Source organism: Coregonus clupeaformis, chromosome 1 (genome assembly GCF_020615455.1).
Source record: "Coregonus clupeaformis isolate EN_2021a chromosome 1, ASM2061545v1, whole genome shotgun sequence".
NCBI lineage: Eukaryota > Metazoa > Chordata > Actinopteri > Salmoniformes > Salmonidae > Coregonus > Coregonus clupeaformis.
The window spans coordinates 61,222,886-61,294,974 of record NC_059192.1 but is presented as its reverse complement, the minus strand read 5'-3'; the positions used below and the strand labels follow the sequence as shown (position 1 = coordinate 61,294,974).

The 72,089-nt window shown below is 42.1% G+C and overlaps 2 protein-coding genes across 3 annotated transcripts; one reads left to right on the top strand and one right to left on the bottom strand.

Annotated features, from left to right (window-relative positions):
* The first annotated feature begins 14,197 nt into the window (after window positions 1-14,197).
* On the top strand, window positions 14,198-32,567 carry fam13c (family with sequence similarity 13 member C). Its single transcript, XM_041882975.1, has 10 exons — window positions 14,198-14,870; window positions 15,371-15,584; window positions 15,769-15,910; window positions 24,408-24,489; window positions 24,762-24,970; window positions 25,167-25,250; window positions 25,337-25,444; window positions 30,598-30,800; window positions 30,915-31,016; window positions 31,609-32,567. Exons 1-10 carry the CDS (start codon window positions 14,678-14,680, stop codon window positions 31,718-31,720), a joined length of 1,449 nt encoding a protein of 482 aa, XP_041738909.1. The 5' UTR covers window positions 14,198-14,677; the 3' UTR covers window positions 31,721-32,567.
* A 730-nt stretch (window positions 32,568-33,297) lies between these two features.
* Window positions 33,298-70,762, bottom strand: LOC121571494 (phytanoyl-CoA hydroxylase-interacting protein-like). 2 transcript variants are annotated; one of them, XM_041882987.2, is made up of 5 exons: window positions 70,466-70,762; window positions 42,338-42,534; window positions 37,263-37,437; window positions 37,002-37,119; window positions 33,298-34,068 (listed from the first exon to the last, which is right to left on the bottom strand). In XM_041882987.2, the coding sequence occupies exons 1-5, from the start codon at window positions 70,569-70,571 to the stop codon at window positions 33,522-33,524; spliced, it is 1,143 nt and encodes a 380-aa protein (XP_041738921.1). In that variant the 5' UTR covers window positions 70,572-70,762; the 3' UTR covers window positions 33,298-33,521. The 2 variants fall into 2 exon arrangements, with proteins under 2 accessions (XP_041738921.1, XP_041738930.1); XM_041882996.2 differs by lacking the exon at window positions 70,466-70,762 and adding an exon at window positions 53,344-53,431.
* Between the last annotated feature and the right edge of the window lie 1,327 nt (window positions 70,763-72,089).

Below are 72,089 nucleotides of genomic sequence, written 5' to 3'. Positions count from 1 at the left end.
ATTATCTTAGAGATATTTGATGGATAGGATTCAGACTACATACTGAGCTCAGTGAGCTGCCAAGAAGGAAGAGTCTACATATTTTGACACATCATTATTATGCAAATGACTATGCTCGGAACGAAAACATACAGCGAGCTCTATAACAAATCTCAGCCCCAAATATAAAGCATATCATGTTGACATCTGTGAAATAGGTAACATAGAGATGCGATCTTAAGGGCAGATATTCAGGAGGCAGAAGGTTATTTTCAGTGTTCAATAGTGATAGCCGGCAATGAATATTTACAAGACAAGCAGGTAGACAATAGACTTACTTCTCAAACAAAATAACAAACTGCACTAAGCCTAAAACAGGCTTACCCTGTAGCTTCCATAGCTATTACAGGTTGGGGGTGTACCTGGCTCAAGCAGCCTCCCCACTCTATCACCAAACCCAATCTACCCAGAAATCCCAAAACTGGCGCTTATATTCTCTAAACCCCTCCCTGAGACATGTCCAATGACAAGTAACCACATAACTGGTATACAAATGAAACTGGCTTCCTCATAATTACCCCATGACATATATTGAAGAAAAATATAAATGCAATATGCAACAATTTCAACGATTTTACTGAGTTACAGTTCATATAAGGAAATCAGTAAATTGAAATAAATTCATTAGGCCCTAATCTATGGATTTCACATGACTGGGCAGGGGCGCAGCCATGGATGAGCCTGGGAGCCCACCCACTTGGGAGCCAGGCCCAGCCAATCAGAATGAGTTTTTCAGAATGAGTTTTACATTCAGTCTAAAACAGACGTGACCACTTCCATGTACACTTTAAATTGGGCACATGTTACATGAATAGAACCGGCGAATGATGGCAGCCGAGTAACATATAGCGATGCGCAAAGGCGCGCGCGCGCTCCTGATGCACAGCCTAAATGACACAGACAAGACAGGACACATGGAGCTCTGTCACAACGTGGGAAGTATGAACAAAGGAAAGCATTAACAGAATGAAACAACGTTTCTAACTCGTGAGTGTTACGATGATTCTGTGTACCGAAACAACATTTCACTCCCGTAGGCTAGAGACAGTTAATAGCAGCATTTATGTGTGGAACCGATTGTACAAAAATACCTTTCCATACAAACATTTTCCTACCGAACTGTGCATGAACTATAAACTGTAGCTTACTGCTAACAAAGGAGCTAAAGAATAATAGTAATCTGCTTCTACAAAGAAATGGCAAAATGCATAAGGGAAATAGAACGTGCTATTCTAAAAAAGGTCCTGATGGCTGATTGGACAGTCTGCGTGTTCGTGACGAGTGGGCATAAATCCACATCATCACAACATCTTATTTGCCACATGTTTTGTCTATTTATAAAGCCCCTCTCCGCAGTATAATGAGGGGCATCTGTGAAATCATCTGTGATTTGCCAATAGGAAAGACACACACACACAAACACGCAAGCACAAACACCAGCTCTGAGTCATTCCAGCTAGATCCAGACAGTGTTGTCTGACACTAAATTGTCCTTTGACAACCTGCTCCCCAACCAACCCAGAGAGGGTAGCAGGTGGCAGTGGTCTTGGACAGCCCCCCCCCCCCCACACACACACACACACACACACATGAGGAGGGTGAACTCTTTGACCCACAAAGAGTGTGTTGTCCCTACGATGTGTCTGTGTGGTCAAGTGAGCATCTAGGCTGATCTGGCAAAGGATTGAGGCCCTTGCTGACACTGAAGGTTCTAGTATGGTCCAGTTACCCCCTGACCAATGTTCCCTCTAAGCTGTGCACTGCGCAGAATAAATATCAGCCTGCGCAGAGAAGCACGAGATTGTACTTCACTCAACTTTCTAGAGTTTTCCCCGTTAACATTATCAACGTTTCCCTTTACTGTGGGAATTGTGATCGAATCAACGCAATATTAGTCACTTTGAGGCAAAATACTGAAACAAAACGAACTATGCAAGAGATTGTGTTGTAGGCAGAACGCATCGGAGTAGGATTCTATTGCATTGACAGACACTACTGGAAAGGTGGCATCCTATGATGGTGCCTATGATGGTGCCACGTTGAAAGTCACTGAGCTCTTCATTAAGGCCATTCTACTGCCAATGTTTGTCTATGGAGATTGCATGGCTGTGTGCTCGATTTTATTCACCTGTCAGCAACGGGTATGGCTGAAATAGCCGAATCCACTAATTTGAAGGGGTGTCCACATACTTTTGCATATATAGTGTATGGATCTGTGGCATTCACTTTGAACTGGACTATTTTTACAGCATGAGCGGTCGTAAGTAGATGTGCTTGTTTTGAGATCAAAGTGAGAGCTACATGTAGCAACGTGTGCACATTTGTACATTTGTTCATATCCTTTCCTAGTTAGTGAGTTATTAGCCTAGTTATAGATCATTTGTAGTCAGTAATGGGGGAGTGATTGCTTCCTACAAGATCACCAAATGTGTGCTTGTCTAGACATATTTGAAAAGCAGTCAAGTAAAGAGATTTTTTTTGTCTTAAAGGGGCAGTGTTGTATTTTGAGACAGCTTATTCACGCCTAATTAGCCAATAGGCAGAGGGGAGCATAATTTGTCTCATTCTCTGTAATAATGGTATGGGAATAATGATGCATTTTAATTTGTAAAGTGGTTTCTTGCATCAAACAACACAACAACATTTTCAGTCATCTCTTTGTCTGAAGGACAAGTGGATAAACAGGTTAATGTCAAGCCCTGCATGTTTTTTTCAAAAGTCTCATGGAATGTAGGCTGCATTGAACACCACACATTGGCTGCTACTGTAGGCTGAACGATAGAACAGCTATTTCCATGTTAAAATGTTATGAGATGCATTTTCTCCATTGTTTTTGATAGTATGCCACTCTGGTAGGCCTACCTTATGATCAAATAGCCACAGTAGCCTACTTGACCACTGTTAAAGCAGGTACAGCCTCAGTGTTCACAGTAAACGCGCAGGAAGTTGCACAGAATTTTCACAATGTTCAAGTTTGCGCCCAGTAGACCTGAGATTTGCTCAGTGACCCAAAAAATTTGAGGGAACATTTCTCCTGATTCACATTATTTCCCAAACAGGTGGCTTTAATTGGCCTTATTACATTTCAAGGAATATACCAAATCCTTGATGACAGGGTTTCTAATCTCGTCTGGGAATAAAAAAATATTTGGATAGTACATTTCTGCCAAAACATGGAACAGAACGGTGAGTCTAAGGCGATTTCAGTGAATACTTTCAGACATTGGCACAAGTTGAGAGGTGAACCATCAGTGAACCATCACTGGTGAATTGTACATACCGGTTGTCTTTACAACAGGACTAATACAGCCCTACAAGGAACTAAACACAGCAAAAAAAGGAAACGTCCCTTTTTCAGGACCCTGTCTTTCAAAGATAATTAGTAAAAATCCAAATAACTTCACAGATCTTCATTGTAAAGAGTTTAAACACTGTTTCCCATGCTTGTTCAATGAACCATAAACAATTAATAAACATGAACCTGTGGAACTGCCGTTAAGACACTAACAGCTTACAGACGGTAGGCAATTAAGGTCACAGTTATGAAAACTTAGGTCACTAAAGAGGCCTTTCTACTGACTGAAAAACACCAAAAGAAAGATGCCCAGGTCCCTGCTCATCTGCGTGAACATGCCTTAGGCATGCTGCAAGGAGGCGTGAGGACTGCAGATGTGGCCAGGGCAATAAATTGCAATGTTTGTACTGTGTGACGCCTAAGACAGCGCTACAGGGAGACAGGACGGACAGCTGATCGTCCTCGCAGTGGCAGACCACGTGTAACAACTCCTGCACAGAATCGGTACATCCGAACACACCTGCGGGACAGGTACAAGATTGCAACAACAACTGCCCGACTTACACCAGGAATGCACAATCCCTCCATCAGTGCTCAGACTGTCCGCAATAGGCTGAGATGGTGAAGCGTGAATCATCCCTCCAGTGAACCTTTTTCCACTGCTCCAGAGTCCAATGGCTGCGAGCTTTACGCCACTCCAGCCAACGCTTGGCATTGCACATGGTGATCTTAGGGTTGTGTGCGGCTGCTTGGCCATGGAAACCCATTTCATGAAGCTTCCGACAAACAGTTATTGTGCTGATGTTGCTTCCAGAGGCAGCTTGGAACTCGGTAGTGAGTGTTGCAACCGAGGACAGACTATTTTTACACGTTACGCGCTTCAGCACTTGGTGGTCCCGTTTTGTGAGCTTGTGTGGCCTACCACTTCACGGCTGAGCCATTGTTGCTCCTAGACATTTCCACTTCACTATAACAATACTTACAGTTGACCGCGGCAGCTCTAGCAGGGCAGAAATGTTATGAACTGACTTGTTGGAAAGGTGGCATCCTATGACGGTGCCACATTGAAAGTCACTGAGCTTTTCAGTAGGGGCCATTCTACTGCCAATCCAGAAAATCACATTGTAGGATTTTTAATGAATTTATTTGCAAATTATGGTGGAAAATAAGTATTTGGTCACCTACAAACAAGCAAGGTTTCTGGCTCTCACAGACCTGTAACTTCTTCTTTAAGAGGCTCCTCTGTCCTCCACTCGTTACCTGTATTAATGGCACCTGTTTGAACTTGTTATCAGTATAAAAGACACCTGTCCACAACCTCAAACAGTCACACTCCAAACTCCACTATGGCCAAGACCAAAGAGCTGTCAAAGGACACCAGAAACAAAATTGTAGACCTGCACCAGGCTGGGAAGACTGAATCTGCAATAGGTAAGCAGCTTGGTTTGAAGAAATCAACTGTGGGAGCAATTATTAGGAAATGGAAGACATACAAGACCACTGATAATCTCCCTCGATCTGGGGCTCCACGCAAGATCTCACCCCCGTGAGGTCAAAATGATCACAAGAACGGTGAGCAAAAATCCCAGAACCACACGGGGGGACCTAGTGAATGACCTGCAGAGAGCTGGGACCAAAGTAACAAAGCCTACCATCAGTAACACACTACGCCGCCAGGGACTCAAATCCTGCAGTATCAGACGTGTCCCCCTGCTTAAGCCAGTACATGTCCAGGCCCGTCTGAAGTTTGCTAGAGTGCATTTGGATGATCCAGAAGAGGATTGGGAGAATGTCATATGGTCAGATGAAACCAAAATAGAACTTTTTGGTAAGAACTCAACTCGTTGTGTTTGGAGGACAAAGAATGCTGAGTTGCATCCAAAGAACACCATACCTACTGTGAAGCATGGGGGTGGAAACATCATGCTTTGGGGCTGTTTTTCTGCAAAGGGACCAGGACGACTGATCCGTGTAAAGGAAAGAATGAATGGGGCCATGTATCGTGAGATTTTGAGTGAAAACCTCCTTCCATCAGCAAGGGCATTGAAGATTAAACGTGGCTGGGTCTTTCAGCATGACAATAATCCCAAACACACCGCCCGGGCGACGAAGGAGTGGCTTCGTAAGAAGCATTTCTAGGTCCTGGAGTGGCCTAGCCAGTCTCCAGATCTCAACCCCATAGAAAATCTTTGGAGGGAGTTGAAAGTCCGTGTTGCCCAGCGACAGCCCCAAAACATCACTGCTCTAGAGGAGATCTGCATGGAGGAATGGGCCAAAATACCAGCAACAGTGTGTGAAAACCTTGTGAAGACTTACAGAAAACGTTTGACCTGTGTCATTGCCAACAAAGGGTATATAACAAAGTATTGAGAAACTTTTGTTATTGACCAAATAGTTATTTTCCACCATAATTTGCAAATAAATTCATAAAAAATCCTACAATGTGATTTTCTGTATTTTTTTTTCTAATTTTGTCTGTCATAGTTGACGTGTACCTATGATGAAAATTACAGGCCTCTCTCATCTTTTTAAGTGGGAGAACTTGCACAATTGGTGGCTGACTAAATACTTTTTTTCCCCCACTGTATTCACACCCAGAAGTAGGAATAATGTTCTTGATTTTGTGAAAGTCAATATTTATTTATGTATGTTTAATCTAATTTAAGTTAATGTTCAAAATAATGTTGTCCATGCTTGAACTTGTTACTCAAATTTGCACAATGTATATTATTTTGGCCATTGGAGGAATAGGGGGCATAAATGAGCAACATGTCCTACAATTAAACACAAATATTACTCATACCTTTTACCTTGTACATTTTACTACATCTCTGCAGTCCTGAGACCTTGTACCTTGTCTCGGACATCACCAGCCACACACATCACCTGATCCCAGACCTATTGGAGGATGTTGTTGATGGAGAGCCTGGCTGTGTTCTCACCTGCTCCGCTGATCCTGGACCAGCTGGGGAGCCTAGCCAACAGAGGGAGGAGGATCCTGGATGTCCCAGGGGAAGGTGGGTCTCTCTGTGGTGTTATCGCCGTTCTCACAATATTCTGACTGCCTCATTGTACTTCTAACTAAACTACACATATTATCAGATTATGGTCCAATGATTCTAACACTTTTCACACAGTTTCAGGGTGTAATAATTAGTCATTAATAGTTAGTTATTACCAAATTCTTCTATCAATCCACCCTTTGATTAAATATTACACACATACTCACAAAATATATGTTGTTAGAGAAATGAATCACACACATTGAAGCATATAAGTTGATTTGCATATAAAATGAATCACTAGTACAAAACACACTATAATAACACAATTTGCCTGGCATGCTACCAAATTTTACTTCCAACCATAACACTTCTTGTTTAGATTTTCGTTATGGTCTTCATTTGAAAAGATAGTATACTAAACATCAAAAATTGTTTCATTCAATATAGGTTCATCAGGGTTACCCCATGATTAAAAGCTTAACGTTACTCTTTAGCAATGGTACCTAACCTGTTTACCCACTATCTGGAAACAACAGTCTAAGCCTATAGTGAAGAACATTTGCTTCATCACATCCTGCAATATTGGTTAACTAGTACATCATACTTAAAACAAGAACACTTCGACATTCTATTTAAGGGTGGAACATTTAATAATTTCTATATCAATCCACCCTTTGACTAAATTATTCACACTTTAATACACAAAAAATCATTACAATAACTTTTAAACTAGAGATTTATAGTTCTAGGAAATCATCCAATCACAGTTCTTCGTTAGATTTTCACTGCAACCTTCACACATTAGAACTAAGAAATGTTTCATCCAGTCTCAAACTATCTGAATCGTCGTCGTCCTCCACCAAGCCTGGTGGGTCATATTCTTAATTCCTTAGGTCGGAGTCCGGGATTGGTCCGTATCTCACCATCTGCTGTGATACTGCATTCTCCAATGCCTTGCTCACCAACCCTTGGACACAGGGAATAAGACAACATCCACAAAGAACAAGCATACTCATACAAGCTATAGCTGCACCCAGAATAGTTACAACAATAGTTTTCCATTGACCAAACATTTCATCAAACCATCCAGTCATTGATGTATTCACCCCCGAGTTCTCAGCCCATTCTTCACTTAATGCCGTGAGACCGGCCAGTGCTCTAGTTACTGTACCATCTGGGGCTGTATTGTTTGGGATAAACGTACAACAATGACCTCCCACCATCTTGCCAACTCCCGCCCTTCTCTGCTAAAAGCATATCGAGAGCCAACCTATTCTGCCAGGTCATGAGTGAGGTGGCGGATAGTTGGTCTGAGATTCCCTTTACTGCATCCCTTTGACTAATTAATGATTGTAATAGATGTAATTAATCCAGTCAACATTTTTATTAATTGTAACCCACCAGAAAAACGTTGTTGTAAACCTCCAATTTGATCTGCAATTCGCATTACTTTGGTGTCTATAACATTGATAATCTCCGGGGGTCATGGTGAATTGGGGTGCCTTAGTATTATCCTTTTTAAGAGTGGTTATTTTAATATCAGAACAATTAGGTGAGGTTTGGTTTGATCCCAAATCTATCACACAAGAGAACATGGTCTGAGGCATAGATGCAGTTAAAAGGGTTGGCCTACCTTTTGAACAGGCATACCAATTAGTTTGACCCAACGCCCTAGCTGTGTAGTTCATCCACCTTACCCAGAAGTTCTCATTTGAAATTCCTTCTACTTCTCCTTGGTTCATTTCCTGCATGAGGAAATCTTCTACCCTTGGTGGTTTAGTGCTATTTAAGATTCCTTCTGAGGGACTTCCAAGGGGTGTTAGACTAGTTTTTGATACCTCTGGTGATAACATTGGATCTACCTGCTGTTCTGTCTCGGGGGTAGAAGATTCATTTCTCTCCCAAAAAATGAACCTCAAACATATATCTGCCCCGAAATCATCAACACAGGCCCAATAGTTCCTTGCTATGTCATCTTGCATAATTGACTTTACCGTTATCACCAGTTCCGTTTTACATTTATCATGGGTTTGTTTAATTCCCCATCGGTGTGCTGCGTCCATTCCATTCTCATAGTATGTTCCCCAGGTATGTTTAAACACCCTTGCCCAAGGACATGAGCGTTCCCCAGTGCAAATGTATTTACCATACCTTCTAGGACCTAACTTTCTTGTACACGCCCCCTTCTTACCAAAGCCCCCAAAACCTCCTATCTCTTCATGGGAGAAGTCGAATAGTATCTTGAATCCTCCATCTTGTCCTAAACTGACTTTAACTATAAAATAACAATTCCCCCAATAGTCTTTCTTGGTTTCAGTATTTCTACGAGATCGAATCAGTGCCTTGGTATTATTTTGTTAATCATTTCCCTGTTTAGGTTGACCTGGAATAATCCATAATATGGTTAACACGATGATGCAGCTCAGAGTCCCCCAAAATCCCAAAAACCACAATCCCAATCCTGTCCCTGACCCACCTGCCTGGTACTTCCCCATACCCACACCTCTAGGAACACCCCACAGTGATGAAAGGTCAGGGTAGGGTTTCTTCGTTAACAGAGTTTACCCCCGAACCCTAGTGGTTCAGTTATTCTCTTTAACTCTGTGTGTGTTCAACGGTGTTGGTATGTGGGCCTACCTTTTTGCAGTGGGAAACGTGGACCCAAGTGGCTCTCTCAGTTATTCTTATAGCGAAGGCAGTTACCAATAGGACTTGGTATGGTCCCTCCCAGCGTGACTGCTTTCAACCTTTTTCCTCAACGATTGGATCCACACCCAGTCTCCAGGTTGTATACTATGAGTCACCTTCTCCTTTAATTCTCCTGTAGGACACATTCTTAGACATACGGGTATGGTTAACGAGCAATTTTCTCATGTGTTCTGCTAGTGTATTCTTTAGTCCTGCCAACTGTGGCATTCTGTAAGGTCTTCCAAACACTTTCTCAAAGGGGGACAATCCGTTCTTATCTGGCGTTATTCGCATAGTCATTAGTACAATTGGCAGACATTGTATCCAATTTCTTCCTTTCACTCCGTGATAACTCTATAAAATCAATTTCCAATTGCTGGACTGGATATTTTGCCAGGGGGATATTCCCCCTGGGGTGCTCTCTGTCTATCTTGGTGATTATTCTGTGCATAGATGACACATCTTTTTTTTTTGTAATTCGTTATACCATATGCCACAAAGTGTTTCCTAACCTGCTCTACCATACCCCTATTGACACATTGCTTTACCCATGTGTCAATATTTCCGCATATCGAAACAGTGACTTTAATAAATTTAATAATTTATCCTTATGCCAGACATTATCTCGTAGGATTGCCCCTTTCTTTACAGTATGAAAATGTATGCACTCACCAACCGCAAGTTGCTCCGGATAAGAGCGCCTGCCAAATGACCAAAATGCAAAATGTAATCAAGAACATAGGAAATATCTGTTTCCCCGTATATTGTTCCTGTCACCCTTCTTAATGTCATATTTCACTCATTTGCCAATATAATCCCTTACTTCGTATAAGTAAGCAATGATATTTTGTTCCAGGCATCTATTATATATATAAAAAAAATGTTTGATACGTTGCCTCCTACTGTCCCTTAACATATACTGTAGGGGATTTCCCTCAATCCTGGGAAAAAAACTCCCCCTCAGAACACATCGGATAACTCCATGTTTCATTAAATTCACTAAACCTATAAATGACAAACCCATAACCACCTTCCGGTAATCTACTGATTTAAACCTGTTGCATTAGTTTATTAAAATATAAACCTATTGTTTAATAAATCCAGAGCCTACGAAAACATTTTACTACGCCATCAGCCTAATAGTAAAAACGATCTCCCATTGTTCAACTTGAACTGTCTGCATAACTCACTGTTGTATAAACAAACTATTGAGACATCCGCTTCACATTATCCTCTGCTTCGTTTACTAAATCCTGGCATTAGTAAATTCTATCCACACACCACCAAAATCGAATAACATATTTGCATACACATAACTAGAACGCATTAATTTAATACCATTCTTGCTTAATCAATGCAATTCAACATTTCTCATCACCCAATCAATATTCGTACAACCTACAGGAATATTTTCTTCTATAATAGTACCCAAATTTGGAATATTAACCCTATCAACATTTGACATTTCACTATGGTCAATTTGACCATAATCCTACATTACTTCTACATTTCCCAAATCTAATTACCCCCTGGAAGCTTGACCGAAATACAATGTGTTGACGTCATATGCTCAACCCAGTACACGTGACCTTTTTCTCCAATTAGGTCCATAATACACATTCCGTTTGTCTCACATTTCCATATATTTCTCGTCCCCAGTTAATTCTGGGACCTCTTGTGAGGATTTGCCTCCTATGAACAGTTTCACACAACACCTGGAATCACCCCTTTCTGTTTATGTAGTCTTGACTAGTCCCCCAGAATTATCTCATACCGTTACAGAGGAATTTATCCCCTCAAATGTAATCTTGACAATTCCTGACAGTCTCATACAACAGAAATGGGTTCTCCCTCCTCTATACCGGGTAGTTTCTTTTGGTAATGGCCTATTACTGTGAATCGTTACGGACCAACTGACATTTCACTAATGAATAAAGACTACTGACCTTATGTGGAAGTGGAATACTCATGTTTTCCTCTGCTCTCCTGACCATCAGGTCACACACACATATTCTTATCATAGTCTACTCCTTGCTCAGGCAGGCTGCATTTTTTTGTTATCGCCGTTCTCACAATATTCTGACTGCCTCATTGTACTTCTAACTAAGCTACACATATTATCAGATTATAGTCTTATGATTCTAACACTTTTCACACAGTTTCAGGATGTAATAATTAGTCATTAATAATTAGTCATTACCAAATTCTTCTATCACTTACTTTACATGCTGTTTATTTATTCATGTATGCTTCATTGGGATGTCCTTATTGAGAAGTTCAAGGTGATCCCACCCCAACCTGCCTGCTCAAGTCTCAGGTCATAATAGTAGATGACAGGTTTTTTGAAAAATTATTGAGGAATGCAGTCCAGCTTGCATATTTCTTCCTGAGCAGGACAAGGTCACAACAGGAGGAAGACCCAGTCCCTCACTCACTCACGCACTCACACACACATCCCTTTCCTCATTAACAATGCAAAACACAAATTGTCATTATGATGATTTACCCTCAGCTCAATGTACTGTACGTGTATATGTGTCTTCACCACTGAATATTATTCAGTGATAGCCTAGATGTCAACATCATAATACATCCAGAGCTATTTCTAAACCACAATGTTATTGTGACATGCAACGCGGGCCCCTATGAAGAAGTTATTAGATAAAATAAAAAAAACTAATGAGCAGAAGATATGTTTGTTAAAATATATGAATTGGTCCCAATGGTTGAATTGCAGCAATAATTTATGTCAGTATTCACAGAGTACAGCATGTTTCAATTGATGAGTAAGTGTACACAGAGTCTATTGATGAAGATGTTGTATGTATTGGGTTTTAGGATACAGGGGATCCCGAGCATGACCCCTCCAGCTCTGAGTGCTCCAGGTGTGTGTCAGTGAGCTGGCAGGCCCAGGACACCCAGAACCTAGCTGACTAAACTCAACTCCATGCTGAAGGAAATTTCTGATTCAGTTAAGCAGAGACTAGAGGTCTTCACGGGTCCAAATAGTTGGACCCGGACCCGAGGACAGTCAGACCCGACACGAATGGACTCTATAAAAATGTATAAATGGGAATACGAACCCAAGAACAATCAGACCCGAACCCGAATGGACCCAAGGACAACTCGACCTAGACCCGACCCATACTTTTTCAATAAACGTTAATCAAATACAACCACGGACTGTTTGCTCGCTTCTGTTTCTTGAAGATGTCAACTCAGCGCGAATGCGCATGTGCCAATTGCACCTCCGATGACGTAGGCCTAGATTGTGTGATTTGATTGGACAATAAGTATTTGGAGACCTAGGCCTACGAGCAAACAGTCCGTGGTTGTATTTGATTAACGTTTATTGAAAAAGTATGGATTTCAGCAAACAAAGAAAGGCACGCAACTACAGATGACAAACAATACTTTTTTGAAGTATTTTCCTTGGGTGAATCGATGTAGTCAGACCTGAATTCCACAAAGCCTGGTCTCTGCTCAACTCCGTTGGTGGAGTTCATCAGAAACTTCCTTCACCATGGAGTTGAGTTAAGTCAGCTACCCAGAACCAAGACCAGCACACAGACAGGTACAAGGCTTTTAGGGAAGACCCAGTTTTAATTTTGTCAACAGAGATATATTACTGTACTTTCATGATATTATCAATCACATGCAAGGGCTAAGGAAGTAAGTTATTTTGGTAATGATTCAGGAAACAAAGCATGTATTCTCTCACTGCTGGCAATGGCCTATGCCAACAGTCCCAATCACATTTCAATGCTCCACTCTGTTTTAATTGGTGTGCTTTGAAAGAAGCCTTAACTGAACAACATTTTCACCTTCATGGAAAACAAAAAAGAAATGAAGGCCAGCAGCAACAGCCACAGAACGGTGGCAACTCTGCTGCTAGTGTTAGTGGTTCTGTAATCGCGAGGAGAGATCAAAGTGGCAGCTGTACTTATCCTTCTGCTGCTATTCTGGCCCCATCCAAATGTAGCATCTTGGATTTGGACTGAAACAATCTTTAGGCGGAAAACCTCTGCCATGAGGTAGGCCTGAAAGACACAACAACCTTTTTGATATCCCTAGAGTAGCAACTTGAGCATGAGAGCAGACACCTGAATGATGGGGTTAACAGTTTTGTTAGGTGAGATAAGGGCAGTGGAAGGTAGGCCCCTATGGCAGGAAATCCAAGACTGATCTGCTATCACCACGTGACCTTGGCTCTTCGCTTTCTCGATCAGCCTGATTACCCACAGCAAGAGGTGGGCAGGGTCTTGGTCTGGTCTCTGGGTCACCAGGACTCTGGTGCCAATCCGGACCATGGCCAGGGGCTGGTCCAGGTAAAGGAACATAAAATACATTCTGCCCCTGGCCAGACAGAGATGCACAGGGAACATGTCTATTAACCAATTCTGTCTGTGCCTGAGGTATAGACATACATTATATCTATCTTATCTATCTAATCTATCTAATCTAATCTATCTAATCTATCTAATCTATCTTATCTATCTAATCTATCTAATCTATCTATCTCAAATACAACAACAAAAACATGTTAATATATGGGTGTTATAAACAGCCCAGATAGAACTGTTCACTTCAGCTCTCAAATCAGATGGTGAGTCGTTGAATGCATTCCAATCAGGGGCAATGATTTCATTTTAGATATGGGTCATTTTTGTTAATACTGCAGTATTCATTTAGATATTTTGTGAAGTGGAATACATTTGCATTGGCTAATGGGTAGTGTGTGCGTTCATACAGGTTAGCGTTTGTGTGTGTGAGTAACAGCCCCCTCCCTTTCCTCTGTCTCCTGTCTGACGCACACAGTTTTTTTAAATGAATGAACAGCGAGAGGGAGGGGCTAAAGCCTCACAAAATCATGATGTCAAACGAAACTGAATGAGCCCCCCTTTACCCTCTGTCCCCCAGATTACCCCATATTTATGCATAAAAAAACATTTTATCCTAGTACGGGCGCTCACAGAACAACCCATGTCAACCCCCTACTGCGGCTCACACTGAGCTAACAACATCAGCCTTCCTGCTCTCTAATGAGAATGCTCAGCCTTACAACGTTACCACGGAGACGCACCCCCCACCCCCATCATATTCCCACACACGTGGTTTTCCCGAACGTTTCCCTGACGTTATGAATAATCCATGTGGAGGAGAGCCGGAGCAGCAGAAGCATCACTGAGAACGCAGACAGAACGGAAAAACAGGGAAAACACATATGTGCAGACACACATAGATTCTACTGAATTAGGGAAAAGAGGAATGATGAGGCGAACACACAGTGATACTACGAGAATTATAGAACACAGGGATTTCACCGTTCTGAGGAAGCAGAGTACGCTGTCACACACACACACAGGGATCTAGCTACTGGGATCACATGTGGATCCAGGTGTGAGGAAACCTAGGAGAGAGCAGAACCGAGACAAGACCCATTACGTGACTGCTAACGTCATGTCTTACGCCACCCTTTTATAACTGAGGTGTGGGGCACACGGACACAACACAAGATCACTTCCCCTAAGGACAAGCCCTCTTAACGGCCATCATCAGGATTTCGCCACCCACCTTCTCCAACCTCTGCACCCCAGACAGGGGATCTGCACCCCTGCTTTACCTTCTCCAGACCCCTAATTCTGAAGACATGTTCTGCTTCTGTTTCCAGAGCCCCTCCCTCAAGCAGCAAGCCCTGGAGGCTGAGCTGTGCCCCTCGCCCCCCGGAACCCCACAGGAGGACCTGGAACTCCCCCCTTGTACCAATGACTACCAGAGCCTAACCCCATCACTCCAATCCCTCCCAAAACAGAACCAGGACATCATCAGCACTTCACTGACAGGTAGGAGAACAGCACCTTCCCTATCCCTCATTTTATTTTATTGCTTCCTCCTCTCCTATCTCTCTCAACCCTTGTCTCCTCATAAGCAAATTGGTTATTCTTGTACTGTGTGATATCCTGTACACTATGATTGATATTTAGTATTTTTTTGTGAATCAATCATATGTCTCTTCATCTGTCTTCATCAGTCTTATGTTTAGTGGATCATATAAGCTCTTATCAGTGTTAGCTTTGGGTGGGTATGTCTCATGCTTGCTTATCGAGTCACAATGCACCAGGATGGTATAGATACAGTAGGAGCACTGTGTGTATAAGGGCAGATATCTTTTGAGTATTTTCTGGATATGAAGTGAAGTTAGTTGTTTTTGACTAGTAGGATAGGTGTACAACTACACCGCTAGCTTTGTTATAGTTTCAAACCTGTTAGTCTTCATTTCATTTCTGTACTTTGACCCCTGTTGTCTCTCTCCCTCCTCCCTCCTCCCTCTGCTCTCTGTCAGAAGCAAGTCCGGTCCAGAGGGCCCCCATGTCTCTCTCTGAGGGGAGTAGCAGTGAGTGTCTGCTGACCCCTGGTCCCAGTCCTCTCCTCCAGCGCCTCGCGGCTGGTGACTGTCCCATACCGTCCCCCCGCTGCCACAACCTTAGCCAGGGCCAACGCTTCAACACAGACCCCGAAACAGCCCCCTCCCCACCCTGCTCACAACACATCAGGATGTAAGAGACTGTGTTCAAGTGTTGTGGGTTTGTGTTCGGTTTTTGTGTGTGCACTCGGATGGAGAGAGTATGTGGCTTTGTGTGTCCAAGGTTTATGCGTGTTATGTGTGTGTGTGTCTTGGAAGTGTATGTATGTGATGGAAAACGTGGGAACTTACCATTCTAGCTCTCCCTCCCTCACCAGGGCTCACTACATAGTGAGGACTGAACCAGCAGAGGGAGCTAACAAGGCCCCATCAGTCACAACGCTAAACAGACACATCCAGAACCTGAGGAAGAGGATCAGACATTTCGAGGAGCGCTTTGAGCAAGAGAGACACTACAGGGTGAGACAGTAAAACTATCAAACATCAAAGTTTATTTACAACCCCATTATAGCCCAGAGGCCAACCTTTTAGTTTCTGAATAAATCCATGGTTTGGCTGATGAGGGCTTTAGTACACACAGTCTCATAAAGACAAAGCCCACTGGACACAAATTGGTTGAATCAACGTTGTTTCAACGTAATTTGTCAACATATTGTGAAGTGGAATCTGCGTGGAAAATACATTGGATTTGAAAAAAGTCATCAATGTAAACTGTTGTTTTAAGGGTGAAATTTCAACCACAGGATTATGTCATCATAGTAACCACATTTCAACATAGACAAACCTTGTATAAAATATGTTGAATTTGTACCATTAAAACAACATCAGATCTTTCAACGTCCACTATCAGGAAAAAAAACAATAGGCTGGGGAGCACTTCCTACTGGAGAATGTATCTGTAGCTACCCTTTGGTCTCCCATCCAGGGCTTTAACCAAGCCCAGCTATTATATTTTTCACTGACTATTACCAATGTGCTATCGTGAGAATGATTGTCGAGAGATCTCCACTTAAAAACTAAATAGATTCACTGTTGCTATCGAAGTCATTCCAGTGTAGTTTTAACAGAGCAAATGAAATGTCACCATACTTTATCACTCATACAGTACCAGTCAAAAGTTTGGACACACCTACTCATTCAAGGGTTTTTCTTTATTTTTATATTTTTATTATGTTCTACATTGTAGAATAATAGTGAAGACATCAAAACTGTGAAATAACACATATGGAATCATGTAGTAACCCAAAAAGTGTTAAACAAATCAAAATAAATTTTATATTTGAGATTCTTAAAATAGCCACCCTTTGCCTTGATGACAGCTTTGCACACTCTTGGCATTATATCAACCAGCTTCAACTGGAATGCTTTTCCAACAGTGTTGAAGGAGTTCCCACATATGCTGAGCACTTGTTGGCTGCTTTTCCTTCACTCTGCCATCCGACTCATCCCAAACCATCTCAATTGGGTTGAGGTCGGGGATTGTGGAGGCCAGGTCATTTGATGCAGCACTCCATCACTCTCCTTCTAGGTCAAATAGCCCTTACACAGCCTGGAGGTGTGTTGGGTCATTGTCCTGTTGAAAAACAAATGATAGTCCCATTAAGGCTAAACCAGATGGGATGGCGTATCGCTGCAGAATGCTGTGGTAGCCATGCTGGTTAAATAAATCACAGACATTGTCACCAGCAAAGCACCCCCACACCATAACACCTCCTCCTCCATGCTTTACGGTGGGAACTACACATGCCGAGATCATCCATTCACCCACACCGCATCTCACAAAGACACGGCGGTTGGAACCAAAAATCGCCAATTTGGACTCCAGACCAAAGGACACATTTCTACCGGTCTAATGTCCATTGCTCGTGTTTCTTGGACCGAGCAGGTCTCTTCTTCTTATTGGTGTCCTTTAGTAGTGGTTTCTTTGCAGCAATTCGACCATGAAGGCCTGATTCACAAAGTCCCCTCTGAACAGTTGATGTTAAAATGTGTCTGTGACTTGAACTCTGTGAAGCATTTATTTGGGCTACAATTTCTGAGGCTGGTCCTCAAGTGAGCCTGTTACTTATCCTCTGCAGCAGAGGTAAATCTGGGTCTTCCATTCCTGTGGCGGTCGTCATGAGAGCCCGTTTCATCATAGCGTTTGATGGTTTTACTACAGCACTTGAAGAAACTTTCAAAGTTCTTGACATTTGTTTTCCATATTGACTGACCTTCATGTCTTAAAATAATTATGGACTGTCATTTCTCTTTGCTTATTTAAGATGTTCTTGCCATAATATGGACTTGGTCTTTTACCAAATAGGGCTGTCTCATGCCTACCTCATGAAGCTGGTTGAAAGAATGCCAAGAGTGTGCAAAACTTTCATCAAGGCAAAGGGTGGCTATTTGAAGAATTTGTTTAACACTTTTTTGGTTACTACATGATTCCATATGTGTTATTTCATAGTTTTGATGTCTTCACTATTATTCTACAATGTAAAAAATAGTAAAAAATAAAGAAAAACCCTTGAATGTGTAGGTGTGTCCAAACTTTTGACTGGTAGTGTACAGTAGTATATCATCAATGATGCAATTTAGTCATCAACAGCTAATGTTTCAATTCAACCAAACAAAAAATAGACAGTACAACAGGCCTAGGCTTTCAAGCTCTGGTTGATCAAATCAAATTTTATTTGCCAAATACAACAGGTCTAGACCTTACAGTGAAATGCTTACTTACAAGCCCTTAACCAACAATGCAGTTTTAAGAAAAATACGTGTTAAGTAAAAAAATAGGTAAGTAAAAAATAATTAAAGAGCAGCAGTAAAATAAAATATGCAAATAGTCCGGGTAGCCATGATCAGCTGTTCAGGGGTCTTATGGCTCCTGAGTGTGCCACTAGAGATCCTGGTTCGAATCCAGGCTCTGTCGCAGCCGGCCGCGACCGGGAGACTCATGGGTGGCGCACAATTGGCCCAGCGTCGTCCAGGGTAGGGGAGGGAATGGCCGGCAGGGATGTAGCTCAGTTGATAGAGCATGGTGTTTGCAACGCCAGGGTTGTGGGTTCGATTCCCACGGGGGGCCAGTATATATAAAAAAATATATATGTATTCACTAACTGTAAGTCGCTCTGGATAAGAGCGTCTGCTAAATGACGTAAATGTAAATGTTATGGCTTGGGGGTAGAAGCTGTTAATGAGCCTTTTGGACCTAGACTTGGCGCTCTTTGACAATTTCTAGGGCCTTCCTCTGGCACTGTCTGGTATAGAAGTCCTGGATGGCAGGAATCTTGGCCCCAGTGATGTACTGGGCCGTACGCACTACCCTCTGTAGTGCCTTGCGGTCGGAGGCCGAGCAGCTGCCATACCAGGCGGTGATGTAACCAGTCAGGATGCTCTCGATGGTGCAGCTGTATAACTTTTTGAGGATCTGTGGACCCATGCCAAATCTTTTCAGTCTCCTGAGAGGGAATAGGCTTTATCGTGCCCTCTTCACGACTGTCTTGGTGTGTTTGGACCATGATAGTTTGTTGGTGATGTGGACACCAAGGAACTTGAAGCTGTTCCATCTGTTCCACTACAGCCCGTCGATGAGAATGGGGGCGTGCTCAGTCCTCTTTTTTTCCTGTAGTCCACAATCATCTCCTTTGTCTTGATCACATTGAGGGAGAGGTTGTTATCCTGGCACCACATGGCCAGGTCTCTGACCTCCTCCCTATAGGCTGTCTCCTCGTTGTCGGTGATCAGGCCTACCACTGTTGTGTCGTCGGCAAACTTAATGATGGTCTTAGAGTCGTGCCTGGCCATGCAGTCATGGGTGAACAGGGAGTACAGGAGGGGACTGAGCACGAACCCCTGAGTGGCTCCTGTGTTGAGGATCAGTGTGGCAGATGTGTTGTTACCTACCCTTACCACCTGGGGGCAGCCCGTCAGGAAGTCCAGGATCCAGTAGTAGAGGGAGGTGTTTAGTCCCAGCGTCCTTAGCTTAGTGATGAGCTTTGAGGGCACTATGGTGTTGAACGCTGAGCTGTAGTCAATGAATAGCATTCACATAGGTGTTCCTCTTGTCCAGGTGGGAAAGGGCAGTGTGGAGTGCAATAGAGCTTGCATCATCTGTGGATCTGTTGGGGCGGTATGCAAATTGGAGTGGGTCTAGGGTTTCTGGGATAATGGTGTTGATTTGAGCCATGAGCAGCCTTTCAAAGCACTTCATGGCTACAGACGTGAGTGTTACGGGTCGGTAGTTATTTAGGCAGGTTATCTTAGTGTTCTTGGGCACAGGGACTATGGTGGTCTGCTTGAAACATGTTGGTATTACAGACTCAGTCAGGGAGATGTTGAAAATGTCAGTGAAGACACTTGCCAGTTGGTCAGCGCATGCTCGGAGTACACGTCCTGGTAATGTGAATGTTGACCTGCTTAAAAGTATTACTCACATCAGCTACAGAGAGCATGATCACATAGTCATCCGGAACAGCTGATGCTCTCATGCATGCTTCAGTGTTGCTTGCCTCGAAGCGAGCATAGAAGTGATTTAGCTCGTCTGGTAGGCTTGTGTCACTGGGCAGCTCTCGGCTGTGCTTCCCTTTGTAGTCTGTAATAGTTTGCAAGCCTGCCACATCCAACAAGCGTCGGTGCCGGTGTAGTACGATTCAATCTTAGTCCTGTATTGACTCTTTTCTGTTTGATGGTTCGTCGGTGGGCATAGTAGGATTTCTTATAAGCATCCGGGTTAGAGTCCCGCTCCTTGAAAGCGGCAGCTCAGTGCGGATGTTGCCTGTAATCCATGGCTTCTGGTTGGGGTATGTACGTACGGTCACTGTGGGGACAACGTCATCAATGCATTTATTGATGAAGCCAGTGACTGATGTGGTGTACTCCTCAATGCCATCGGAAGAATCCAGGAACATATTTCAGTCTGTGCTAGCAAAACAGTTCTGTAGCTTAGCATCTGCGTCATCTGACCACTTCCTTATTAACCGAGTCACTGGTGTTTCCTGCTTTAGTTTTTGCTTATAAGCAGGAATCAGGAGGATAGAATTGGAGGGCGAGGGAGAGCTTTGTACGCATCTCTGTGTGTGAAGTAAATGTGGTGTAGGGTTTGTTTTCCTCTGGTTGCACATTTAACATGCTGGTAGAAATTAGGTAGAACGGATTTAAGTTTCCCTGCATTAAAGTCCCCAGCCACTAGGAGCACTGCCTCTGGATGAGCGTTTTCCTGTTTGCTTATGGCCTTATACAGTTCATTGAGTGCAGTCTTCGTGCTAGCATCGGTTTGTGGTGGTAAATAGACAGCTACGAAAAATATAGTAGAAAACTCTCTTGGTAAATAGTGTGGTCTACAGCTTATCATGAGATACTCTAGCTCAGGCGAGCAAAACCTTGAGACTTCCTTAATATTAGATTTTGTGCACCAGCTGTTGTTTACAAATATACACAGACCGCCACCCCTTGTCTTACCGGAGTCAGCTGTTCTATCCTGCCGATGTAGCGTATATCCCGCCAGCTGTATGTTATCCATGTCGTCGTTCAGCCACGACTCGGTGAAACATAAGATATTAGTTTTTAATGTCCCGTTGGTAGGATATCCTTGATCTTAGGTCATCCATTTTGTTTTCGAATTATTGTACATTGGCTAATAGGACTGATGGAAGAGGCAGATTACTCGCTCGCTGTCGGATCCTTACAAGGCACCCCGACCTACACTACCGTTCAAAAGTTTGGGGTCACATAGAAATGTCCTTGTTTTCCATGAAAACCTACATCAAATGAGTTTGAATAGGAAATATAGCAAAATTAATAGGAAATGTAGTCATTGACAAGGTTAGAAATAATGATTTTTAATTGAAATAATAATCGTGTCCTTCAAACTTTGCTTTCGTCAAAGAATCCTCCATTTGCAGCAATTGCAGCCTTGCAGACCTTTGGCATCCTAGTTGTCAATTTGTTGATGTAATCTGAAGAGATTTCTCCCCATGCTTCCTGAAGCACCTCCCACAAGTTGGATTGGCTTGATGGGCACTTCTTACGTACCATATGGTCAAGCTGCTCCCACAACAGCTCAATAGGGTTGAGATCCGGTGATTGTGCTGGCCACTCCATTATAGACAGAATACCAGCTGACTGCTTCTTCCCTAAATAGTTATTGCATAGTTTGGAGCTGTGCTTTGGGTCATTGTCCTGTTGTAGGAGGAAATTTGCTCCAATCAAGCGCCGTCCAATCTTCCTCTGTCCAGTGTCTGTGTTCTTTTGCCTATCTTAATCTTTTATTTTTATTGGCTAGTCTGAGATATGGCTTTTTCTTTGTAACGCTGCCTAGAAGGTCAGCATCCCGGAGTCGCCTCTTCACTGTTGACGTTGAGACTGGTGTTTTGCGGGTACTATTTAATGAAGCTGCCAGTTGAGGACCTGTGAGGCATCTGTTTCTCAAACTAGACACTCTAATGTATTTGTCCTCTTGCTCAGTTGTGCACCGGGGCCTCCCACTCTTTCAATTCTGGTTAGAGACAGTTTGCGCTGTTCTGTGAAGGGAGTAGTACATAGCGTTGTACCAGATCTTGGCAATTTTTTGCATGGAATAGCCTTCATTTCTCAGAACAAGAATAGACTGACGAGTTTAGAAGAAAGTTCTTTGTTTCTGGCCATTTTGAGCCTGTAATCGAACCCACAATTGCTGATGCTCCAGATACTCAACTAGTCTCAAGAAGGCCAGTTTTATTGCTTCTTTAATTAGCACAAGTTTTCAGCTGTGCTAACATAATTGCAAAATGGTTTTCTAATGATCAATTAGCCTTTTAAAATGATAAACTTGGATTAGCAAACACAATGGGCCATTGGAACACAGGACTGATGGTTGCTGATAATGGGCCTCTGTACGCCTATTCCATTAAAAATCAGCCATTTTCAGCTACAATAGCCATTTACAACATTAACAATGTCTACATTGTATTTCTGATCAATTGTATGTTATTTTAATGGACAAAAAAATTGCTTTTCTTTTGAAAACAAGGACATTTCTAAGTGACCCCAAACTTTTGAACGGTAGTGTACGTCCACGATATCTCCGTCTCTTTCTCATGCGAATGACAGGGATTTGGGCCTTGTCGGGTGTCTGTAGAATATCCTTCGCATCCGAGAAAAGATCTTTGTCCAATACGAGGTTAGTAATCGCTGTCCTGATATCCAGAACCCCTTTTGTTCATAAGAGAAGGTGGCAGAAACATTATGTACAGAATAAATTGCAAATAATGTGAAAAAACACACATAATAGCACAATTGGTTAGGGGGCCGTAAAACGGCAGCCATCTCCTCCGGTGCCATTCTGCTCCAAATGAAATTATATTTAGTGAAATTGAATTGTGTTTAGTTGTCAACACAACCAAATATCAACATTTGAAGGAGATGTATCTTCTGCTTGGATAGTTCCATCTGTGCCACTGACTTATTAATCTGGCTTTAATTCCAGTTTTTCTACAAATTAATAATTGATATGTTGGATTCACATCCATCCTAACCAAAAATGTAACTTAAAGAATAGGACTAAATCAAATCAAACATTATTTAAGTGCATTTAAAGTTTGATTTGATTTAGTCCTACTCTTTAACTTAGATTTTTGGTTGAGATGGTACACAAAAAAAACAAACATGTATGCACGCATGACTGTAAGTCGCTTTGGATAAAAGCGTCTGCTAAATGGCATATTATTATTTATTTATTATTATGGAGACGTGAATCCAACATATCACAAATACTGTTTCATACCCCCAAACATGCTAACTTCTCACCATTACAATAAAAGTGGAGGTTAGCATTTGTGGGGGTTTATGATATTTGTGCGTCTAACTTCCTCACTCATCATTATTCATTCAGGATTATCCATAATCATGGTAGCATCCACATTAATGTAGAAGTGTTTAGAAAAATATTATATTCTTATTTACAATAAAAGTGATTTAACATTAATTTCTATTGGGCACAAAATAATCTGAAACACAACCAAAACAAACAGCAAATGCATCCAACAAATTTGTAGAGTCACAAACTTGATGGAGTTATTGCGTGCTATGAATATGGGACCAAATACTTTACCTTTTACTACTTTAATACACATATAAGTGAATTTTTCGCAATACTTTTGGTCCCCTAAAATGGGAGGACTATTTACAAAAAGTGCTGTAATTTCTAAACGGTTCACCCGATATGGTATCATTTAAAATCCAAAGTGCTGGAGTACAGAGCCAAAACAACAACAAACGTGTCACTGTCCCGATACTTCTGGAGCTCACTGTACATTGTAAGCGTTTGTATCTGTCATGTGTGAATGTTGCTGTTTATATGTTTACTATATATCTTTATCTTGTCCGATTTGCCACAACTGAAGTTCCTTCTGGAAAAAAATAAGTAATTCAATAACACATTGTAAATTCAACTAACTTTTGTCTGTCTTTTTGAGTGGGTGAATATAGGTTGTAATCTCATTGATCAATGTCTCAACCAAATGTTTGCCAATTATCCATGTTGAAATTACATGGTGTGCCCAGTGGGAGGAATGTATTTCCTCCTTCTGAGTCAAAGAATCAAGGCCAGAGACAGTCCTATCTCCTCTCCCTCTTCCAGGCCAGTTTAGCCTGGTTCAAACCGCTCTCTCTCTCACCAGACTTGATTTCAGTTTCCTTTTCTACAGCGCCAACTCAGCCCAATACCAGCTGCACACAGCCTTAGGAAACAATTGATGGTTTGGAAACAGAATAATCCAATTCAAAGACTTCTCCTACTGGATGTTTTCCTACATTACACTTCTGTCTTTTCCAGTGCTGTAGTTCTCGTTCCAACATTACACATACATTTAGTGTAGCTCCACCTAGTGTTTATGGACTGATAATAACGATAGGATATATTTTTGCCATATATGATGAATATACCTCTTTCTATGTGTGATATATTCATGAGGTTTGTGTTGTTTTTCTGTGGCAGCCAGCATACAATGATAAGACTGCCCACCCAGAAATATCTAGACTGATGCGAGACCTCACTAAGTCTCGCAAGCAGCTCAAAGGTGAGTCCTTGGCGTGTTGCAATCAGATGCATTTAAAAAAAACCTGTGTGAGTTGCTGCTGAAGTGAAAGAATGTAACATCAAGACACCATCTTGGTGGATGTATAATGTATCATTATTATTTGTAAGGAAATGTTCATAATGAACATCGATGTTCGTTATTTATGCCATTAAAAAAATGAAAATTGGGGAGGAAGGACATTTATTCTGAATCTATATTGATATTTGTATGGGTGTTCTATATTGTCAAGTGGAACCTCTGTGTCTGTGTAGAGCTGAAGCTGAAACAGTGTGCGGAGGGGCTCAGAGAGCAGCAGAGAGGAGGGAACACAGGTACATGCAGGTCCACCAGAGACCCACAGGGGGCGATGGAGCACTACCAGAACAGTAACAACAAACCCTCACTGAAGGAGACCGTCGATAGCCTGAACAAGAGAATGATGGCAAAACGACAGGAGGAGGGACTGCCAGATAACATCAAGGTAAAACTACACATAGTGAATTACCAGGTAATGCGATGCAAATATACATAGTTATGAAAGGACCTATACTCATACCAAGATTACTCTTGATCAGTTGAGTGTGTTATACTGTCAGTGTAACTCTGGTGTGGTGTATTACTCTTTGGTTTGGCCTTGTGTCTGACTGTATTGCCACTGTGGTTGGTTCCTGGTCCAGGAGATGACTCAGGCTCAGATGGCTGTGGAGAAGGTCACCCTGCAGAAGTGTCTGCTCCACTTTGAGAGCCTGCATGGACGACCGGTAAGACTGCCCAGTGTGTGTTGTAAATGTCTGTTTTAGTGTAGCCATTTTCTTTCTTTTCTTTTTTTTACCGTGTGTGTTTTCAGAGCACCAGGCAGGAGAAGACTCTGATGAAGCCTTTCTATGATCGCTACCGCCAGGTCAAACAGCAGCTCCTGTGTTCCTCCACCACCATCCCTGTCATCACCACCATAGTAAGTCTCTCATACACACACACACACATAGCCGCGGCAAGTAGTTTGGGGTTGCTGCAATTTTTTTCCACGGTGGGGGGGGCTGGGATGTGGGGAGATGTGGCTTTTTTTAAAAATGAAATAGCGCAGTGCAGCTACCTTAGCTTCACAAGTAATCAGGTGTGTAGTGCTGGGGGAGCTCCCTCACTCTTTTCAATTTGAGAATACACAGAATTAAATAAATTATATTTAATTACCACAAAAATTGCATGAAAAACGATAGAATAACAAACCAAATAAATATGTCGGCTACAGCAGCCTAGAGGTAGGTAAATGGTGGTTTCTTCCCTGTATTCTCTCTGGCGAATGATGAAGAACTGTAGGCTACATGTGTGCAATACAGAGGCCCATTGGAGACTTGACAACTTCAGAATGAAAATAAATAAATAATCACCTGTGTGCCTTGATGTTCATAAAACTCCACCAACCTGCTCTTGCACAGTGGAACCCAGAACGATACAGTGCATTCGGAAGGTATTCAGACCCCTTGACTTTTTCCACATTTTGTTACATTACAGCCTTATTCTAAACTGGATTAAATTATTTTTTCCCCCTCATTAACCTACACACAATACCCCATAATGACAAAGCATAAACAGTTTTGTAGAAAATCTAGCAAATGTGTAAAAAATGTAATATTACATTTACATAAATATTCAGGCCCTTTACTCAGTACTTTTTTGAAGCACCTTTGGCAGCGATTACAGCCTCAAGTCTTCTTGGGTATGACGCTAAAAGCTTGGCACAACTGTATTTGGGGGACTTTCTCCCCTTCTTCTCTGCAGATCCTCTCAAGCTCTGTCAGGTTGGAGTGTCGATGGACAGCTATTTTTCAGTTCTCTCCAGAGATGTTTTTTTTTCTTTTTTTTTTGTCTTTAAATTTTATTATATTTTTATTTATATATATATATTTTTTCCTTTTCTTTTTTTTTGGGGGGAATGGATCAGCTTAATATTGCAGATAGATTGTATCTTCTATCAATGTAATTGTCTGCATCACTTCCAATCCCCCATGTTTTTTTGTTTTTTTATATATATATATATACTCCCCTTTATTACTTTTCAACCCCACCATCCTTTCCCTACTTGGAGTAAATTAGTGAACAACAATGCCCAGGCCTCTACTTCCGGTCTATAATTACTATCTACACCTTATGGACAGAGTTAATTTTACAATAATTCTATTATATATATATATATATATTTATTTTTTTTGCTCCTGAACTTCTTCTACTCTCAACCTCTCCGATCATTTTCATGATGTCCATCCGGTTTGCTTCTATATGCCATATCTTTCTAACTGTGCTCTTTCCCAAAAGCTCCCAACATACAACCTATATACTTATTATGGACACAGTACGCTTACATTATTAGATATCTTTGTTATTATTTGTTGTTTTTTGTTATTAGTCCCATCCTTCAACTCTATTCAATACCTCCCATCTATCTCTTAACACCATCCATATAGGATTTCTATTTGCCATATATATTTCAACCGTACTGTGATGTTTTACAAAAGTTCTGAACCTTTCTATTCTCATTGCTTCTACAGATTGTGAATTAAAAATAAACATTTTTGCTAAAAGTATTGATTGACTATGACTTTTCAGATCACCCAGTAATGCTATCTGCAAGGTTAGTTCCAGGTAAATATTGCAATCCTTTAGCCATTCCTGGACCTGTGTCCAAAAACAAGCTACAAATGGACAGAACCAAAACAAATGATCTAATGATTCTGTCTCTTCACAGCAAAATCTGCAGAGCTGGGAAGATTGTATCCCCCATATAAATAACATTATATTGGTGGCAAGAATTTTATATTATAATTTAAATTGAAAGATTCTAATTTTTGAATCCGGTGTCGTTTTGCGTGTCAGTTCATAAACACTATGACATGGGATCGGTACGTCAAAGATCTCTTCCCAACTTCTCTCCAGAGATGTTTGATCAGGTTCAAGTCCGGGCTCTGGCTGGGCCACTCAAGGACATTCAGGGACTTGTCCCGAAGCCACTCCTGCATTGTCTTTCCTGTGTGCTTAGGGTCGTTATCCTGTTGGAAGGTGTACCTCGCCCTAGTCTGAGGTCCTGAGCGCTCTGGTGCAGGTTTTCATCAAGGATCTCTCTGTACTTTGCTCCGTTCATCTTTCCCTCGATCCTGACTAGTCTCCCAGTCCCTGCCGCTGAAAAACATCCCCACAGCATGATGCTGCCACCACCATGCTTCACCGTAGGGATGGTGCCAGGTTTCCTCCAGACGTGACACTTGTCATTCAGGCCAAAAAGTTCAATCTTGGTTTCATCAGACCAGAGAATCTTGTTTCTCATGGTCTGAGTCCTTTAGGTGCCTTTTGGCAAACTCCAAGCGGGTTGTCATGTGCCTTTTACTGAGGAGTGGCTTCAGTTTGGCCACTCTACCATACAGGCTTGATTGGTGGAGTGCTGCAGAGATGGTTGTCCTTCTGGAAGGTTCTCCCATCTCCACAGAGGAACTCTGAAGCTCTGTCAGAGTGATCGTTGGGTTCTTGGTCACCTCCCTGACCAAGGCCCTTCTCCCCCGATTGCTCGGTTTGGCCGAGCGGCCAGCTCTAGGAAGAGCCTAGGTGGTTCCAAACTTCTTCCAGATCTGGAAGAACACAATCCTGTCTCGGAGCTCTACGGGCAATTTCTTCGGCCTCATGGCTTGGTTTTTACTCTGACATGGACTGTCGACTGTGGGTCCTTATACAGACAGGTGTGTGCCTTTCCAAGTCATGTTCAATCAATTGAATTTACCACAGGTGGACTCCAATCAAGTTGTAGAAACATCTCAAGGATGATCAATGGAAACAGGATGCACCTGAGCTCGATTTCGAGTCTCATAGCAAAGGGTCTGAATACTTATGTAAATAAGGTTTTTCTGTTTTTTATTTTTAATACATTTGCAAAGATTTCAAAAAAAAAACTTTTTTCACTTTGTCATTATGGGGTATTGTGTGTAGATTGATGAGAAAAAATAATGTAATCAATTTAGGAATAAGGCTGTAAAGTAACAAAAAGTCAAGGGGTCTGAATACTTTCTGAATGCACTTTATGTGACCACTTGATTACAGCAACACCGTTCTGCCAGGGACACCAAAACCAGAGTGGCCACCATAAAGCCCAAGAGCCTGACCATCTCTGGAAGTTTCTGTAGCCCTGCTTGGGATCTTTAGCCTATATTGGCTATTGGTTGAGACACAGGGCCTGTTAGGGTAGGCTATGTCAGGGTGGGAAATTGGAATTGTAAATTGGGCCAAGTTGGAGGTAATAATACATTTAGGTTATAGTTTATTGAGATGCATGAATACACTACACCAAAAGCTTGATTTTATGGCTGTTTTTAAACAAATTTCCTGCAATGATTTATGTTCACTACTTCTATGTAAATAAATTATATGAATTGATAGTTCAGCCCTCTGTTTTCTTTTGTTCTGTAATAGGTATATTGTAACCATGTGTTCAAGATAATCAAATCAAAGTTTATTTAGCGCTGTACTTTTACAACCACGAAGGGCACTCCAATCTTTAAAATAACACTCATCAAGATCTGTTGCCTACGTATAATAGTCCTACTCATCATTTACTATTATTGTTATTATTATTATTATTATTACAAATATAAGATGATTACTTCTCACAATGGTGCTAGTTTAGTCAAGTTAGATCAAAGCTGAATCAATGTCTTGCAATATCACATTAATTAATTCATTCATATTTTATATAACTGAACCGAATAGCATAGCAGGCCTATAACATTACTGTTACACCAAAAACACCTAATTTCTAATGAGATTTTAGGATGGTTACCTGAAGCTGAATAGTTAAAGAAAAAGTATAATGCACCAAAACTCAGAGCCACTATGCAGGATATATGCTTTGATTGAAACAAAATACAAGAAAGGATAATAGTTTGTTATCATCTGCTCTAATTCGTTCATGAAACAGTAATTCAAGAAGATCGCAATGCATAGGCTATTCCCATGAAACTGATTGAGATCAATGAAATTATTGGCATGCCGATGCAGTTTCACCAGTAAAACGTGAATTATTATAATTCACGATTGACAGTGATGATGGCCTATTTAGAAATGAGGTATGCCTAACTTGGTGTTTGAGGGTATTGAAAATATAACATTTTCTTGAGATAATATGTGTGGGCATAGGCAAACGTTGCAATTGGAGGATGCATTTTATGCATATTTTATAACAGGGCTCTCCAACCCTGTTCCCGGAGAGCTACCATCCTGTAGGTTTTCATTCCAACCCTAATCTAGCCCACCTGATTCTAATAATTAGCTGGTTTATAAAATGAATCGGGTTACTTACAACTGGGGTTGGAGTGAAACCCTTCAGGACGGTAGCACTCCAGGAACAGGGTTGGAGAGCCATGATAAGGTATTCAATAGGCTACATCTGTCGGTACAAACTTTGATTGAGGAAATGTTGACGTCATTTACATATTTGTTTGCGCTCCCTCATCTAAAAAAAAATTGCAATACACCACTGCAAGTAAGATCTGTGGTAGGTCTGTAACCAGTAGTGTCTGTATGCTGGCTTCATCCATCAGAGCAGAAGCCAAAATCCAACCATCCCGTGCTCATTATAAACAGGTTAATAAAGGACCTAGAATGACAGCACCATGGACAACTCCTCCGTTCACCAGGAGACTCTTCGTGCCACTATTTTGATCTGCCACTGACCATGTTTTAGCCTTCTTCTCCATGTACATTGTGTCATAGCCTATACTTGGATTAGTCTACACTGTAATTCATTAAACTGGACTGGATTATTTTACCGTGCCAGCGTTGCAATCCAATGCATGCAGAATTTATGCAATACACTGAGATATATTGCTGCGCTGTACATTTGGGCTGTGCTATAGAAGGCTATATTGGTCCGCTAATACAGGACTAGTAAAGGCCCAGTGCACTACTTTTCTGAAATAAAAAAACAAAGTTCTTTATATATTTATTTATTTATTCCGATTTTTCAGGGTGTACTGCAGCACTCTCAGCACCCCTACTTCCCGCGGCTACACACACACACACACACACACACACAGAGTCTCTCAGCCTCTGTGCTCTGATTCCCTACAGGAGGAAGAGGAGGGTTCTGATGAAGAGTGTGTGAAGGACAGCCCCTGGCTACCTCATACAGCGTTGCGCTGTGTGTCTTCAGATGAGTCACTGCGTCTGCCGTATAATAAGGTGGCCAACATACCTCTCGTGTCACCTCTGGAGGAGATCAAAAGTCTACAGCCACCCAGCGTCACCACGGCAACACTGCATGAGGCGTCAAGGTATGCCCCTGGTTAACTTCTCTTGCTAGTGCATAGGGGTTGATTTGGGAGTGAGCCCTTGCTGTATGTATGCTTGTCTCACTCCTCTACATGACCCCTCCTACTGTACTGTAGGTCAGAGTTACTGGAGCAGCTGAGTGTGACACGAGCAGAGAAGAAGAGACTCCGTTCAGTACTCCGAGACTTTGAGGACCACTTCTACACACAGACCTGCAGGTAAGACTCGTTACACTTCACTGTTTGCTTTTTCTTTAATTTTCTTTTAACAAACTGGAACATTTGGTGTCCATAGTTCAACAATGCCTTGTGAAAAATAAAGTAAAACATCCACCAAAAGAATTCAGCAGAATGATACAACAGCGTGAAGCACACTCACGTTAATACGACACAAAGAAGTACTTAGGAGAGAGACAGAGAGATAGAGACAACTGCTCTGAACTACAGTATACACATATTTTGTACATGTAGCTGTTTTTTTAAGTAGGGGCTCTATTCAATCTGTAACGCTGAAGCATTACAGATTCCCCAATAGAAATGTTAAGATAATTTCTGAATGAGCCGACATAATCATCGTTTCCATGAATGCATTCTCCACTAAAGCGGGAACATTGCCTTTAAGTTTCAATCATGCTGTAAAGCTGAATTTCCGTGAGGCAGATTGAATAGAGCCCTAAAATACAATGCTTTGATTACAATACTCACTGTACAATGTTATCTGAATAAGGCAACACAGGGACTATACCAGTAAAGGAAGCTACAGCTTGTCTAAAATGTTAAGTTTGTGTTTTTTTCTTCCTCGTCTTTAAAGGAATGCCCAGAAAGAGGACCGCGGGCCCATGGCAGAGGAGTACTGCGAGTACAAGAGCCTAAAAGCTAAACTCCGCTTACTGGAAGCCCTGCTCAGTAAACAGGATACTTAGAAGACTGTCTGAGCCTCCTTCACAGTGGGACTTTTATTTTGAAACAGTTTTCTTACTCATTTATAGGACCTTTCTTTTCTGAACAATTTTCGAAGTGAGATACCGGTACTTCTTGTCATGTTTCATGCCATGGTTACATGGTGATGCACTTTAAAATGACTTTGATGTTAACTGACTCTCACTTTGGTTAAGAGGGATGGCAAGATGATTCAAGAGTTGCTGGACGACATCCAGCAATTTTTTGTCCCTTAACAAGTCCTTTGTTATTTATGATGACAAATTATATTTTATGCAACTGATGTAATTTTTATATTTTATGCAACTGATTTAGTGTGTGTAACAGTTTAATTTTAAGGAAACAAAGAGAACAAATATAACACAGTTGATGTTAGATACATGTTATCAATTTCTAAGCTATTTTATGACACAATTGTTACTTGCATTTTCTTCTCGCAAAACTATTGTCGGTATAACAGGTGGTGTTCTACGTTCAAATGCAGCACTTTGAAAAGTGCAATCTTGGCAAGGAGGATATGTCATCCAAATATACAATCTGACAATCCTGTAGAATGTTTGTGTATGTCAATCAGTTTTTAGTCCCACATTGTACTATGATATGTATTAGTTCATAGTTGATATGATGAATTGTGGCAATTCAAGTTATACATTACCTTGAAAAAATAAATGTATGAATGTTGGCATAGGGCAAGTAACTCCTGCAGTCAAATGGGTTTTTCATCCCAAAATGCCATTCTTTACTATGATCAGAGCTCTTGACATTGTGCACTTCTGGCTTCTATATTTTTGTATATATAGCAGTAAAAAATAAATATTTTTTTCACATTTACTTTGCTAAACACAGTTTATGGTTTCCTTATAACTAGAATAAATAAAACATAACATTGCAGTTGACAGTTTTCAAAGTCATGCTGCACATACTGCATCATGCTCTTAAAGGTTACCAAGTAGTAGTTACCAAGTTGATCTCAGAGTTAATATGCTTTTTAGTGGCTGTTGCATTAGTATTGTTATTCTACAGCAAGTTATTTCCATTTGTGTTACCTTTGGCATAAAGATGATGACACTGCAGCCCTAAATTAGTACCAGTCTCTGCCAATAGAGGGAGGAAGGGAGGTATGGAGTAACTTAGATCTGTCTGATCTGAAACCAAACTAACACCTTCCAGGAGAGACAGAAAAACAGGAACACAACCATCTGTCTACCTGGACTGAAGTGAACAACAGAAAAGGTCAAAGGGAGAAGGAGATGTTTGAAAAACAACAGGAGGGAAAATCTATGAGAAAAGCTGTGTGAATAAATGCAGGCAACAATGAATGTTTGGTTAGAACATTTAAAGGGTTCAGTCAGTTAATTGGCTAGTGTTGGCTAGCCGGTTTGGATGATGCTGACAAAGGGTTGTTAGGGTCCCACACTTAAGCTGTATATCTTTCAGTTGGGGCTCCCTCTTTTGCATTGTTTCTCTTCTAATGGGGTTGGCGGGAGGATTGAATAGAATTCCACACTTTTGGGAGGGTGGTCCTTTGAGGATGTAAAGGGTTATGAATTATGTGTTTTGCTTATGTGTGTGTGTGTGTGTGTGTGTGAGTGTGTGTGTGTGTGTGTGTGTGTATGCTAATGGTTTATGAATTCTAGCACCGCACCCTGTTGTTACATTTCTTTCACAGTCTGGGTCCGTCTTTTGCACTGTTCTTCTTTTGGGAGGGTGGTTATTTGTGGATATAGAGGTGTGTAAAGGTTGGGGTTGCATTTGTGTGTAGCACAGGTCCAGTCCAGTCTCCCACTAGCGTCCCACGCTGATGTTGCAGGTCTTGCAGCTGGGGTCCTTCTTGGCGTTGACAGTAGAAAGGCTCATGAGCTGGTGCCCGCTGATCTCTGCCACCGTGCCCAGCGCCAGGTCCACGGGCTCCGTGTAGATCACCTCCAGGATCACATCCTGGGAGTGCCGGAACACCAGCGCCCCGTCGCCTGCCTCCTCATCCACCGTGCACGTCAGGAAGTGGTTGTTGGTGATATCGAGCGCTTGCAGCCTTGCCTTACAGAAGTCATCGCCGGGCGAGCCCTGTGGGGCCAGCACCAGTATGACGTAGTGGTAGGCTGTGTACATGCAGTAGAAGTCCCCGAAGTAGAGATTAGTCTTGGGGTTGAACAGGGTCTCAGCCTGGATCTCGAAGCGTGTGCGGCCGTAGGGGGAATCCTGGGGGGGCTTGCCTGTGTTGAACTCTGTGTTGCAGCTGAAGTAGAGGCCCTCCAGCTTTCCGCTGATAGGTGAGCCGTGGCTTCCACTGTTGTCCTTCACTGCTGGCAGCATGCGGTTCCCATGCACCTCCCTGGAGAGGAAACATGGACAACTGTCTGAGTATTCACTATACTATAGGTTGTTACAATGCATCATCAGTACAACCAGGGATTAGGGTAGTAATTGGATCCTATCAAAAGCTTGTCAATGTGTCTCTTGACAATGCAAACAAGTTATCAGAAAGGCTACATTTCGGAAACCATTAGTAAAAAGACGGATCTAGGGCTTGATTCGATCCATATCGTGGAAGTTCAGCGTTATAGCGCGATTGAAATTATAAGGTAATTTCTGATTAAGCTGACATATGCAGCGTTTACCGCATGCTGTCTCCTTTAAATTTATGTCTCGCTGTAGCTCAGATCTTCAGCATAACGGATTGAATCGAGCCCCTAATCAATTTAATCTAGGGCTGGATTCAATTCTTATCACAGAAGTATCGTGGAAGATCTGCGTTATAGCTCAATTTAAATTGAAAGGCAATGTTCCTGCGTTTGCGGAGACTGCATTCACAGTAAACACTGCATATGTCAGCTCAATCGGAAATTATCTTTACATTTTAACACAGATCTTCTGCGATACATCCGTGATACGGATTGAATCCAGCCACTAGTTAATGCAAATTTCTCCTCCGTTTTCTGCCTGGTAAACAGACACCTTCCTTTGCCCTAGACAGATTGTATTCGGAAAGAGCTCTGGATGCCAACAAATGAATAGTAGAAACTTGAAAAAAGCACAGTGCTTCTGAGGTACGTATAAATTGGCTGTCAGATCTCCTATGACGCAGATCCGAGCTCCAAAGTCTTCAATTATTGGCGTAATTACATTGGTAACACTTTAAAGGCTATCATTATAACCATAATTGTCTCTGTCATGGTAATTATCTAATTATTCAGGTCCCACCTGGGTCATCATAGCAAAGGCCTCATTTTATGGTCCTTAACCATGCTACGCCACAGAGAAATGAAAACAAGAGAAGATAAAACTAGAGAGCAGAAGATGTCTTACCCCTCCCAAAAAATACATAATCCCTTAAGACACATCAGCAAATACAACAGACTCATCTCCTCTCTGTCTCGCTCACTCTGTTTCTCTCTCTCTCTCTCTATCTTGCTTTCCTGTCAGTCTGCCAGGTGTTTGCTACACACTCCGCTTCCTCTTTCATCAGAATATACTTTGCTTCTCCGAGCACAATGCTTCTTCTTCATTTATTCCAGCAATTACAGCGGGTAGGTTTGAAATTATTTGGAAAAATTAATACAGGTCCAACGCATGCGGTCATTGGGAAGGTAATTTGTTCCAGCATATGCGCAAATTGATTTTACTTTTTTTTTACTTTTATACTTACCTTGTGCAAAATAGTAATTCAGAAGTTTCGTGACCATGTTACTCTTCTAGTTCAGAATGAAGCAAATCCTACAAGTAAACAGATTTCCAGAACTGCTGTTTTAATGAACTATAATCTGCTAACCCGGATACTTTACTTTTTGTATAATGCAATGTAGCAGAGTTTATGAATGGATTTGGAGAACTAATACGACTTCTGTCAACACTCTTTTTTGCAATAATACCCTTCTGTTGAGCTTAGACCAGGGACGGGAAACTTTGATGGGGGCCACAAAAATCTGAAATCATCACGAGGGGCCGCAGTGGCTCCCGGGTCTGTGTACCCACATTCATACCCACACATGCAGTCAGAGCCGGCCTTAGCCGTTTGGGGGCCCTTTTGGGGGCCTTACAAGCAAAACATTTTAGCGGCCCCCCTCTTCCAAATAATTTCAAACCTACCCAAATAATTTCAAACCTACCCGCTGTAATTATTGACAGATGAGAGAAAAAAACGTTTTAGGGTTAATTTCCTGCAATTCAACACATTTTGCCATGGGGCGTAGAGAACATTTAGCAGTTTTAAAGCAATTTTACTGCAATTCTACACATTTTTCCATGGGGAGAAGTGAAGATTTTGCAACTTTATAACTAATTTAATGCAGTTCTATTCATTTTGCAGTTTTTAATATGATATCTGAGTGACAGTAACTAACAAAATCAATGGGGTCCCCTGGCCGGGAATTCGAACATGATTACTACAAGTTTAGATATGTGGCTAAACTAACTTACCAATCAAAAACGTATTTGCTGACATGGGCTTATTGAGTGACTGTCAGTGACTGACATAACAATAAAAAAAACTGCTGATTCACAATCAAATCTCGATTGTACTATGTATTTTTGGAGGGGAGGTGATTGATCCACGGTCCTACAAAAGGGGGGGCCACCAGTTGCCCATCCCTAAGTTCCCAAATACAGAACTAGCCCTACACATGCAGATCTTTTTTGTTGTTGTACTTTTACCCCTTTTTCCTCCCCAATTGGTAGTTACAGCGTTGTCCCATCGCTGCAACTCCCCTACGGACTCGGGAGAGAGCCATGCGTCCTCCAAAACACAACCCTGCCAAGCTGCACTGCTTGCTTAACCCAGAAGCGAGCCGCAGCAATGTGTCAGCTTGCAGGTGCCCGGCCCGCCACAAGGAGTCACTAGAGTGCAATGGGACAAGGAAATCCCGGCAGGCCAAACCCTCCCCTAACCCGGACAACACTGGGCCAATTCTGCGCCGCCTCATGGGTCTCCCGGTCACAGCCTGCTGTGACACAGCCTGGGATCGAACCCGGGTCTGTAGTGACGCCTCAAGCAGTGCTTTAGACCGCTGCACCACTCGGGAGGCCCCTACACATGCAGATCTGAGCATATAAAAAAATGCTTCAAAACTATAACATCTGGACCCTTTCCCTTGAGCTGTGAGGAAAGCATCTCACAATTTCAGTTGAAAGGGAAGGCGGTATCAGTAAAGGGTCATGTGCAGCCCTATTTTTTTTCTTCTCCATATTACGTGATTCCGCTTTAAACTTTTAAAATGCAGTATCATAACATCAGAATAAATTTGCTGGTTGTTGTGCAGACATACGTACCTGGCCTGGTCAAAGTACTCTTTGTTCTGGTTCCTGTAGAACACAGAGAAGCGCAGCATCCTCCCTGCAATGACCTCAGCCTTCTCCAGCAGTTGGGTTAGATGCACCGTGGAATAATCTGGAAACAGGGGTTCGGATTAGCCATTAGACAAATATAAGAGAGAATATAGCATGTCCATCAAATAAAGGCAGAAGGTTTTAGGGATATGCCTAAAAAAATCTAAATTTCAAAAAGCTTTGTTTCCCTGCCCCTCGCCTCACCGGCGGTGGTGAACTCTATGATCTCGCTCCACTCTGACACAGCGTAGTCTCCGTCAGTCTGTTTGGAAGCTGTCTGGACGGCCACAGTGTACTCTGTACGCGGGCTGAGGAACCAGTGACCCCTCACTGTCATCGGCAGAGGAACTGCCTTCGCCACCAGCTTAGTGGGAACATCCTGGACAGGGACACAGACAGAGAGTGTGTAACGTACACAAAGCTTACATCTCTACAAACAAAACACAAACTCTGCATAAACACATTATTCACTGTTCAGCTGCACAAGCAACATATCATATGTGGCGGGTTCAATCCCAGGCTCCCGAGTGGCGCAGTGGTCTAAGGCACTGCATCTCAGTGTTAGAAGCATCACTACAGACCCTGGTTCAATTCCAGGCTGTATCATGATCCGGCCGTGATTGTGCGGCGCACAATTGGACCAGCTGGGTTTGGCCATCATTGTAAATAAGAACTGACTTGCCTAGTAAAATAAATATATACATATATGATTTTGTACATTTGCCCACTGACAAAGACATGATCAGTCTATAATTTTAATGGTAGGTTTATTTGAACAGTGAGAGACAGAATAACAACAACAAAATCCAGAAAAACGCATGTCAAAAATGTTATAAATTGATTTGCATTTTAATGAGGGAAATAAGTATTTGACCCCTCTGCAAAACATGACTTAGTACTTGGTGGCAAAACCCTTGTTGGCAATCACAGAGGTCAGACGTTTCTTGTAGTTGGCCACCAGGTTTGCACACATCTCAGGAGGGATGGAATACCCATCCACGACCCATTTTCAATGCCCTGGCTGAGGGAAGGAGGTTCTCACCCAAGATTTGACGGTACATGGCCCCGTCCATCGTCCCTTTGATGCGGTGAGAACCTCCTGCCATCTATGACCTCTATAACAGGCGGTGTCAGAGGAAGGCCCTAAAAATTGTCAAAGACTCCAGCCACCCTAGTCATAGACTGTTCTCTCTGCTACCACACGGCAAGCGGTACCGGAGTGCCAAGTCTAGGTCCAAAAGACTTCTCAACAGCTTCTACTCCCAAGCCATAAGACTCCTGAACAGCTAATCATGGCTACCCAGACTATTTGCACTGCCCCCCCCACCCCCACCCCCACCCCATCTTTTTACTTTAACTCTACCCACATTTTACTTTTACTTTAACTCTACCCACATGTACATATTACCTCAACTACCTCAACTAGCCGGTGCCCCCGCACATTGACTCTGCACCGGTACCCCCCTGTATATATAGCCTCCCTACTGTTATTTTATTTTACTTCTGCTCTTTTCTTCTCAACACTTTTTTGTTGTTGTTTTATTTAAAATTTTTATAAAAAAATAAATGCATTGTTGGTTAAGGGTTGTAAGTAAGCATTTCACTGTAATGTCTACACCTGTTGTATTCGGCGCAAGTGGCCAATAAAATTTGATTTGATTTGAAGTTGTCCTGTCCCCATAGCAGAAAAACACCCCCAAAGCATAATGTTTCCACCTCCATGTTTGACGGTGGGGATGGTGTTCTTGGGGTCATAGGCAGCATTCCTCCTCCTCCAAACACGGCGAGTTGAGTTGATGCCAAAGAGCTCGATTTTGGTCTCATCTGACCACAACACTTTCACCCAGTTCTCCTCTGAATCATTCAGATGTTCATTGGCAAACTTCAGAAGGGCCTGTATATGTGCTTTCTTGAGCAGGGGACCTTGCGGGCGCTGCAGGATTTCAGTCCTTCACGGCGTAGTGTGTTACCAATTGTTTTCTTGGTGACTATGGTCCCAGCTGCCTTGAGATCATTGACAAGGTCCTCCTGTGTAGTTCTGGGCTGATTCCTCACCGTTCTCATGATCATTGCAACTCCACGAGGTGAGATCTTGCATGGAGCCCCAGGCCGAGGGAGATTGACAGTTCTTTTGTGTTTCTTCCATTTGCGAATAATCGCACCAACTGTTGTCACCTTCTCACCAAGCTGCTTGGCGATAGTCTTGTAGCCCATTCCAATCTTGTCCCTGACATCCTTGGAGAGCTCTTTGGTCTTGGCCATGGTGGAGAGTTTGGAATCTGATTGATTGATTGCTTTTGTGGACAGGTCTTTTATAGAGGTAACAAACTGAGATTAGGAGCACTCCCTTTAAGAGTGTGCTCCTAATCTCAGCTCATTACCTGTATAAAAGACACCTGGGAGCCAGACATCTTTCTGATTGAGAGGGGGTCAAATACTTATTTCCCTCATTAAAATGCAAATCAATTTATAACATTTTTGACATGCGTTTTTCTGGATTTTTTTGTTGTAATTCTGTCTCTCACTGTTCAAATAAACCTACCATTAAAATTATAGACTGATCATTTCTTTGTCAGTGGGCAAACATACAAAATCAGCAGGGGATCAAATACCTTTTTCCCTCACTGTAGGTTAATTAAGTGACATCAGCGCTTTCACGTAACGTCACCATTCCAATGTAATTTGTCATGTCTACTACCTTCTGTTTCTTACACAACTGACACCAAAGGCAGTAGGGGCCTACTTATTATTGATATATATTAATGCAACCAAAACAGAAACTCAGCATAAACACACTTCTCAGTGTTAAGCTGCACAAACGACACAGTGCCTTCGGAAAGTATTCAGACCCCTTGATATTTTCCACATTTTGTTACGCTACAGCCTTATTCTTAAAATGGATTAAATAGAACAAAAAACTCAGCAATCTACACACAATACCCCATAATGACGAAGCAAAAACAGCTTTGTAGAAACTTTGGCCAATTTGTTAAAAAGAAAAAACAGAAATACCTTATTTACAGAAATATTCAGCGCATTTGCTATGAGACTCGAAATTGAGCTCAGGTGCATCCTGTTTCCACTGATCATCCTTGAGGTGTTTCTACACCTTGATTGGAGTCCACCTGTGGTAAATTCAATTGATTGGACATGATTTGGAAAGGCAAACACCTGTCTATATAAGGTCCCACAGTTGACAGTGCATGTCAGAGCAAAAACCAAGCCATGAGGTCGAAGGAATGTCCGTAGAGCTCAGGGACAGGATTGTGTCGAGGCACAGATCTCGGGAAGGGTACCAAAACATGTCTGCAGCATTGAAGGTCCCCAAGAATACAGTGGCCTCCATCATTCTTAAATGGAAGATGTTTGGAACCACCAAGACTCTTCCTAGAGCTGGCGGCCCGGCCAAACTGAGCAATCGGGAGAGAAGGGCCTTGGTTAGGGAGGTGACCAAGAACCTGATGGTCACTCTGACAGAGCTCTAGAGTTCCTCTGTGGAGATGGAAGAACCTTCCAGAAGGACAACCATCTCTGCAGCATTCCACCAATCAGGCCTTTATGGTAGAGTGGCCAGACGGAAGCCACTCCTCAGTAAAAGCACATGACAGCCTGCTTGGAGTTTGCCAAAAGGCACCTAAAGCCTCTGAGACCATGAGAAACAAGATTCTCTGGTCTGATGAAACCAAGATTGAACTCTTTGGCCTGAATGCCAAGCGTCACGTCTGGAGGAAACCTGGCACCATCCCTACGGTGAAGCATGGTGGTGGCAGCATCATGCTGTGGGGATGTTTTTCAGCGGCAGGGACTGGGAGACTAGTCAGGATCGAGGCAAAGATGAACGGAGTATAGTACAGAGAGATCCTTGATGAAAACCTGCTCCAGAGCGCTCAGGAACTCAGACTGGGGCAAAGGTTCACCTTCCAGCAGGACAACGACCCTAAGCACACAGCCAAGACAACGCAGGAGTGGCTTTGGGACAAGTCTCTGAATGTCCTTGAGTGGCCCAGCCAGAGCCCAGACTTGAACCCGATCGAACATCTCTGGAGAGACCTGATAATAGCTGTGCAGCAACGCTCCCCATCCAACCTGACAGAGCTTGAGAGGATCTGCAAAGAGGAATGGGAGAAACTCCCCAAATACAGGTGTGCCAAGCTTGTAGCGTCTTACAGCATCGAGTCTTCTTGGGTATTCGCTGCCAAAGGTGCTTCAACAAAGTACTGAGTAAAGGGTCTGAATACTTATGTAAATGTGATATTTCAGTTTTATTTTTTTTATACATTTGCAAAAAATCTTTGTCATTATGGGGGTATTGTGTGTAGATTTATGAGGGGAAAAAGCCATTTAATCAATTTTAGAATAAGGCTGTAATGTAACAAAATGGGGAAAAAGTCAAGAGGTCTGAATACTTTCTGAAGGCACTGTATAGACTGTAGCATTCCCTTATCCCCATGTCCTCAAAATGTATTCACTTTATACTATGGAGCCTAGTACTATACTTCCTATCTCCTCCATCTATGCTTTAGCAGGACATTGATTGGGCCCGCACACCCTGCAGTATTACACCAGCCCCTGTGTAGCGACAACAGTAGTACATTAATGCACAACATCGTCCCTGCGTGCTGTAATGAAAATAACTGCATGCGGTCTATATTCACACAGAGAATGAGAAGAAAAACACTTCCTTTGTGGGGGGGGCTTTCATGGTCACTACACCCAGAATGTGAATGTGAGCTGGGAGACTGATGAAATGGGTCTGTAAGATCTTACATTAGCTCCATTAGATTAACGGCTGAAACAGCAGCCATTTTGTGCAATTAGTCTCTGCTAGCATTATGTGATATCGTTACTGCTCAGAGCTAAGTCTGCTAGTAGAGTACACAAGGTTACCTGGCGTTAGAGAGTGTGTGGGAGTGTCAGTTCTGAGCACTGGTAAAAGCTTACACCTGATACACTTCTTGTTTGGAGTAGAAAGGTTACGATGTGGGTAAATACTGGTTGGTGTTCTAGCTCTAACTAAATGACTTGCCTCATTATGTAGAAATAATTTTATAGACAACTTCCCGCTCTAGTTTTTCCTAGCCACTGTGCTTCTGCCTCTGCATTGCTCGCTTTTTGGTGTTTTAGGCTGTGTATCTAAAGCACTTTGTGACAAATGCTGATGTGAAAAGGTCTTTATATAATAAATGTGATTGATTGATTGTATTATAGAATTAGGAAATATCTGTGAGCTATTCCTTTGAAATAGCCTAGTTGTTGTTGTTGTGTGTGTGATAGGTTACCTTGTGTTTGAACTTGTTGGAGTTCTTGTTCTCTTTCTTATTGAGGTCAATGAAGTAGTGAGTGATGCGCTCCTTGACACGGGGCTCCATGTCCCAGCAAATCTTGAAAGAGTCACATGTGATGTTGCTGATTTTTATGTTCTGAGGGACAGGAAGCTCCTCCATCTCTACGATGCTGCTGTCCTGGGATTTATTACCTGTGGCACAGGGACAAAAGGAGTGGTTAGGCTTTAATGCTTTCACATTTTTTAAACTACTGACGTTTCTTTTTTTGAGACAGAAAATATATCAGATATGGCTGGCCCTACAGTCCCCTACACTACAGGGTGCACTTCCATCACTCAGCTGCCTCTGTGCTCTGTGGAGCACTTACCATAATGCAGGGAGCTCCACCGTGTATCTGTTGTCATGGCAATGCTGCAATCCCTTCAGATTACAAGCACATACAGTATTAAATATTTCAAACGCTGGTGATTATCGTGACGCAACCCAACACAGATGGATCTCTTAATAAAGACTTCATTTTTCTTTCATGGGGGAAATGTTTATTTAGTCACACAAAGAAAAGGTAAGTAGGAGATGCTCTGATAAGCCTTTCAGTCAGGGTCTGTCAGACCATGTTCCTCATGTTCTAGTCCAGCGCTCTCCTATTTTGAACACGTGTACGTGGCAAGATTTGGACATATTCATCATTTCCTAATTAAATGCATTGTCAGACACCATTTGGTGCTATGTTTATGTGTTCATGGAAATGTAATAACACAAATATTTCTATATTTCTTAATTCCATTCTTTTACTTTTTAGATTAGTGTGTATTGTTAGATATTACTGCACTGTTGGAGCTAGGAACACAAGCATTTCGCTACTCCCGCAATAACATCTGCTAAATACTGTATGTGTATGTGACCAATAAAACTTGATTTGATTTGCATGCGCACACTCTCCCTCTCACACACACACACACACAAAGACCCACAGAAATACAAATAGCCCTATACTCCAAAACAAGTGAGTGAATAAGAGCTTTGTAACATGGCCATGAGCATAGAATCCACTACACACACAAAATAAACTCTTGGCATGGCAACAATATGTTTTCTGTGCAAGCTCTAAATACAAGAACTAGATGCAAGAATGTGGAATTCCGGGGTAATGCACAGGACACAATAAACAATGGGAAAAGCTGCAGACCATGGAACGCCTATCTCTGACCATGAGCTCTGAGGCTGGGTGATAATTGAGTAATTCCACAAATTGGGTCAGGTTTTTCTCCCTATACACACAAACCATGGGTGAAACAGTTTCACCATTCATATGGAATATTTACAATCATGTAAAATGTATCATTCATACTGAGGTTATTGAACTAGGCATGCAAAAATGTATTTTTGTCAAGGGCCATCTTTCAACACAGGTCATCTGCACTGTGCTAAACAAACTTCTGCCAAGCCAGGTGAAGAGTAGATATTTTCCTGAAAAGTAGCATATTACAATAAAACTTAGACACACTACTAGAACAACATACTCTCTGACAAATGAAAGCAGGGGAGTTTAACTCACAATGACCCTTGTAGAAACAATTGTCTATTTTTCCTGTAGGCCCCACCCACTTTTGTCCTAAAGAGTGTTTAGCTGATTAACAGGAACAGTAATCTTGACCTCACAGAGAGGTCTCCTTTCCTTAGTGCCTAAGATGCTCACTGAAAGAATGTACAGTAGTACCAAACAAAACGAATGAACCTGCCCCCAGGTAGAGCAACGTAGCGACAGGTTGTAGCTGTAGCAAAGTGGGCGGCAGGTAGCCTAGCGGTTAGAGCGTTGGGCCAGTAACCGAAAAGTCGCTGGTTTGAATACTTGAGCCAACAAGGTGAAAAATCTGTCGATGTGCCCTTCAGCTTAACCCTAATTTGCTCCAGGGGTGCTGTACTACTATTGCTGACCCTGTAAAACAACACATTTCACTGCACCTACCCGGTGTATGTGACAATAAAAATGTTTTTTGTATATTTGTTTTTGTATCATCGTCGGTTAGCACTGGAGTAGATAGAGTGTATCTTAATGTATAGAAAATGCTTACAATTGAAGTCTTAATTAGGCTAATTATCCAACTGGTCCTATTGTTATTTCTCTGTGCTTTAAGAAATGTGTTTGTATATGACCATTCATTGTGTATCCCTCAAAAAGTGTAGGGGAGCAGCCTATAGGTAGGCTACAGTACATTTTCTGAAAGCACTTATGATCTTAGTCATTAGATAGATCAGGCATCTGTAACGCAGCTGATGAGCCAGGCTAACATAGAGCAGTCAGTCAGGCTGCAGTGACAGAGAAGACTGAAGAATCAGTAGCAGCAAGGCTGATGTCAGCAGCCTCTCCCAAGAGGCACTAGCTGACCTGTAAGAAAAGATAGGTTTAGAAGCTATCGTACGCAGGATATTGTTAAGAGCCATAAACAGAGAGAGTTTAGCCATTTTGTCTTCAACTAAAGAACATTATGATGCTCTTATGACAAGTGGGTCCACGGAAAGTCCACCGAATATGCATGCCTAGCATGATAGAATGCAGCCACACCTCTGCCTTGAATTGACTTTTTACTCTAGTCTTTGACTTTTGACTGACTTATTTGCAACCTCCAACAGCAGCATACTGACATGAAATTAATAAAATCTATATATGATATTAAACCGCCCGCCTTCATAACATTGACTGTGAACACTGCGTTGAAAGAATGAGGTGCTGGCCAACAGCAAAGCACAAAGTAAAACCCCAAACAGATTTTGGATGGCTGTTTGAGCACCCCCTTGGACATCCCCCATTCAACACAGTCCAGAGTGCCAGAACACTGACTTAGCTCTTCAGCTGTTTACACTAATGCCACCCCGTTAACCAGCAAATAGAGGCATTACACTGACACAGGCATCACTAATGCAGACAATGTTTGCCCACATAACAGCATTACACACTGCTTTAGTTATAGCGATCTAATCACACAGAATTAGGCCTAGGTCTAGTATGAATAAACTGTGATACTGTAGGTGTGCTAAATTACAAAAAAATATGTAGAAAGGGACAATTATGTCTAAGGGACATACACAGCTCGCAAAAATATTATGCCTTTGTTTCCAAAGAGGCTGATACCAGTAGGTAGGCAGGTACTTGCTTAGCCATATTAGATTATTTTACACCTGCTAGACTAAATGGGCTACCAACTGTGTAGTCAACTATGAAATGATGTAGGGTATTTCCTTCTGAAAAATAATAGGCCTAAATGCATGATCCTTTTCATGTGATCTTCACAGTCTGTGGAGCTTCTTTACTTTGTCTGGCCTTCACCTCTGAGAAAGAGAGAGAAATGGGAGCAGGAGGAAAGATGGTCAGGTGGTGATGGGGATTAAAGGGCTGCTCTTCCTCACACAGAGGTCTGACAGACAGACAGGCAGACAGTGTTTGAATCGGTTTGAAATCAGCAGCAGCACTGGCTCCTTCTGCCTTCTCCCCTAGACCAAGACTCACTACACCAGGGATCATCAACTATATTCAGCCGCGGCCTAATTTCTTCTTGAGTGGATGGTCAGGGGGCCGGAACATAATAACAAATAATTTCTAGACTGCAAATTGACCGCAAGAAGCCCAAACAGATATGTTTGACTAAAACATAATCATTTCAAACCTTGCTTACATTTGTATACGATCACGACGTGTCTCTATTATGCGCGGGAATACTTGGGAACAGATTTCTTAAATTCAAATCACTTGGAGCTGGTTTCCTGATGTTTTTTACAGTCTTTTATGTCCAACAATGTAAATTCCACACAGAAAAACTGCACTACACTGCACAGTACACCAGAACATCATTCATTATAAACAGCCTCTAGAAACACAACTGAGCCTATGGATTAGGCAGCCTACACAGAATCATCACTGCCACTGAAGACCAGGGTATAGCCAGGCCCAGTCAAGGTGAGACAAGACCAATGAAAATGTAGAGCTAGCTACAGGCGGCCCAAACCCTAACATTTTTCTTAACCTTAACCTCAGTCTCCTAACCTGCTACGTTACATCTCCTAACCTGCTGGTAAATTCTCCTAACCTGCTACGGAAAATAGTCCTCCACGCTATGTCATTTAACATTAGCAACAAAAAGTAATCTCATCTTGTGATCTCATCACTACCTGTTGCGGGCTTCTTTCTTCATGCACGTGCGATGACTTTTGCTACCTACAGTACCTGCTGCTCCAGTCCGTACATGTAAGGAAACAGGTAAAAAAATACAAAAAAGCTTCCCAGCAGCATTTACACAAAACTATCTATCTAGTGGGCAATGTCTCACTAACTAACTATAAACTTTAATCGTTTCACCTCCAGATTAATGTAAAAATTTACCTAACAAGCTCGGGCCTGTTAGCTAGCTAGCCATGTGCTATCGAAGCACTTGCACAGTTGCATATCTGCATAGCTACTTGAATTAGCTAGTTGAATTCAAAGTAGCAAATGCTCTATGTCCGTTAATTCGAAGTGCAGTAACTTACCCCGCAGCTAGTAAGCATGTGGCACAATCATGTTCAGAGCAAAAAACTTTGGCCTGCAATAACATTGATCCAGAGACCTAAGGAAGTGCACATTATTTATAATAATCAAATCAAGCTTTACTTATATAGCACATTTCAGACATGAATACAACGCAATGCACTTCACAGGATAAAACATAAATAAAAAACAATGAAAATACATACAGAAATATTTACTACACAACAAACATAAGAGGATAAAAAACAAAATAATAACAATTAAAACTGAAAGACTAAAAAGCACCCTAAGGAAAAGCAAAGCTAAAAAGATGTGTTTTAAGATCTCCTTTAAATATGTCCACAGTTTTGGCCCCCCTCAAGTTCTCTGGCAGGCAATTTGAGGCTGGGGGTATAGTAACTAAAGGCTGTCTTTCCATGCCTCTTGATCCTAGGCTTTGGGATAGTTAAAAGGCCAGTGCCATTGGACCTGAGGGACCTACTGGGTACATAACTCAAAGGCATGTCTGATATGTATTGGGGAACACAATCGTGGATTGATTTAAAAACCAATAGGAGAATCTTAAAATTAATTATAAAACTCACAGGCAGCTAGTGCAGAGACTTTAAAACCGGTGTAATGTGTGCTCTCCGTTTGGTCTTGGTCAGTACCCATGCTGCAGCATTCTGTGTGTTTTGCAGTTGACCAATGGCTTTCTTGGGTAGACCAGACAGGAGACCATTACAGTAGTAATACAAGCATGGATGAGTCTCTCTGTATCAGCCTGAGAGAGAAATGGCCTCACCTTGGTAATGTTCCTCAGGTGATATAAAGCTATTTTGGTCACATTCCTAATGTTGAGTTCAAAATCTAAAATGACACCTAGGTTTTTTACCTGTGCTTTATCTTTATTGCCTATGAATTAAAATCTGCGGCCAGATTCTCTCTCTGTGCTTTGGCTCCAATAATAAGTATCTCGGTCTTGTCTTGATTTAGCTGGAGGAAGTTGTGAGCCATCCAAGTGTTTAACTCACTAATACAGTATAATAATTTATCTGTGGAGCTAAAATCCTCTGATGACACAGAAATGTAAAGTTGTGTATCATCTGCGTAGCAGTAGCAATCAATGTGTGCTTTCTGATAATGCTGCCAAGGGTTTACATATATATATGAACAGTACCGGAACCAAAATCTAACCTTGTGGAACGCCACATGATATCTATTTTCTTTGAGTTATGTTCACCAAGGGTGACAAACAACTATCTTAAATATGTCCTAAACCAATTTAGAACTGGACTGAGGCCAACCCACCTCTCCAGTCTGTCCAGAAGGACATCATGGTCAACAGTGTCGAATGTAGCACTTAAATCCAGAGAGCTGTTTGGCATCTGTGTTGGCTCTAAGATCATTTAACACTTTAACTAAGGCTGTCTCTGTGCTGTGGTGGGAACAAAAACCAGATTGGAATTTTTCAAAAATACAGTCGGCACTTAAAAAATCTTTTAGCTGTTTGAAAACCAATTTCTCCAGAATTTTGCTTAAGAATGGAAGGTTGGAGATTGGCCGAAAATTGCTAAGAGCTGAAGAATCTACACTGAACACAAATATAAACGCAACATGCAACAATTTCAAAGATTTGACTGAGTTAAAATTCATATAAGGAAATCAGTCAAATTAAATAAATAAATTAGGCCCTATGCAAATGATGGTCACAGATACCTTAAAAAAAAATAGGATCAGAAACCCAGTCGTGTATCTGGTGTGACCACCGTTTGCCTCATGCAGCACGACACATCTCCTTCACATAGAGTTGATCAGGCTGTTGATTGTGGCCTGTGGAATGTTGCCCCACTCCTCTTCAATGGTTGTGCGAAGTTGCTGGATATTGGCGGGAACTGGAACACGCTGTCATACACGTCGATCAAAAGCATCGCAAACATGCTCAATGGGTGACATGTCTGGTGAGTATGTAGGCCGTGGAAGAACTGGGACATTTTCAGCTTCCAGGAATTGTGTACAGATCCTTGCGACATGGGGCTGTGCATTATCATGCTGAAAGATGAGGTGATGGCAGCGGATGAATGGCACGACAATGGGCCTCAAGATCTCGTTACGGTATCTCTGTGCATTCAAATTGCCATCGATAAAATGTAATTGTGTTCGTTGTCTGTAGCTTATGCCTGCCCTACCATAACCCCAACATGGGGCACTCTGTTCACAATGTTGACATCAGCAAACCGCTCGCCCACACGACACCATACTGCCCAGTACAGTTGAAACCGGGATTCATCTGTGAAGAGCACACTTCTCCAGCGTGCCAGTGGCCGTCGAAGGTGAGCATTTGCCCACTGAAGTCGGTTACGACGCCAAACTGCAGTCAGGTCAAGACCCTGGTGAGGACGACAAGCACACAGACAAGCTTCCCTTAGACGGTTTCTGACAGTTTGTGCAGAAATTATTCGGTTGTGCAAACCCAGTTTCACCAGCTGTGCGGGTGGCTGGTCTCAGACGATCCCACAGGTGAAGAAGCCGGATGTGGAGGTCCTGGGCTGGCATGGTTACACTTGGTCTGCGGTTGTGAGGCCGGTTGGACGTAGTGCCAAATTCTCTAAAACGCCGTAGACAAATGAACATTCAATTCTCTGGCAACAGCTGTGGTGGACATTCCTGCAGTCAGCATGCCAATTGCACGCTCCCGCAAAACTTGAGAGATCTGTGGAAATGTGTGCCACACCTGTCAGGTGGATGGATTATCTTGGCATAGCAGAAATACTCACTAACAGGGATGTAAACAAATGTGTGCACAAAATTTTAGAGAAATAATACATTTCCAGGAACTCTTATTTCAGCTTATGAAACATGGGACCAACACTTTACATGTTGCATTCATATTTTAGAAAATGGATTACCCTCCCTTCAGCAAAATATATTTTACCTTTATCCTCCCTGAACGCTTGAAAAAAAAAAAAGGTGAACATCCCCTATATCTACTGTCTGCTGTTTACGCTCACTTCTTGGACAGACCAGAACCTTAGAGATGCAGTTTTAGAAACTGTTCTTTAGAAACTGTTCTTCGTCTTATAAGCAGGAATTTTGATAGGTCATAGGGCCAGAAGGTTGTGGGTTCCCAGACCACCGTGGAAAAGAGTAGGGGTGGAAAGACCTCCTTCAAAGTAAAAGCAATGCATCATCATTTTTACAGGTCCGAGGAAAAAATAGCCTTTTATAAACATTTCATGCAATTCAACATCATTATACATATTAGCAGAATATTTTTTAATACCACACAAATTACTGAAATTACAGGCTAAGAATGGACAGAGAGATAGGCCTGTGTTCATCTTTTCATATTTCTCCAATGCCAAATCAGTGTTTCTTGTTTGCAACTAAACTGTCCCTGTTTGCAAATAACAAAATCTGAGGCGTCATTAGGAATCTGAGCATGGTACTTTCAAAAGTTAGACCTACCTTTTCACCCCAGACCTACCGGTAGGCCTACCGACACAGAAAAATGTAAGCTGGCTACTCTTCTTCCGTGGTTTAACCCAACAAGGGAAGGTCACAAGTGTTTCCCTAAACAACAAACTCTCACAGTCTCATGTCAGAATTAGACGTTCATCCAAACGTCAAATTTCGAAGTGTTTAAGGTTAAGTTTAGGCATTAACTCTGAATTTTTAAGTCCCTAAACGCTGTCTGGGTTTCAACATCTTCTATTGTACAGAAAGTGAACATCTTAATCAATAGATATTGAAAGTATTAGATTACTTCCAAAGCAAAGTCAATTGTTTATCTCCTCAGCTATAGAAGGTTGTGGTTCAGCCATTATTTTATAGCTTGTTTTTTAAAATATATATCTTATGCTAACAAGGGGTAGGCCTGTGCTTTTTGGCATTTTCTTTAATAAAAGGTATGCCTATGGCATACCCTCTCATACCCCCTCAATTTGAGTCTTAACTTAACAGCCCTTCACTGAGATGAAGGTAGGATATTTAAAGAGTGCATGGTGGGTGGAGGAATTGACCGACAAATCTATGGCTATAGCAGCATACAGCCTGTCAAACAGAAATAGGTTCAACACAAAGCCCTCTTGTTGTTAGTAAAGTCCATTGCAGTGCGTAATGCAGCCTAGTTGTATTTACACCATCCCAGCAGCTATCTTAGAAATATCACTTTGCTCTATGCTTCCAAACAAACATGCACTTCGTAGCCTATAGCCTATAGATCATTTGATTGAGACCACACTCAATAGCCTATAGGCGCACTTGATATTACGCGCCCAGCAGAGAAGTGCATTCGGAAAGTATTCAGACCCCTTGACTTTTTCCACTTTGTTACGTTACAGCCTTATTCTAAAACTGATTAAATTGTTTTTTCCCCCTCATCAAGCTACACATAATACCCCATAATGACAAAGCAAAACCAGATTTTTAGACATTTTGCAAATGTATATAAAAAAAGAAAACTGAAATATCACATTTACATAAGTATTCAGACCCTTTACTCAGTACTTTGTTGAAGCACCTTTGGCAGCGATTACAGCCTCGAGTCTTCTTGGGTATGACGCTACAAGCTTGGCACACCTGTATTTGGGGAGTTTCTCCCATTCTTCTCTGCAGATCCTCTCAAGCTCTGTCAGGTTGGATGAGGAGCGTTGCTGCACAGCTATTTTCAGGTCTCTCCAGAGATGTTCGATAGGGTTCAAGTCCGGGCTCTGGCTGGGCCACTCAAGGACATTCAGAGACTTGTCCCGAAGCCACTCCTGCGTTGTCTTGGCTGTGTGGTTAGGGTTGTTGTCCTGTTGGAAGGTGAATCTTCGCCCCAGTCTGAGGTCCTGAGCGCTCTGGAGCAGGTTTTCATCGCTGTACTTTGCTCCGTTCATCTTTCCCTCGATCATGACTAGTCTCCCAGTCCCTGCAGCTGAAAAACCTCCCCACAGCATGATGCTGCCACCACCATAGGGATGGTGCAAGGTTTCCTTCAGACGTGACGCTTGGCATTCAGGCCAAAGAGTTCAATCTTGGTTTCATCATGGTCTGAATCCTATAGGTGCCTTTTGGCAAACCCCAAGCAGGTTGTCATGTGCCTTTTACTGAGGAGTGGCTTCCGTCTGGCCACTCTACCTTAAAGGCCTGATTGATGGAGTGCTGCAGAGATGGTTGTCCTTCTGGAAGGTTCTCCCATCTCCACAGAGGAACTCTGGAGCTCTGTCTGAGTGACCATCGGTTTTTGGTCACCTCCCTGACCAAGGCCCTTCTCCCCCGATTGCTCAGATTGGCCGGGCGGCCAGCTCTAGGAAGAGTCTTGCTGGTACCAAACTTCTTCCATTTAAGAATGATGGAGGCCACTGTGTTAATGGGGACCTTCAATGCTGCAGACATTTTTTTGTACCCTTCCCCGGATCTGTGCCTCGACACAATGCTGTCTCGGAGCTCTACGGACAATTCCTTCGACCTCATGGCTTGATTTTTGCTCTGGCATGCACTGTCAACTGTGGGACCTTCTATAGACAGGTGTGTGCCTTTCCAAAATCATATCCAATCAATTGAATGTACCACAGGTGGTCTCCAATCAAGTTGTAGAAACATCTCAAGCATGATCAATGGAAACAGGATGCACCTGAGCTCAATTTCGAGTCTCATAGCATATGGTCTGAATACTTATGTAAATAAGGTATTTCAGTTTTTTATTTTTAATACATTTGCAAAAAAATCTAACAACCTGTTTTCGCTTTGTCATTATGGGGTATTGTGTGTAGATTGGTGCGAAAAATATTTTAATCAATTTTAGAATAAGGCTGTAACGTAGCAAAATGTAGAAAAAGGGAAGTAGTCTGAATACTTTCCGAATGCACTGTTGTTCAAATTCTAGACATTGGATTAAAACCAGGCTACTGCATCCATAAGGTGACCATTTGGACTGAATACATTTTGTAGGTGGAAGAGTGTTTATTAAATTCACAATTTACCGTTCACGTGCACATTTTTGCCTAATAAAAACCAATGATGTGCTGCCTTTTTATTGCATTTATGACAATGCTAACATATTTTCAGCCGAATCTCAGAGTTCTAAAACCGGGTGCAACTCGGTTGCTGCTAGCTAGTAAAAGGCTAGCAGCTGTAGCTGGCTCGCTAACACCAGTTGGATGAGAAGCAAAGGGAAGGTAGCTAGCTAGCTAGGTATATTTAGCTATGGAAAGTTTTTCATACGGCTGAAATCATCTGTGTAAACTGCTGACCTGTACACTTGCGTGTAATCAGAGCACAAATAAGTTAGCTAATGTCATTGGCAGCTATTATAGCCAGTTAGATACACCAAACTTTGGGGACACTGCCACTCTGCTAATTTATAATGCATGCACACACCAGAACAGATGTGTCGCTGTTAGAAGATCCAGAGCAAATTCTAGCCCTTACCTTATGCATTAATCCTATGTCAATGCAATTTTCTTCTTGTCATTATAATCCAAATTTGCCCTGACTGATCAACACAGTGTCAAATTACCTTTCAATGTGTTCTCGAAAACCTGAAGTTGCCGTCCACAAGTAAAAAGTAGCAGGGTTGCGGGTTGCACACGCGACCTGTGCGCAGTCAGAAGAAAGCAACATGTTCGCTAACTTGGTTAGATATGTGATAAAATGAAACTTTTTTCAACACATCAACTGTTTTAGACTATTTATTTTTTTACCAAGCAAGATAAATAAACGTTCAATCAGTACTGAGTGAATGAACCAAAACATTTTGGAATGAACACGTGCTGTCATCACCAAGCTGTCCATTTAAATAGTGTAAAGTTGACGTATCTATAACAGGGTTAGTAGCGTAACGGTTAGCGTCACTGCCCTGGGATTTGAAAGATATTTTGACCATTCTCTTTCGTGTATAGTAATTGACCCACTCCCTTTCCGGACACACACACACACCGGCGCACGCACGGTGTTTGCTTATTTTTATGTATTATGTGTCTCTTAAAATAACCTTTGGGTTCATTAGGCATCGTTGAGTGGCAAGGAACAGCGAGTGTGACATGTACTAGTAGTAGTGCGCGCGTCTTGCTACTACGGAGGAGAGAACGGTGGAGAGACCAGCTCTCAAACTCTCAAGAAAGATGACGTTGCCCTCATTCATCAGATGCACGCCATCCCTACCGTACAAATGCATGCGATAAATTGCACAGGTTGTAAACGTTTCTCCTTTTCAGGCGCAACTTTCTGTCATTTGAGAAGCTAAGACATTTGTCAACCATGTGGAGCTGACAAATGACTTTTGCTTATTCATATGCACATAGTACATTGCACACTATCAGTAGCACTTATGTATGTTCTGTTCCAAATCTGTGAGTACTCCCATCTGTTTTCATATTTATACTGCCGTTTATAAATTTGGGAATGTGTGCTTTTTTACTGGAGTTGAACAGCTGTTTACAGCATTATTAAAAACATTGGTACCTAAAGGATTTAGAGCACCTATCCAATGCCAGATTTATACAAATGTATTCTTAAAAGTGTTTTGTACTTGTTTAATGACTTTGTATTTTACAGGTGTTTCTCAGCAGTTTGTTATTTGTAACAGTGTTTGTATCAGGAGTTACCTAAATTGCTATTGACGAGCTAAAGGGTTATGCAGTTATATTTTGTTCAAGCCCAGTGCTACCACACCTGATTCTACTGCTCAGCTGTTCATCAATAACTCAGCTGTTCATCAATAACTCAGCTGTTCATCAATACCTTATATAGTAGAATCAGGTATGGTAGAACTGGGGTTGAACAAGAAAGCCTGCATAACCCTGTAGCTCTTCAAGAGCAATTGTGGCCATCGCTGAATTGTATGTACAAAGTTTAATGATGAATGTACGTTGATCAAAAATGAGGAGCCTCCAATTGATAAAACAGGACCATGTTTGCAAAACAAGTGTTTCTGAGCTTATGTCAATATTACACAGGTAAGCTAACGGTTACAGAAATCAAGAATGCAGACAGGCTCTATAGACCTCTATATCTATATGAGTGGCTGTGTCGAACACAACACCTCCTGTTGTTATGTTGGGTATCTACTGACTAAAATGACATGTATTGTTAAAATAAAGGTTTAAGGAAATACAGGCAGACTCCACCTTACTACAAGACAAAACAGCTCAGTCAATGAAGCCTGATGGTGTTGTAAGTATAAAAGCAAATCTTGCTTTCATATAATAAAAAAAAAGCTTGAAAAGGTAGTGGAATGGGGTGATGCCTTAATGTGGGGTGGGAAGAATGCACTACATTAACTTGTATGCGGTACAAATCATATTATTGTGGGAGCACCTCCTCTAAGTGTATTAGGCTGTTTGAGAAGGTTTGAATCCTAAGCAACCTGCCTACACGTTGTTTGAAGTACAATAGACAGACATACTGTAGCTACTGTAGTAGGTCAAAGCTGTGAGCTGGAAAACCTTGGTAGAGCATGGGTGAAGTAGACATTGTGGTGCTCCTGAATTTCCTTTCTTTGTCGGCTTCAGACCAATGGCTACTTCTCACTTAAAACAGTTTTTGGTTTTTAAAATAGGCCTATAACATACGTTTTGTGTAAGTTTGTGATCAGCAGTATGCTCTGTCTATCACTCTGTCTATCGGTCTATACATCAGGTAGAGACATCTCATCTAATTTCTATCTTCCTGTGTCTCTCTCTCTCTGTCTTATCAGGGGCAGTATGTATTTCCTGTCGCCTCCTCATGCCACCGGCCCAGAGCCACACTACTGTTGGATATCCAAGACCCTGTCTGCCTCCTGCTGTGGATCATCAGGCTCATGAAGAGAGTGTGGGAGATCAACTGGTGAGAGCATATCTGTCAATAAATAGGTAATGACTGACAGCACACATGCAGTCATTTCCCTTGATTCATTTCCTGTCTTGACATGTTGCTTAGCATCTGATTTCTTTTTTATTTCAGGTATTCTTCATGGATAGTAATAAAAACATGGTTAGGTCAGCAGAACCAAGGGATGGGTGCACCTGCCTGTTCTCACTTGTTTTGCTATCGGAAGAAGACCACTACTCACCGACGATGCTCCACCTTCATTCTATGGATGTGATTGTTTGTTGTTGTTGTTTTTACGTTTTCTATCATCTGTTTGTGTTCAGTGTTCACTATTAATTAGAAACGTTTTCTCAATTGATTGTTTTAATGGCACACCTAATAAAACATAGTCGAGCATTGAACATTCATTGTTTTGTTGTGATCATTTTACTATACTGTATGAGTCATAGAAGGCTTGCCTTGTATTAATGGAGCTGATGGCCTGTTTGGCCCAGGCCTTGTGATACTTTAGATGTGTATGAGTCAGCCAGGACTGCTTTTCAGAGTATTGTAGGTCTTCTCCCAAGATAACCTAGTGTGATGACGATCCTTGCCTGAGGCCTAGAATGTGTTGGCTCCCATAACTAACACCAAGCAGTGGTCACAGACGATTCAAGTTCAAGGCCTGTTCCATTAGACAGGCTTCGAGGTAATTGGAATCAATATGCCCATTAGGTAATGGAGGCCGTGAGGTCCAGCCCTGACTGCCAGACTTATGGTAAGCTCACATGGTGAGCATAATGAGGGTAAACATTAGGTAATTCAAAATACATTTACCAATGCAACATAACACATAGACAGAGCTCATCAGAGCTCATCAAACCCAAAAGAAAGGAAGCAGTGGAAAACAGAATTATGCCTGGCTGGGAGACAGGGAGCCCATGGAAGGACATACTGTTTACATAATTTGCATTCCTGAAATGGCATGCAATATATTGCAATTTAACTTCAGAGGATTAGAAATTAGTCTTGCCATACTGCAGGCTCTAAGCCAGCTGTCTGGTGTGTGAAGACACTGAGCTCACAGTTATGTAACTAGCAGATTGCAAGCTTATTCACACAATCACACAGGTGCAGCGGGGTGTTTATCCCTTTGCCACATTTTGAAATAGAAACATTGGCATGATACAGGTCTGACTTAAATCTGCATTGCCGTTTTTATGCAGTTGCTTTCCTAATAAAATGTGTGTGCTCTGTAAATAAGATTGTATTTTGTAAATAAATATGGTACATAAACCTTGGTATAGCAGGTTTCATTCAATGGTTGAATTCATGGCTCACAATCTCATCATTTACGAGCTACAGTAGGTACAGGGAAGGCCAAGAATCGCAGTTTGCTGCAAATGTGTCCTTTACCTTAACCTTGTCAAATGAAACTAATCAAGTATTACCCTTTAATTTGAGCACTATGGTGAAGTTAAACAAAATCAATATCAACCTAGTTAACAGTGTCTTGTGACTTGGGTGAGGAGTTTTCCTGAGTGTCGACATGACCCATAGGCTATGAATACAAAGTCGAAGCATTTGGAAATCCGAATGCAGTTGGAAATCTGTAGGTGCTGCCTGGGACCATTTATTTTTGGTCCATTCTCAATCTAAAAGACTCCAACGCAACACTACAAACACCAAGTAGGATTCAGGGCAGGCCTTTCAAAATCCCAGCTTTTTCCTTATACACTGGCAAGAGAGCACAAGCTGAGAGTGAAAGACGTTGCCAGAGCAATAACATCCTACTAGTAGCGAAACACAAAGCTCTGTTCATACAGCTCCATACAGTTACTGTGTGTTACGCATTACTCCAATCAAATCACAGGGTAATTGAGCAACAAAGAAAACAATAACATTGAAACAAAAATAAAAGGACTAAATAAAAACGTGTATATCACAAAAGAAGTTCAGCTCTAAATATAACCAGCTGTTCTAGCAAATTAATTAAATCCAAAATGCCTTTTGGGGAAGGATGATAAGAGCGTTCATTCTTAACTTGTCAAAAAATAGGTTAGTAATTGTGTTACATTAGCATAGAATTTGCTAATGACACCAGAGTGAAAGGTAATTAGGCCTATGTTAAATCCCTCAACAGAATACTTTGGCTTAGAAATCAACCCTTTATGGAACTTTTTACATAGCATTGTTGATATACATCATTTATAGTTTTGATCAAGAATACCCTTTTACCTAAATAACCATTTCGATTTCAACAACATTCTGTTCACAGGAAAGGGTTAAATCTGCAGAGAGCTCAAAGAACTGTGTCTGGTCTGGATGAGGTGGACAGCAGCAGTGTAACTGACATGGATTACTCTTCCTGCCAGACACACTCATGGGTCAACTGCCCACACAAAATATGGGCTCTCTGAGTTGTCAGAGAGCCAGGACAATGACTCAAATCACATCTTTGATATGATTTGCTTACACCACTGGTATGGTATCGAGAGTATGACTGCACAGGGTCTCTCTTGATCTCTCCATTTCCCCATAAAGTTCCTGGAGTTATCTCTTAAAAGGTTTCTCCATGATGTTCACTGGCTTTTAGGGGATTTGAGTCTAAGCCTCTCTTGTTTGGTGTTGTGTTAGTACATTGTAGAGAAATAAATGGCTTCAGGCCTGAGCTAAAGTTTGGTAATATTGGGCTCTTGGGGAGGGGCTTTACTGTTACTGTTCATTTAGTTGGTGCTACTGCAAGACAGATGGTAGGCTCAATTCACACACCCGGCCTGTGTCTGACAATGAGGCTGGCTGTGATGGTGTCACAGCTGGAATGGGGGGATGGCAGTTGGGAGGTCTCTCAGAGAACAGACAAAGTACTTGGTTAAATTAATGTCACCCATCTAACATGGACCAACCAGTACCCTTCTCTGAACCTTAGACACTGTCACTAGCTGGCTAACACTCGGTACTCTACCCTGCACCTTAGGGACTGCTGCCATATGTAAATAGAGTCATTGAACACTAGCCACTTTAATAATGTTTACATACTGTTTTATCCACTTTATATGTATATACTGTATTATAGTCATGGCTCATCCAATATAACCCCTGCTGTACAGACCTTTTCTATTCACATACTGTTCTCAGATCCTCAAAAAGTTATACAGCTGCACCATCAAGAGCATCTTGACTGGTTGCTTCACTGCCTGGTATGGCAACTGCTCGGCCTCCAACTGCAAGGCACTACAGAGGGTAGTGCGTACGGCCCAGTACATCACTGGGGCCAAGCTTCCTGCCATCCAGGACCTCTATACCAGGCGGTGTCAGACGAAGGCCCTAAAAATGGTCAAAGACTTCAGCCACCGTAGTCATAGACTGTTCTCTCTGCTACCGCACGGCAAGCGGTACCGGAGCGCCAGGTCTAGGTCCAAAAGGCTTTTTAACAGCTTCTACCCCCAGGCCATAAGACTCCTGAACAGCTAATGAAATGGCTACCCGGACTATTTGCATTGCCCCCCCCACCCCCTCTTTTACGCTGCTGCCACTCTCTGTTAATTATCTATACATAGTCACTTTAACTCTACCTACACGTACATATTACCTCAATTACCTCGACTAACCTGTGCCCCCGCACATTGACTCTGTACCAGTAAGGTATACACCTGTTGTATACGGCGCATGTGACAAATACCATTTGATTTGATTTGATTTACTGCCCATTCTGTCTATACACACCATTCACATACATACAGTATACTGTATATTTCTATTCTGGACTCTGGTCCGGAAGGTAATTTCCTGCAATTCTATCAATTTTGCCATGGGGTTTTGTACTGTCTATTTAAATACCGTATTCTCAACAAAGTTAATTATAATATTTCTACTACTGTACATTGTACTTCAGTTACACTGTTTATACACACCGCATATTTATTTATATACTGGATTCTTGACATACACTACCGGTCAAAAGTTTTAGAACACCTACTCATTCAAGGGTTTTTCTTTATTTTGACTATTTTCTACATTTTAGATTCTTCAAATAGCCACCCTTTGCCTTGATGACAGCTTTGCATACTGTTGGCATTCTCTCAACCAGCTTCACCTGGAATGCTTTTCCAACAGTCTTGAAGGAGTTCCCACATATGCTGAGCACCTGTTGGCTGCTTTTCCTTCACTCTGCAGTCCGACTCATCCCAAACCATCTCAATTTGGTTGAGGTCGGGGGATTGTGGAGGCCAGGTCACTCTCTTTCTTGGTAAAATAGCCCTTACATAGCCTGGAGGTGTGTTGGGTCATTGTCCTGTTGAAAAACAAATGATAGTCCCACTAAGCCCAAACCAGATGGGATGCAGTATCGCTGCAGAATGCTGTGGTAGCCATACTGGTTAAGTATAAATCACAGACAATGTCACCAACAAAGCACTCCCACATTATAACACCTCCTCCTCCATGCTTTACGGTGGGAAATACACACTGCGTCTTACAAAGACACGGCGGTTGGAACCAAAAATCTTAAATTTGGACTCCAGACCAAAGGACACATTTCCACCGGTCTAATGTCCATTGCTTGTGTTTCTTGGCCCAAGCAAGTCTCTTCTTCTTATTGGTGTTCTTTAGTATTGTTTTCTTTTGCAGCAATTCGACCATGAAGGCCTGATTCACACAGTCTCCTCTGAACAGTTGATGTTGAGATGTGTCTGTTACTTGAACTAAATGTGAAGCATTTATTTGGGCTGCAATTTCTGAGGCTGGTAACTCTAATGAACTTATCCTCTGCAGCAGAGGTAACTCTGGGTCTTCCTTTCCTGTGGTGGTCCTCATGAGAGCCAGTTTCATCATAGTGCTTGATGGTTTTTGCAACTGCACTTGAAGAAACGTTCAAAGTTCTTGAAATGTTCCATATTGACTGACCTTCATGTCTTAAAGTAATGATGGACTGTCATTTCTCTTTGCTTATTTGAGCTGTTCTTGCCATAATATGGACTTGGTATTTTACCAAATAGGGCTATCGTCTGTATACAACCCCAGTTGTCACAACACAACTGATTGACTCAAACGCATTAAGAAGGAAAGAAATTCCACAAATTCACTTTTAACAAGGTACACCTGTTAATTGAAATGCATTCCAACTTCCTCATGAAGCTGGTTGAGAGAATGCAAAGAGTGTGCAAAGCTGTCATCAAGGCAAAGAGTGGCTATTTGAAGAATCTCAAATATAAAATAAATGTTGATTTGTTTAACACTTTTCTGGTTACTACATTATTCCATATGTGTTATTTCATAGTTTTGATGTCTTCACTATTATTCTACAATGTAGAAAATAGTCCAAATACAGAAAAACCCTTGAATGTGTAGGTGTTCTAAAGCTTTTGACCGGTAATGTAGCTCAATCTAATATACACTTAGTATACAAAACATTAAGAACACCTGCTCATTCAATGACATAGACTGACCAGGTGGATCCAGGTGAAAGCTATGAGCCCTTATTGATGTCACTTGTGTAGATGAAGGGGAGGAGACAGACTAAAGAAGGATTTTTAAGCCTTGAGAAATTTGAGACATGGATTGTGTATGTGTGCCATTCAGAGGGTGAATAGGCAGTGTCGACCCGTCATTTTGAGCCCCACATTTTTTGCACAAAACAAAACCTGTCTTCTATGTTATTTTGGCATTAATATGTGTCACATATCAGTTTGCAAACAATTTAAAATAAATAAATAAATCATTGAGTTAATAAAGCCTCCATACAAACATGGTCTCTTTTTTCTTTCTTGAGTAAGGCAGCTCCAAAATGCAGGTGTTTCAGCCTAGCTCAGTGCTTTCTGTGGTGGGGCAGCCAGCGGAAAATACGGAGTGTAGGGGTTGGTAATGTTCTCTAGTTGCGCCGTGATTGGCTTAGTGTTCTGTCACTCATGGGGACACTACATCACTGCCAAATCTAAGGGTATAGCTCTAAAATTCAAGCCCCTTGGGTGCTGCCATATAGTTACTTTAGAAGTGCCCATCCAAGAAGGCTCAAGGTCACAGATAAAATGACGTCAAATCACGTTATATCTACAGAAGCTTTGATTGGACTGATCATGTCAACATCATATTTTCAAAATCTTAGCTAGCAGTCATCATCATGAATCAAGTCGACACTCTACTGGCAAATCCTTTTTAATCGTTGGCATATGAAGAGAAATAATGAAGAGAAATTATAGATAAAATGTATCAGTGCTCATCGGCCATTGGACATAAACATTACACAACAAGTTGGAAATCGCAAATTCAACAATGAGTGGTTTGGAAGGAATCAGTGGCTAACTGCAAGCATTGCAAAGCAATCACTAGCCTGTTATTCAGTGGAGTGGGTGTGTGGTCCCAATTATTGGTTTAAGGTTCTCTTTCCAATCTTAAAATTATAAACATTCAACATTGGCTATCTCCGACTGGGAAAATAAGTTTTGAACGGTCATCCAACTCGGAATTGTAAGTTGGGAACTCAGGCCTCTTTCTAGAGCTACGACCTGAAGATCACTGACGTCATCATGATTCGACCTTTTTCCGAGTTCCCAGTTGTCTTAAAAGCACCATAAATCCAGAGAATGCCAGACTTTGAATTTGCCCACAAATGACCGCCGCGCCACCTTCCTGTTCAAGTGAGCAAAGCACAACAAGGTGAGTCCAAAAATATATTGTATGCTGCTGCATAAATGAGGTAATATGCCAGGGGAGATATGTATTCTGTAGCTAAGAAAGTAATACTAAGTGTATGTTGTTTAGTAAGCTGTTAGTAGCCCATGTGCCTCACCCTAATAATTTGGTATATTTTCCCCTCTTAATTTCGCCTACTGATCTGATTTGGTGGTGCACATGTAGCCTGTAACCTGTTTTAGAGAAATGTAATCATCAAATATTGTAAGAGCTTTCATTGTCTGCTTATATGCCCCCTTTATTTATCCTACGGTTCTGACTTGGTGTACAGGGAGAACACCGTAAGAACGGCACATGTTCTGAATTCTGTCGCTGTGCATTTCAAAAGTGCTGAACAAATATTTTTATTTATTTTTTATTTATTTCACCTTTATTTAATCAGGTAAGCCAGTTGAGAACAAGTTCTCATTTACAACTGCGACCTGGCCAAGATAAAGTAAAGCAGTGTGATAAAAACAACAACACAGAGTTACTTATGGGATAAACAAAACGTACAGTTATATTGACTACGTCCATCCTAGCTCGCTCATTAATGTCTTAATCGAAATTACGGATTGCCTCTTATCCGCTTGTCGTCCCCTTATGCCATAGTTTGTACATCGCAATTGTCAGTAGAAACCACATTTGTTTAAGCAAGTCAGCCATATCAGCTATGTTTTTTAAAAAGGCAGTAAATGAGGCTGAATGAACTGTTTCGCTGCCAGACAAGGCTCCGCTGATAGCCAGGTGTAGCAGTGGTAAGGTGTTGGGACTGCTGTTGGGACTCTGCTGTTGGGACAGCTTTATGTAGGCCCTAACAGTTTGTGGGCACCATTTGTCACCGTTATAGTGCAATTAATGTATTGTTTAGTGTTGTGTTGTGTTTTGGCTTTGCTGGCATGCATCCCCAATTTTTTGGGGGGGTTTGCCCCACCAAGATTTACTTGCTAAAATCGCCACTGTGAATAGGCAAGACTAAAAATGTAAGTGCCTTTGAACAGTGTATGGTAGTAGGTGCCAGGCGTACCGGGTTGTGTCAAGAACTGCAACACTGCTGGGTTTTTCACGCTCAACAGTTTCCCGTGTGTATCAAGAATGGTCCACCAACCAAAGGACATCCAGCCAACTTGACACAACTGTGGGAAGCATTGGAGTCAACATGGGCCAGCATCCCTGTGGAACACTTTCGACACCTTGTACAGTCCATGCCCTGACGGATTAAGGCTGTTCTGAGGATAACATGGGGGGGTTAGTTATTTTTGTGTTGGTAAAATGTATTATGCGAGAAATGGCAGTGGAAATGCCTTTATGCACAAATATTGATAGAATAACCATCATATTGAAGTAACCTTGGGAGTCACCTGAATATATGTAGTGTGGTTCGTCCTCCCACTATGACTCGGAAAACCATGCAGTTTATTAGGCAACAGATTAAATAAGTAATGATGAACTTCACAGGGTGGTGAAAGTGCCCTTGATGAGCTTGATCCAATAAATATCGAGGGTCTTATTCTGGTGACATGATGATCGATGTTTGGCTGCCGTTTGACAAATAAAATCCATAATAATCTCATAATGTAGGTAGCCTACCAACACTGTCTCTGCGAGCTGTTGGCTAGAGCGCACGTGCCAAGACCAGAGTGGGCACGTTTGCTATATAACGGAACCGTTTTTGTGACAAAACCATCAGTAGTGTTGAAAATGCGATGGAAACCTTTTTAACTTGTATTTTTCATTCGGTACATAGAAATGTAACCGCAAAAGTCATTTTTATGTTCTCTATGTCATCACGCACAGACTTTTATCCCCAATAAGTCAGTTTGATGGAAACACATCTCTGGTGGTAAAATGTGCATATTGTTTTATGCAGATTTTTGAATATTCGAATGAAAATCTTTAGCAAATTGGATAGAAACCTAGCTACTGTTGAAGTGCTATTTGGGTTGTTAATTGGATTCGTTCCGACAATTCTTGATTTCTTGTAGTATTATTTTGTTGGATTATTTGACATTGTTTGACATTTTAATGCATTGTTAGGAGCTAGTAAGATAAGCATTTCGCTGCATCCGCTATAACATCTGCAAAACTGTGTAAGCAAGCAATAAACTTTGATTTGATGTTAACTAAACTGAACTGGTAACCACTGGACATAGAAGTGATACATGTATATTGAGATTAGTCCTGGTTGGCACACATTTGAAGTGTAGCTGAATTTCTTATACAGTATTTAAATAGGATTTTTGTCTTTAAAAAAAATTGTAATGGCTCCTTCAAATGTTGATGTCAGTTCCAGTTATTTTATTTCTCTATGCAGTTCCCAGAGCAATTCTTGAGACAGAGGGGAAAGGCTCTGTCACGTGTGCCTTCTCAATGCTGCTCACCACCACCACTTTATACACATCACAATGCTAAAATACGGGATGGGCCTCTGACGAAGCCATTAGCTAGTCTGGGTTGGCTTGGGAATCCTCACGTTTGTGTTGACGATTAAACATTGATATTTGCTAGATATTTTTAGACAGGTTTGCAACACTGAAATTAACATTAAATTAGTAATTTTATAAATACATTGGAGAAAATCCAATACATTTCCAAGAGAAAACTAAATGTATTGTTCCTAGACAGCAAACAGTTTGTTAAAGGACACAGTCCCTACATTTCGACAAGCCTAGTGGCATAAAAAGGAAAACACAACCTTTAAGATACCTCCAACCTTTAAGACACCAACCCATCAAAACAACTTGCTGCCAGCTTTAGTCTGTCAAAGCAGGATAAACTACATGTGATGTTGAGGTAGCCTACTGTATGTAAGCTATGAGAGAATAGAGGGATAAGCTGTCTGTGGCATTAGTGAGAATGCATTTTCAGGAGATGATCCTGTCCTACACTTGATTTATTCGAAAAACATGATTTAAACTGATTTCATGTTTAGATGGGCTGTCTAGTAGGCATGGTTTTATTGTTATTATTATGATGTTGGACCTATCATCAGTGACACTGGATGCAGACATCTACATGCAGGCAAAGAGTCAATACAGGTCTAAGATTGAATCATACTACACTGGCTCTGACGCTCGTCGGATGTGGCAGGGCTTGAAAACTATTACAGACTACAAAGGGAAGCACAGCCGCGAGCTGCCCAGTGACACAAGCCTACCAGACGAGCTAAACCACTTCTATGCTCGCTTCGAGGCAAGCAACACTGAAGCATGCATGAGAGCACCAGCTGTTCCGGACGACTATGTGATCACGCTCTCCGTAGCCGATGTGAGTAAGACTTTTAAGCAGGTCAACATTCACAAGGCCGCAGGGGCCAGACGGATTACCAGGACGTGTACTCCGAGCATGTGCTGACCAACTGGCAAGTGTCTTCACTGACATTTTCAACATGTCCCTGACTGAGTCTGTAATACCAACATGTTTCAAGCAGACCACCATAGTCCCCGTGCCCAAGAACTCTAAGATAACCTGCCTAAATGACTACCGACCCGTGGCACTGACGTCTGTAGCCATGAAGTGCTTTGAAAGACTGGTCATGGCTCACATCAACAGCATAATCCCAGAAACCCTAGACCCACTCCAATTTGCATACCGCCCCAACAGATCCACAGATGATGCAATCTCTATCGCACTCCACACTGCCCTTTCCCACCTGGACAAGAGGAACACCTACGTGAGAATGCTATTCATTGACTACAGCTCAGCATTCAACACCATAGTGCCCTCAAAGCTCATCACTAAGCTAAGGATCCTGGGACTAAACACCTCCCTCTGCAACTGGATCCTGGACTTCCTGACGGGCCGCCCCCAGGTGGTAAGGGTAGGTAACAACACATCTGCCACACTGATCCTCAACACGGGGGCCCCTCAGGGGTGCGTGCTCAGTCCCCTCCTGTACTCTCTGTTCACCCATGACTGCATGGCCAGGCACGACTCCAACACCATCATTAAGTTTGCCGACGACACAACAGTGGTAGGCCTGATCACCGACAACGATGAGACAGCCTATAGGGAGGGAGGTCAGAGATCTGGCCGTGTGGTGCCAGGACAACAACCTCTCCCTCAACGTGACCAAGACAAAGGAGATGATTGTGGACTACAGGAAAAAAAAGAGGACTGAGCACGCCCCCATTCTCATCGACGGGGCTGTAGTGGAACAGGTTGAGAGCTTCAAGTTCCTTGGTGTCCACATCACCAACGAACTATCATGGTCCAAACACACCAAGACAGTCGTGAAGAGGGCACGACAAAGCCTATTCCCCCTCAGGAGACTAAAAAGATTTGGCATGGGTCCTCAGATCCTCAAAAAATTCTACAGCTGCACCATCGAGAGCATCCTGACTGGTTGCATCACCGCCTGGTATGGCAACTGCTTGGCCTCTGACCGCAAGGCACTACAGAGGGTAGTGCGTACGGCCCAGTACATCACAGGGGCAAAGCTCCCTGCCATCCAGGACCTCTATACCAGGCGGTGTCAGAGGAAGGCCCTCAAAATTGTCAAAGACTCCAGTCACCCTAGTCATAGACTGTTCTCTCTGCTACCGCACGGCAAGCGGTACCGGAGTGCCAAGTCTAGGTCCAAAAGACTTCTCAACAGCTTCTACCCCCAAGCCATAAGACTCCTGAACAGCTAATCATGGCTACCCGGACTATTTGCACTGCCCCCCCCCCCCCCATACTTTTTACGCTGCTGCTACTCTGTTAAGTATTTATGCATAGTCACTTTAACTCTACCCACATGTACATATTACCTCAACTACCTCAACTAGCCGGTGCCCCCGCACATTGACTATGCAACGGTACCCCCCTGTATATATAGCCTCCCTACTGTCACTTTATTCTATTGTATATATAGCCTCCCTACTGTCACTTTATTTTTACTTCTGCTCTTTTTTTCTCAACACTTTTTTGTTGTTGTTTTATTCTTACTTTTTTGTTTAAAATAAATGCACTGTTGGTTAAGGGCTGTAAGTAAGCATTTCACTGTAATGTCTGCACCTGTTGTATTCGGCGCATGTGACCAATAAAATTTGATTTGATTTGATTTGATTTGAAATAGGAGTGCTCAACCACAAAACACACACAGATGGTCATAGGCTACATCAAGCATCATCAAAGCTAGTGAACAAATCAGCCTGTCTTGGGAAAGAGCTTCATACTCAACATAAAATGACAATGTTTTGTAAAGAATGCAGGCGCTTTTTATGACCCTGTCATTTCATTTCCCCTCAGGATCTGTAAAGTAATGACAGAGATTGTTGTGATGTTGTACTACAAACAGTGGGCAGCTCAAGCACACTTATCCCCTATTTACCCAGTTTTTAATGACAAATTGGAGAGTGCTTGTTTGCTGCAAAGGGGCCAAGACAAGCCCAGTAAACCCACAGTACAAAGCACAGAGCTGGCACCAACAGCAACATCCATAAGAAAGTTCAGCCTATACCATTACTAAATTTAGAGCTTTCAAATCAGGCCAGAGTCGTGAGACGATATAAACTGCATCCCACTACATTAAAAGATGGGCAGCCGTCCCAGGAGATGAGAAATAGAACCAGAGGTACAATGGGTGCACTGTGTTGGCAGGGTCTAACTGCCCTGCTTGTGTGGCCTAATGAAGAGCACCATTGACTGGATAGGGCCTAGACAACAGCCCCTATGTACAAATCAAAAGACACATTATCAAGCTCAGTTTAAGATGTAAGAGTTCACTTTCAACATCTGTCTAAAGGCACATCTTTAATATTTATGTGACTAGGCCATAGCTTATAGTTTGTTGATTATTGTATTGCAATGAAATGTAATGCAATAAAGCATTGAGTATGTGTCATCCAGCGTATTATGTAACAAATTAATTTGTCCATTTGTCTCACTCTGTTGTAAAATTCTCTGAGTAATTAGAGTGAAGGGTGTGGATGCTCCATCTTTAGCTTCGTTTATACCTGGCTCTAACATGCATCTTTGGTTCTGATTTTGTCCACATTCTGATTATGCCCACATTTACAGATATGCGTCTACATCTGGCATTAAAATGTGTCTCTAATCCATCCACTGTTTCCACATTGTGATCAGATTTCCTGGTCCCTCCCTGTACACAAATTATTTTATGGATATTATTTTTAAATTATTTGTATTTATTTTAAGACACATATTGATGTCATAAGTCAATGGTACCACCTGTCAATGATTTTAGAAGGCGGATAATGATGATTTAAATGGTTTCACTGTCCAGAGTCATCTACAATAGTAAGATGTGTGCCTGACTACCTCCGGAGGGGGCAAGAAGATCTGATCACAATCAGATCACGATGTGTCTTTTGAACATCGACAACTGTCTACAAATGTGGGCACAATTAGGACAAAAGACACATGTTAGCACCAGGTATAAACAGGGCTTCTGTCTGCACACCCCCATTCTCATCGACGGGGCTGTAGTGGAACAGGTTGAGAGCTTCAAGTTCCTTGGTGTCCACATCACCAACAAACTGTCATGGTCCAAACACACCAAGACAGTCGTGAAGAGGGCACGACAAAGCCTATTCCCCCTCAGGAGACTAAAAAGATTTGGCATGGGTCCTCAGATCCTCAAATAGTTATACAGCTGCACCATCGAGAGTATCCTGACTGGTTGCATCACCACCTGCTATGGCAACTGCTCGGCCTCTGACCGCAAGGCACTACAGAGGGTAGTGCGTACGGCCCAGTACATCACTGGGGCCAAGCTTCCTGCCATCCAGGACCTCTATACTGCACAGCAAGCGGTACCAGAGCGCCAAGTCTAGGTCCAAAAGGCTTCTTAACAGCTTCTACCCCCAAGCCATAAGACTCCTGAACAGCTAATCATGGCTACCCCCCCCACCCCACTCCAACCCCCTCTTTTACGCTGCTGCTACTCTGTTTATTATTTATGCATAGTCACTTTAACTCTATCCACATGTATATATTACCTCAATTACCTCGACTAACCAGTGCCCCCGCACATTGACTCTGTACCGGTACCCCCTGTATATAACCTCCCTACTGTTATTTTATTAGCTTTATTTTTTATTTTTTCTTAACTGCATTGTTGGTTAAGGGCTTGTAAGTAAAGGGGCCACTGTAATGTCTACACCTGTTGTATTCGGCGCATGGGGCGATTGATTTGATTTGATTTGACATGGGTGCAGCCATCTTTGAGCCCAGTCTCCCAGTGATGATGACTTGCTATTTTTTCATTCAAATCAGCCAACATAGGATGTACATCGAAAGAGTAGCCTAGGCTGGGCCTAGCAACAACTGGTCTCCATTTGCATGTATTTCTCAAAACAATTTTAATATTGCAAACGTTTTAATAGGCCTGATATCGAAATGTAAACTTCAACAAAACCTTTTAATGATCATAATGTTTTAACCATTGTACAGCGATTCCTCTGTAGCATACCAACATAGTTGTATTTAAAAAATGAAGCTGAATCATCAAAGACAGTAGCTTTTCTTAGTCTGATCCTGTTAAATAATGCAGTTCAAATCTATCTTTGTATCGGGCTTGTGGATGTGGTTTCTGACTTAAAACAGCTCTAACTGTAGGCTACTTTAATATATACAATATATTTGTAATGTCAAGCTTTGTTCAGAGCTGCACCAGGCATGAATAACGTTAGTAGTCTCTATTCATTGAAACCTGTGCGAAAGCGATCCACCGGCTGCTGTCCAAGTCCATGGTGCTGAAATGGTGAAACCCCACCGTTGGGCCAAATTGCTTTCCCAGCATTTTCCTGATATGCCATCATGTTGAAATGATGGACAATTTCGTTTCATAGTGAAAAACCTAAATGCATAGGATGCATACATAGGATAGGTTATGTGAGGAAAATGGATTGATGCCCTCAGCTATTCCGTGCACGCAGCAGCCACCAGTCGCCCTCCAAATCGGATTAACTGTAAACCTGCCGTATTATTACATTTTCATCATAAAATAAGGGCCAAATAGAAGCCCTAGCCACTATTTGGACCCCTATTCAGTCATTCTGGCACCACTGTAGAGGGCTAGTAGAGCCCAATAGCGTGGCTGTAATCTTTCATTAACTGATGGAAGGGAATATTCTAATGCACACAGAATGAAATTGGTGGAGTGGATGGGGGTGATCCATGGAATTTCAACGCCTAGGCTACATGACAATCCAAAATGCTTATTTTGCGCTTACCCTCTCGCTCGCATAACTGTATAGCGTCCAAGCTGAGGTTCTTTAGCATGCCCTCACACGGACTCATCGGGCTGGTTAAGTTGTGTCCCAATCTTGGAAACTCCATTTTTACAACAGAGCCGGGATGCCTCTCCTGGTATCGGTGGAATTTCGCTCGTTTTACCGCAGGACTTGCCTCCCTTCACATTCGATCAAGAAAGAGAGATAGAGTGACCGGTTTCCAGCCCCTTCGCTCCCTCGCAGCTTCTCTCTCCAGGGTGGTGTGGCTGAAGGCGCGTCAGCAAATCGTCACGAGCGCATAGCCCACTGCCGATTTGACGCTGCAACGTGAGAGGCATACATACTACGAAGATATGCCAGTCCTTTTAATGTATTGCCTATATTACATCTTTCGACGTAATAGGTCCCAGGCGCGCGCTATCTTTCATGAAAGCCACAAGTGTTTCCCCTCTTCTGCCACAGGACAGTGGAACATGAATACCCTTCCACCCTCACCGGTTAAACTCAATTATATACACATTCTTTGTTTTGCGTTCCGTTTCTGCTAACGTCATCCAAACAACATGGTCCATAGGCCTATAGCCTTATTTGGAGCTCTACGCGTCTCGCGCTCTCTCCACAGGAGCGCAGGTGCAAGTGGCCCACGCGTTAATGAAGCGGGAACGACCCCTCTCACCTTTCATTACAAGAATAATAATGTATTTTAAACAGCTGTGGCCTATCTCTGCCACAATCCTTTAGCCGTGGGCCTTTTCTTGTCTAACATGAAACAGAAAGTCTACTCACATGCGGGATTTCACAGATGGCTTCATTCTAAATGTATGAAAGACTACAAATGATAAATGTATTTATCCATGAAATTGCCTTGAGATGATTAATACTGACCTTACAGTTGGCTCCTTCTGTGTGTGTGTGTGTGTGTGTGTGTGTGTGTGTGTGTGTGTGTGGCAGTTATCTCTCCCCACACCCAGTCTATCAGTGGGCCACAGTGACAGGATGCCAACTGAGCCAAACATCAGGGTAAGGGACAAACCAAACCCACAGACAAAACAATGAATGACCATTCCTTTTATGTCAAATATGTATTCAGTGCTGAAGCAAAACTAAATATGCTATTGGCAATATGATTAAAATTGAACAATATGTTAATAGTTCATTCCAATAAAAAAACGGGATGCCCTTTTTGATTTACTTTTGGTTGAGTTGTCAACTAACCGTGAATTCAACAAATGTCACCATGTCATTGGATTTAGGTTAAAAATGGAGTGAAGAAAAGTAGAAATGCCTTGATTTTTGCAAATGTAATCAGTTTTCCACATTGATTCAACGTCATCACATAGATTTTTTTTGGTTGAAATGACGTGGAAACCACGATGATTCAACCAGTTTTTGTCCAGTGGGGTTAATGATGATCGGCAGACATGGATCTTTTCTGTCGAGCAACCTCCATTCTGAAAGGACACTCCGCGCTTCACGCGACATTAGCTTAGCACAACATTAGAGTGACGCGGTGACACTTTACATTTCACCATTGGTTTGAGCGTCTCAGGGTATTTGGACAAAGATGTGTGCTATCTTTTCAGCAGGCCCGGACTCCTCTGTCTGCGACTGCACCAAAAGGACT

Coding starts and splice junctions, on each gene's coding strand:
- fam13c (XM_041882975.1), top strand. CDS start 14,678: ATGTTCTGCTTCTGTTTCCAGAGCCCCTCCCTCAAGCAGCAAGCCCTG. Junction 15,585..15,768: donor TGCTCACAACACATCAGGAT/GTAAGAGACTGT, acceptor CTCCCTCACCAG/GGCTCACTACATAGTGAGGA. Junction 24,971..25,166: donor GACTGCCAGATAACATCAAG/GTAAAACTACAC, acceptor TTCCTGGTCCAG/GAGATGACTCAGGCTCAGAT.
- LOC121571494 (XM_041882987.2), bottom strand. CDS start 70,571: ATGGAGTTTCCAAGATTGGGACACAACTTAACCAGCCCGATGAGTCCG. Junction 42,535..70,465: donor ACAGTTATGCGAGCGAGAGG/GTAAGCGCAAAA, acceptor CCTGTGCCACAG/GTAATAAATCCCAGGACAGC. Junction 37,438..42,337: donor CCAACAAGTTCAAACACAAG/GTAACCTATCAC, acceptor GTCCCTGTCCAG/GATGTTCCCACTAAGCTGGT.